Source organism: Crocodylus porosus, unplaced genomic scaffold (assembly GCF_001723895.1).
Source record: "Crocodylus porosus isolate Cpor-Errol unplaced genomic scaffold, CroPor_comp1, whole genome shotgun sequence".
Lineage (NCBI taxonomy): Eukaryota > Metazoa > Chordata > Crocodylia > Crocodylidae > Crocodylus > Crocodylus porosus.
The window spans coordinates 52,391,405-52,463,493 of NW_017728950.1; positions in this window are offsets into that span (position 1 = coordinate 52,391,405).

The following is a 72,089-nucleotide window of genomic DNA, read 5'->3' on the forward strand; positions in this document are numbered from 1 at the left end:
CCCAATCTGCCCCCCTACCTTATTCCCACCTCTACCCCTTCTATACCCCACTCCTGAACCTGTCCAAGACCCCCCCACATTCTGAAAACAGCCAGCACTGACTGTTGCTTTTGAAACCTTGCTGGAGGTTCCCAGTCAGCAGCTAGATTCCCCTCTCCCCTGGAACCAACAGTGAACTTCTGTTTGGTCTGGAGTAGTGTTGTAACTCAGAACGCTTTGCAGAAATCATTCCGAGTTACAGCTGGGAGCTGCACCTGTGTCTGCAGCCAAAATTAGTTCCAGGTGTTAATGTGTGGATAATCCAGGAGTAAAGAGTTTGATGAGCTGCATAAAATTAATGTGTAACAAGGCCTTGTATTTAAATTTTCCACATTTTCAAAGAGGCTCTATCCATGAAGTTTTGTACTGCTGTAAATTCAAAATAGCTCTGTCCTTCTAACTAAACAAGTATCACGCTGATAGTGAGCATGTTATTCTGGAAAATTCATCCTAACAAATTATTGTACTATCCTTCTGGATTCCAGGAGTTTGAGGTTAGGTTGTATTGGTACATACCTTCATATGTGCACAAATGCTGTTCTGAAAATATGTGTGTGTATACATCAAATTTCAAACCAACCACAGTCAGACCTTTCTCTTTTTTAATGTCTGTGTTAGTGCAGGTGACATACTGCTGCTCTTACTTGACCTCTGCTTACTCTAGAATTAGAAGCAGTTAGTCACTGTGAGCTTAGCAGCTGCAGGATCCGGACGTATGTCCCATGGAATGAATCTTTGCAGAGGTGTCAGCTGGCTATTGCATTCTCTTTTCTGGTTTTCTCAACAGAGCTGATGTGATGGTGCTGTGCATCACACCAACATTATTCATTTTGACACCATTTTTCTGTAACTAAGTGGAATTGACTCACAGTGACATGTTTTTGATGTGGGGAAGTAATAATTTACACAGAAAAGATCTGCTCTTTTTACTTGCGCTGAATTAAAACCATTGAGAGTCAGTCTGAATTTCCACTGAGCAAACAAAGTGCTGCCCAAAACGGACTACAGGTTTTCTAAGTCAGCAAGAAAGGAAAGTCCTTTTTTCCTTTTTTATATGTGTGATGTGGAATGTTATTACCCATAGTTCAGTCAACTTCATTTGCCATTGACAAACTGACACGGACTAAGACAAATCTTCCAATTGGATCATAGATAGACACAGGAGGGACACCAGCTCACCAACTGTTACCACAGACTTAGTGAAAAGACACTTGGAGGGGCTGGATGTGTTCAAATCAGCAGGCCCAGATGAACTTCATCCAAGGGTACTGAAGGAATTGGCAGTGTCGTAGCAGAGCCAGTGACACAGCTGTTTGAGCACTCATGGTGCTCTGGTCAGGTCCCAGAGGACTGGAAAAGGGCTAACCTGGTCCCTATTTTCAAGAAGGGGAGGCGGGAGGAACTGAGTTATTACAGGCCAGTCAGTCTCACCTCTATCCTTGGTAAAATTCTGGACAAAATCGTTAAGGATCACATTTGTGGGAGCCCAGCAGGGGAAATAATGCTGAAAGGAAATCAGCATGGGCTCATTTCAGGTAGATCCTGCCTGACTAACCATGTTTCTTTTTATGACCAGATCACAAAAAGCTTAGACGCAAGAGTCAAGCTAGATTTCATCTAGATGGACATTAAGAAGGCCTTTGATACAGTACCTCATTCTGTTCTCATAAATAAACTGACAGGCTGTGATGTAGATGATTACACGGTCAGGTGGGTGGCAAATTGGCTTAGGGGTCACCCCCAGAGAGTGGTGGTGGATGGGTCAATATTGAGCTGGAAAGATGTGGGCAGTGGACTCCCGCAAGGCTCGGTCCTTGGACTGGTGCTATTCAATGTCTTCATCAGTGACTTGGATGAGGGTGTTGAGAGCACCCTGTCCAAGTTCGCAGATGATACCAAATTGTGGGGCAAAGTCAACGCAGCAGAGGGTCGGGAATGGATGCAGGTGGATCTGGACAGGTTGTAAAAATGGGCAGAATGAAATAGGATGCAGTTCAACAAAAACAAGTGCAAAGTGCTGCACCTAGACAAAAAGAACCTGGACTAAAGAACAAAAAGACCTGGACCTGAACAAAAAGAACAAAAAGACCTGGACCTGGACAAAAAGAACCACTAACACAAACTCGTCCAAGACTGTTTCAACAAGGCTAACAGCACTTTGTCATGCATTAGCAAATGCATGATGAACAAGTTCAGAGGGGTGATGCTTCCCCTCTGTGCAGCACTGGCCAGGCCGCACTTGGAGCACTGTGTCCAGTTTTGGGTGTTGCACTTCAAGAGGGATGTGGAGAATCTTGAGAGGGTTCAGAGGAGGGCCACTCATATGGTCAGAGGCCTGCAGGCAAAGCCCTACGAGGAGAGACTGAGGGACCTAGATCTCTTCAGTCTTCACAAGAGAAGGCTGAGAGGTGATCTTGTGGCTGCCTATAAATTCATCAGGGGAGGGCAGCAGGGAATAGGAGATGCTCTATTTACTAGGGTACCCCCCTGGAGTAACTAGGAACAATGGCCACAAATTGATGGAGAGCAGATTTAGGTTGGACATTAGAAAGAACTTCTTCACAGTAAGAGTTGTCAGCATCTGGAATGGGCTCCCAAGGCAGGTGGTACTCTCCCCTATCTTGGAGATCTTCAAGAGGAGACTGGACAAGCACCTAGCTGGGGTCATCTGGCCCCAGCGCTCTTCCCTGCCCAGGGCAGGGGGCCAGACTCAATGACCTACTGAGGTCCCTTCCGACTCTAACATCTATGAGTCTATGAAGTATGTGTCTAATATAGTTTCCAGTCATTCTGCTGTACATTTGAAGGAATATTCTCAAGTCTTCATTCTAGCCTCTGTTTAGTCCACACATCATCACTGATAGTTTTGTCCATGCACACAGCCAGAGATGTAACTGGGTGGTTCTCTACCCTGAGAAGTGGTGGTGCATGGGACACCAGCTGTAGCTGGGCTGCCAGGGGTGGCTCAGGAAGCAGTGTCAGTGACTGCCATTTTTTCAGACCTCTTTACTCTGCATCCATGGTTGGTACCCCAGCTTCTCCCCCTTAGTTACACTACTGTACGTAGCACCCATGGGTTACAATGGCTACACTAACAATGTTTATTTAAGCCGCTTAACCACTTGGGCCACGTCCAGATGAGCATGGACCTGTGGTATGTGACACTGCTGACACATCTGCAGCGCCACACACCCCACATGCAGTCTTGCCCCATGCTGCTACCTTGCAGCATGGGGGTGGAGGGTGACCCTGGAAGATCCCTGAAATATGCAAGGTGGCACGTGTGGCAGCAGCATGTACCATCCAACTGGCAGCTATCTAGACTTCTAGCTGCAGAAGTGCCATGGCTGCAGCTCACTGAGGCCCCCAGGTAAGGCTGCTTGTGCCAGCACAGTTGCTGGCTCCACCTCCCACCCTACCCAGGACAACGTGTCATATACCAGAATGCACGTGGGATGGGCGTTCCCCAGGAACAAGTAGCAGCGGCACAAATGTACCACTGCTACTTGTTCCCAGGGAAACAAACATCCACGCTCATCTGGATGTAGCCTCGGAGTGTAAACAGACATCATATTTTTTCTAGGAGAAAGCCCTTTGTCCTAGTATCCTACACTTCATTGGCCTGCATTATGTACCTGTGAAGTATGTGAGAGAAAATGTGCTAACACTTTTTTTTGTATGACTGTAAATTGAATCCTAGGACATTCAGGTTAATTGTGAGTTATTCTAGGGACATGCTTCTCAGGCTGTGTGCATTCCCTGGCCACCTAGTGGCAGAGGGGCAGCAATACACCTTGGAAGCGCTACATGTATAAATGGCTGTGCTGCTTGTGTTTTGATCCGTGTTAAAATCAGAGACATTTAGGACTGCCCCAAATGAGACATCTGTTTACAGCCTTGCAGAATGGGAATCCATGTACCAAGTTCCCAGTAGAAATGAACACAACCATTCATTGGGCTTCATTAAGAAGGTATAATATGTCTTTACGTATTTTCCTTTAAATGCAGGGGATGCTATAAAGGTTTGGACTCTTCTGTGATTTGTTCAAACTATATGTGTGCTTGAAGTGATGGGATAGCTGCTTCATATTTGAAACTAAAAGGTGAAGCTGCTATTTAGCCCAGCTGTATTATCTAACAAGGAAAATTTAAAGTAAAGAAGAACTCCACAGACGCTGATTTTTTTTCATCAAAGGGTGTACCAGCTCCCAGACCTAAACTATATAGTGGCTCATTTTGATTCTGAAACATGTAATTGTTCAGGTGACTGCAGTATGACTAAAAGGAAGTAATGGTTCATTCCTCTCTCCTCTCCATATAATACAAGAATGACTCATGATAGATTGACTCTGCTCAGCAGTCTCAAATGTTCAAGGATGCTGCTCAGAGGTCTGCTGACAATATCCTAACATTAAACCAAGGAAAATATTTCTTGACTTTCCCTTAAGTGCAATGACAGTACAACACAACTTACTCTCAGCTACCCTCAGGCACTATGTATCTGGACTTATGACCAAGTTCTTGGAGCGGGTTCAAACCTGGGGCTTCATACATCAGGAATTCTAGGTCCAAAAGATGCAAATATATAGAAAAACATTTCCTTGCAAACCTGTTTCTTGCAAAGATTGATGTTTGAAGCTTGAAAATAATTTCTGTGACCAGAAAAGGAGATATTTTGATTCTTTAAATCTATTAGAGTGAAAGTATTGACACCAAGTGTTATTCTAAACAGAAATAGAAGATTCAGAGCCTTAAAAAGTCCAATTTTCAGTAACATATGATAAATTATGTTATTACGGTCAGGTATATTGTATACATATACATGTTTCGGTGTACTTTTAACATTTATTTTATTTATTCCAAAAGCAGAATGGCTTGAAAAGTGTGAATGCATGTCACATGCTTAGGCATTGTGGTCAAGACCAGTGGTGCTCAACTTTTATTCCCTGGCATGCCGGATTGGCAGTGCCCAGTCCATCCACAGGCTGGATCCAGTCTATGTTCCCAATCCAGTGCCTGGGCAGGCACAGCGAGCACCATCTGGCTGCATGGAGAGGAGGTGTGGGGGCAGGCCAACCATGGCCCCAGTGCAGCCCCAAAGGAAAAAGGACCTTGTCCCAGCCCCATGGAGAGGAAAAGAGGCATGGCTTATCCCTGCGGGGGGAGCAGGTGTCCCTAGATCCCAACCTGGCCCCACAGAGAGGGAAGGGGAATGGCCCAGCCCCAACTGGAGGGAAGGGGATGTGGCTTAGCCCTGCAGTGGAAGGGGCCATGGTCAAGTCCCAGCCTAGCACTGCAGGAAGGAAAAGCAGCAAGGCCCAGCCCAGATCCTAAAGGCAGGGTGTGTGGACAACTGCATGCTCTGCGGCTGACTGGGGTGCAACATGCTTTGAGACGGGACATCAGTCATCCCTGAGCTAGTGCTCTCCTGTCTCCGTGTGCCTGAGATGTGGGAGCTCCCCCATCTACTCCCCTGTCTCCATGTGTTGCAGAGCCCCATGCTGAGGCACATGGAGAGAGGAAAGCAGCCATCTCAGGGTTACCTGCTCTCCTGTTTCAAGTCCAGGGTGCAGCATGCCTCAGCTCCACAGTGCATAGGGATAGGGGCGTAGGCAGCCCTGGGCCTGGGCTGCTTGCTCCCCTGTCTCCATGTGCTGTTCTCAACTAGCTAAGATGCAGGGTCCTCAGTACAGGGGCTGCCACACTGAGGCACCCTGTGCCTCAGCCATGTCTCCCCTTGCCCCCTCTCACCCCCCCCCCCCCCCAGAACATGGAGCCTGGCTGGGAGCCAGGGTGAGCTGGGCATGGCCTTCAATGAAGGGCATGTGCAGGGATGTGCGCTGTGGCACGAATTTTTGCCACTGCTCTTTGTGCTGCTGCAAATGCATGCCCCTGCTCATCTGCATGCAGCCAAACAGTTGAAAGTCCTTATACTAATCTCTGCTCCTTAGGCATCTTTCCAGGAACCTTCTGACAAGGTTTGGTATAGTGGGTATAGTCTGAGTTGGAAAGAGGCATGCTAGAGAGCTGGCCCTAACACATAGCATTGTGGAGATTCTAGCCATTGTTGTAGTCTATAGGTTATATGCCTGGCTATACAATACAAGCCCTCAGGAGTGTCCAGATTATGTTAGGAGTCACTGAAGTTACCCGAGCAGCCAGGATTGACTGGGTGCAAAAGTAGCTGAAGGCCATCATAATCCCTTTCCTCTGGGTCTGCCAGTTTATGCTGCACCTTTTAAGGTATATAGCACATGACTCCCACCCAGGTTCTATAGTATTTACTCACATAATGCACACATCTCTCCTGAAAGTGGGGGGGGGCAGTGTCGCTGATTTTTGCACCAGAACTGAAGCGTAGAGACCCTGAAATACCTTCCTAGGGACACTGTAATGGCTACTGGGATTGTCCTCCTTTCCCAGCCAGGGAGGGAGGGGCAGAGTGCATACTGCAATTAGTTTTAGTATTTTCATGGCGGCCAAAAGCTGCTGCCAATTCAGCAGTGGCTGTGAGAGGGTTAGAACTGGAGATTTTGCCTGAGCATGGATTCCTCCATGTGGTCAGAATTCCCAGATAAGGTGTGTGTCTTATTTGGGGGTTTATTGTACATGAGTAAATGTGGTATGTGTTCTTGAAAAACATCACACTACAGAGCATATCAGTACAAGGACAATAAACATGATAACCCTTTGCACTGGTCTAAAGAGTTAAACAAGTGGTAGTTGTAAGATTGCAGTTCTCTTTAATTTTAGGAAAATCTTTCATTAGTTCCACTAGGAATTAGTATTTAATTCATATTGAGCTTACTATCTGTCTCCTTATTTTTTTTTTCCTGAACTTTCTCAGTCAAATAATTTATTCCTAAAGCTCAATCTCCAGATTCAAACTTCATGAAAGTTCAGATCCAGATCTTGATGCAGACTTTGCAGACTGGCAGCTACTTCTGCCTTTTGCAGAAGGAACCTTTTGTAGTCAGCATAAACTCTGGTATGGCTGTTTAAAAGAATTTTTAGCGCATAGCATTCTTTAATTGTCCAATTATCCCTTGGGTTACAGCCCAGATAAAAGACCTAAGCATAAAATCAAGTGATTTATCAAAAAAATCTAATAATAAATGTAATCTGTAAGGTTTCTTAATTTGCTGGGCAGGACCGGTAGATAGAGGAGCACTTATTCATGAAATTAAGGTCATGATGGTTTTGGGCCTGTGAGCTTTTCAGTTGTTTAGAAAGTGAGGTGTGTGGAAGTACCTAACCAAACTTTTCCACTGGCATTCCTTACAAGTCAGTAAATTCACTATGTTACATGTGTTCCGGCAATGTTTTATGTTTGAAAGGTAGAGTTTATGGAGCGTAAGAAATAGCAAAAGAATAGAAAGGGGAGAGAACTTACGTTTCCCCCTCCTTTTCTCCCTCCGCTCTCCCCTACCAATTATGTTATTTGGTGTCTTTAGGCATTAAAAAAACAAAACCCTAAAACAAGGCAAGGGTGTGGGTTGTCAGGGTTTAGTTTATGATAAAATAACCTTTTTTTTTCCTGACGTCCATTGGTGGTGCTCTTTGGCCCTAGATTTCTTCTTCCAAGGTTTTATCTACTTCAGCACTTGACTGCTTTCAGGGCCTCCTTCTCTTCCTGTTTCTCTGTCCTGTCTCTCTCTTCAAGGTTCTGTTTTGCTGTCTCATTTTCTATGGCTCAGTACAAGTAGGAAAATGCATGGAGCCTCTGTTTCATTGACCCTTCCTCCTGCAGACATCTTCTAGTACACCCACTGTGGATCTCAGTAAATCTGGCGTTTTCTTCTGGGTTCAGCAGGTGTCTTCCATTCTCCAATCCTGGGTAGACTGTGGCACATTGAGAGGGGAGAGGGACCTTTAAGAAGTTTCAATAACTTCAGATAAGAACATTTGGAGGTTTGTCAAGACAGATTCAAGCCTTTGAACTGTCTTGTTTTTCACCATTTCTAATCCTGGCACCTCCACTGGTACTTAACAGACACTTGTGGCAATATCCTCTCCCTCCCCCCCCATTTTTTCCTTTGTTTCCCACTGTCCCTAATACAACTTGTTATAGTTTAGTGAAGGGGTTCTTCTCTCCTCCAGGTAGGACATAAAACTAAAATTACATTGATTTATTAAAGGGCACATCACTGTGTTGTGTTCCCTAATATCAAAGGTATTAATCTAAATGTCCTGAACCCGTGTTAACTTACTCAGTTATTTCCATCAAAGTTCTCAGTGCTTTTCTTTGACAATGGAAGTTTACTCCCATTCTTCTAAATATGTTGGTGGTTATTCCAGAGATGTAGCATGGCTGTTCCAAGCCTGGGGCAGTACAGACTGCTGGTGTACCAATTTCTGCAGTGCCCAGGGCTGCAGTGCTCTCCACACTCAGTTACACTACTGGGTTATTCCTGTTGAACCTTTTGAAGCAGGTTTGTTCCCAGCCAGTGGTGTCAGGTCATTTATAGCAATCACTATATATTTGTTCAATACTTTATGAGGACTGCACGTCTTTGGTTGTTGTGGGTTATGAGGGTTACTTAGTATTTTAGAATTCCTTCAGAAAAAAAGTGCTTCAAAAGTTCAGCAAATCATTATTTTTAGATATAAAAGGAACCTCATAGTCCATCCCCCCACCCCCCTTTCCCCCACACACATCCGTGGGCCAAAATCAGTTCCCCTGCTCTGGCAGACATTGAGAGCAGCATTACGGTTTGAGGCCTTCATCAGCTTATTCTCAAAATCCCATGAGTAGCAAGTCACATGTTTTCTGTGCAGAGTACTGTGAGATTAATTTTCTGTGTCTCTTTATTATTTTTTAGCCTGAAACTTTCTACATCTGGAACAAGGGAGAGACCCCTAATTTCATTTTTTCCTTCTGAAAAGGATCGTGCTTAGAGTGCATGTGGAGGAGAGGCATGTTAGTAATAAAAGAAGGAAATAGTCGGGGTCAGCTAGGGCTGTCAGAGACAGTCCAGATGATTTTCGAACAGGGAATTGTGGTGATGATTTTTGAGAGAACTGGGTGATGGGACTTTCAAAATGTACAGTCTGTAATCTGGGCTTGGCCGAAGCATACCAAAAAACTTAAGTCAGACGTTGCAAGGTTCATTGCTTCTAAATATGTATAATTGGGGTTCATTTCTAGCTCACTTTTTCCCCCTGTTCAATGAAGTGCTCTAACTGCATGTTGTGGAGACATACAAATCTTTCTGGGAGAGCACCAGCATTTTAGGGGTTTTTATAAAGATTAATTCAATAAAAATATTTTTAAAATGCATATGGTAGTAATCGTCTAGCAAAATGGTTTAGATCTAGAAACAACTGGCAGAGAAAGGAGGGAAAGCTGGGAACAGTCCAGTCTCTAACAGCATTCCCAAAGGACAATATTTGCAACAATAGGAGAGAATAATATAGTAGAATGACAGGCATAAACCAGAGTTGCACTGTAGCCTTTTTAAGCTCTGTTATCAGTTGTCCTAGGATCTAAATTCTTTTCGAGCCACATTTTATTTATAAGCATGAAAACGATTGACAGCTTTAAACGAAGGGTAGGTGTATGTCAGATTCTTGGCAAACGGTTGATACTGCAACTCTTGGGTGGTGTCAGAGAGAGAGAGAGAGAGAGAGACAGAGAGGGAGGGGGAGAGATCACAGTCTTGAAAAGACCTCAGCATTATGAAAATTACAATCATAGCCCATTACCCTAAATGTGTTTGTTATGTCTATATAGTTTTCTTTAAAATAATAATAATTAAAAAAAAAAACCCTTTGCCTGCATACAATGTGGCCTGTACTACCTAGGTTAAAGTATTTAGCTAAAAAGAGTTTGTATGTTCTATTGTCTGTCATATAGATTGTGGTAATTATCTCTCTCTTGTGTTACAAGCCTTTTCCTTTTCCTTTTCCTTTTTTCGAATGGTAGGGGTTTCTTTCAGATCATATTACAGTTAACTAACTCACTTTAGTAAATAAGAGTAGTCAGACAAAAATTACATAGTGTGCTTACCCAAATATTTGTGGGATATGCTTGACCTCACTATTTACACAAAAAAAAATTGTATTTTTTGTTTTATTATTGTAACAATGGACAAAAAGTGTAGTAAGTGTATGTGTGTCTTTATTCAGGCTTTCAAAATACAGATCTGCTTGGAACAATACACATAGACAGAAAGCCCCCCCAAACAAACAAAAAACCTCCTTAACCCCAGTGTAGATAAGTTTAAAATAATAACAATATGAATAATAAAAAGAGCAAATAACACTTTGCAGACATCTAACAGAGTACAGTTTACCCTGGCATGAACTGTAGTCTAATGATGAAATAATATTTGGCACTGGTGGGACAGCAGATACAACTCAACAACAATGGCTGCACTGTAGCTTGTGTGGTTTATACATTTGCCTAGTGCTTTCTTTGAGACAAAGAATTTTAAAATAGAGGCAAAGCAGAAAAAATAAATGAGTGGGTTCAAGTTTACTGTAATATAAATACACATACACATTGCTGCAGATGTTATTCATTGGCATACGCTGCCACATAATTATGCTGTGTGCTTCATAATATTTTAATGAGCTTTTACTCTAAATAGCAATGAAAATGGAACAATAAGACGCTCTTAAGGAGGAAAAAGTTTTGGGGCTTTTTTCCCCCTTTCTTTTTGGCCTTAGGAAAGGCTCATAACAGTCTAGGCAAAATGTCAGGACAAAAAAAAGTTCTGATTTCAATAAAACTGAATAAGTTCCAATACACAGTATCTGAAGTAAAGTTTTTAATTTTTTTCAGTTCATTTATGGTAAAACAAAACAAAACATGTTATAGTGTAATTCTGGTTAGTTTTATTCTGTATGTGGGGGGGGGGAGAGACCCTTAAGTAATGCTTCTAATATATTGTGCCAATTAAAGTCTTGAAATAAATAACAAACCACTTAATATGTGTTGTAAATGTCATGCTGATTTAAGCATTGTTATGCATAGATTACATCTCTTTGGGGGATGGATAACTAGGCAGTCAGTTCTGGGGGGTGGTTGCTTTTTTTTAAACAAACAAACAAAACCAACCAACTTTGCCCCAAAGAATTCCAGTGAAAATCAGCCAAAGTTTGATAACCACATTAATGCTCTCAGCATTTTACTACTAATGGTCTGTGTTAGCATTAAGAGAGATTTTTTTCTCCCATGACTTGGCATACCACCAACTACCTGAGCAAAAACCCTAAAGTATAATAATCCTCTTGGATTTCATTCTAGCATGCCACCAGTTATGGATCCTTTACACAAAACCTTCTGCACTTTCCATTTAAGCAGCTGCAGGTATACGGAATGTACTTTGGTTTGGGCCTGATCCTTCTCTCATAGAAATCAATGAGACTTTTGCTGTTGATTACCCTGGAAGCTGAACCGGGCCATTTCTTAGCCTAGATTAATGAAATCAGTAGGCAGCAAACAGCAAAATCTATGGGCATATTGTTTGGGTTGGTATATGCCAATCCTTCTGAATACAGCTCTGCTGCAGTTCCTATTGAAAGCAATTGCAGAACACCCGTTGATTTCAATGGGAGGAAAGTCAAGCCTCAAAAGAAATAAATATGCTCAGATCTATTTAAAGGAGAAGGTTTTGCAGAAAGGATCCATAACTGCAGCATGCTAGAATGAAATCCACATGGATTATTACAGTGTGGGATTGTATTCTGTGGTGGGATACCCTTGACCTGCACTTACAATTCTCATGGCCCACCCCTAAATACCCCAGATCATGTTTACTATATTAAGATCACTCTGCAAATTACTTCTTTTCCTTCATTATTTTTAAAGCCTACATAAAACTTCAGCAGATACCTGAACTGTCTGGAGAGCAGAAACGTACCAGACCAAGCTGTACAAATTCACTCTCACTCTCCCTGTAACCACATGAAGTTCTGAGTGATACTCAAGCTGTAGAACAGGCTTGAATTTGGCTCATTGTGTCTATGTACTTAAAATGAAGCACAAAATCTGGACGCCTTTCTGTAAGTAGGGCTAAGGAAGCAGGACGTAAGTTGGGCACATACCAGGGTGCAGAGCAGTTACACAAGAGCTGGGTTCCCCTCTGGTGGACAGAGAAAGTAAACACCAGTATACCAGTTATATCAGCTTTGAGGATGGGGAGCAAAATACTTTCTAGGCCTGCATCTACCAACAGTCCATGGGGCATGGCCTTGTGGGGAGATCTGTTTTCCCTTTTCACTCCTTCCTATTTTATGAGAGGGCTGTAGAAAAGACAGCAAGCTAAGTGCTGCTGTGGAAGAATGCAGAAGTGTGGGGAAAGCTCTGTGCTTTCTACCCCTTCGAGACCCTTCCACATGGTCTGCCTAGTATCTGCCCAAACTCATAGTTTACTCAGTCCCATGCCCATGAAGTTTTACAGCCAGCTGTATGAGAACAAAACGTAAGGGTCTGGGACAGACATTACATAAACCAGTTTGAGCTCAATCAGTTAAGTCTGATACTACATTCAACCAGGTTTATCTCAAACCAGTTTTGGCCATTTTGAGACTAGTTTATGTGCACTGAACATCTGTTCTGTTACAGGGTTAAACCAGTGTCTGATCACTTAAACTGGTTTATGTGTAATATCTGTCCTTTGCCTGCATGTTTCTTTTCTTTCAGGTAAAAAAGAAAATTTGGACAAACAAACCAAATCAACCAAACAAGGAGCAATGCACTAGAACCAAAAGAAGACTGTAAGTGAAAAAGAAATGCACGCTCTGTTTTCACCATCATGTTCTCCTTCCCTATAATGCCATGCCACATTACAAAGTAAGGCCACATGACCTGGTCAGCAGAGATTTTGTGTCATAATCTCCTAATGCAGCATTCAAACTTGATATCAAATCCAAAAAATGCAGAAAGATAGGAATCAGTAGAGATCCCTGATTTTCCTGGTTGTAAAGCCAGAAGGCAGGTGGATTAAAGCATTAACCTTGGAGATGTGCAAGCCCCTTGCTAGGGAAGAAGCCTACTTTCAGCACTTTAATCCTGTCCATAGGTGCGCACAATACTCCTGAAGAAGTCTGCATTTAACTTACAGTTTTGTTACCATCATTCTTTCCCCCTGCCAGACTCTGAGAGCAAACCAAAGTCCTTCAAAAGTGAAATCTGTATAGAGAAAGAGTCACTAAGAAGCTATGGTGACTCCCTTTACCAATCATTTATTGTTCTGACAGTTATAGAGAAAAATACTAAAAAAAGACTAGGAGGTGTTTCAACAAGCCTGGTAATATGAGAGAGGTTTTATAGACAAAGGGATTAGGAGCTACTAAAATTTAGCAGGGAAACATGATTTTTCTCTCCTCCCCTTTGCTCCATTTTTATCCCACTACAAGGGCTTCTTCATTGATCATTCTAGGGTCTCATCCATAACTCTTCAGATTCCACAAACTACTTGTTGATCATGTGAGGGAGCTGGCTTTTTTGAAACTGAAAACTTCCAAAAAGATCTTGATAGGGGTTTTTTTTCAAATTTTCCCATGTTTTTTTTCCCCAAAACAGAAAATTCCCAATGTGAGGGGCTTTGTTTTTTCTACTTTATTCTCTTTTTTTCTTTTTTTATATTGACTGAAACTAAATGAATACTTCTCTGAGTTTTTACTTTCTTCCATGTTTTTCTTTTTCCATTTAGAGCCATTTTTCATTCTGAGATGTTTCCAACCATCTTCAACTTCAGAAAAAGCTGTGAAGATGTAACTCTGCCACCCTGGGACATTCTTGAAGTTGGAAAAGTTTGAGAAAGTTAGAGTAGAAAAAGGAAAAATGAAAATGTGTGGCATGGACAAAAAGACAGTGTGTTAAATAGCATTGGTTGGATTGTGTTCTATAGTTAAAAGGGAAAAAATGAAAAAAAAATCTTTTCAAAAGTTTTTTGGTGAAACATTCCAAATATACAAATGCTTCCATTTTGAAGCCTCTTCAATAAAAACAACTTCAAATTTTGAAACATTTGTCTTTCTGAGTTGCTGTTTCAAACTAGCTCCAGTGTCAGGAGCTTGGAAATGGCCTCTGGAAAGGGCCCTGAGGCTTACATCAAAGCTGAAGTTTTTCTAATGGGTTGGTTTTGAGTTCAGACCATATCTAGGTTCAAGGAATATTCATATTTTTCTAATAAGTAGCATTTTTTTCTTTTTAGGTGGTGATACATACCTTTTGGTTACAAAGGATTAATAGACATACATTTTGGGCAAATGGATTAGGTCATACAGTAATTTATATGGGTTAATTCAAATTAGTGCCAATACCAGCCTTTCTTTTAATGTTTTGGATTTTACAGAAAATAACTCTTTATACTTAAATATACAAATGCTTTTATGTATACTTCCACGCCTATATCGGGATTACCCTCATTCCACGGGCCCAGCTCAACAGAACAGAAAGAGAAAAATATTACATTTTTTATATCTAAAACAGTTTATCTTTAAATTAGAATACTACTGATTTAGCACTGATAACTCAACAGAGGCCTACTCATGCAAGAAATGAAGATTATGCCAAAAGAGAAAAGAAACTTCTCTCAAATCACCTAAGCAATATTTTATATACATGTTAGTGTCATGTTTATCAGGCTGCACCTTCCAAAACTAGATTTTAGTGAGAATCTGGAAACCTGCACCCCTCCCCTCCCCTACTGTGAGACCTGACATCAATGCAGATATTGTAGATTTTTTTTTCAGCGATGCTTATATAGTCATGGGTATACTGTTATATGGTATCACACACATTATACTGTCAAACTGTGTGGTCCAACTGGCAGCTCATAGACTGCATATGGCCCACGAGGGGTAAGTTGTGGCCCTAGGGCTCCTGCCTGGCTTCCACTCTCCCCATTGCACCAGCTGCAGCAGCAGTTGCTGGAGTCTGTGGGCTCCCCCTCCCTGCTCTGGTTTTCATTGTCTGCCCCTGTCCCAGGAGGCTGGGCAATGCAGTACAGCGCAGCTGGGGGAGCTGAGGCTGAGCCAGAAGCCACAAGGTGCAGATGAGATCTGAGGGGGATGGACTTACAGGCCCGTGGTACAGTGGGGAGGGGGGGAAGGAGCACATGTGTGAGCATGGCAAAGCAGTGCAGGGAGGCATGTGCAGGTACGTGATGCAGTATGTGCGACTGCACATCGGGGGGCTGTTGGCGCACTGCGCCTCGAAGATTCCAGTAGGTAACAGTGAATTAAGAAGATGTAACACTTCTGTAGCCCATAGAGTTACTATATAATGCAAGTGATGAGGGAACTGTTGCTTTTCAAAATAAGAACCCCTTTCCTTCTCGGATCTTGCCAAAAAAGGCCTGGGCCTAGACACTGCAATCCACTGGGGAAAGTACAATGAGAAAAGCATTTTCAATCAGACCTCTCTAGAGCATACTGTTCCTGCTGTAATGTCTCCTACACTGTGATAATTCCATTGTGGCTCTGCAGTGGGGAAAAGAATATTAAAAGCAGCAAACAATGCTTTTCAGAGCAGGCCCATGTCTCCCTATGTCTGTATACAGTGTCCATTACAATTGGGGCCTAGGTTCTTTTAAGACCTGAATGTTAGTATGATATAAATATTAAACAGCAATACAAAACCAAAAAAACAAAGAAAGAGAAATATTGAGGGAGGCAGAAATAGAACGGGGAACAACAGAACTTTCTTCAAGAATTTGACTTTTCTTATCAATGTCTCAAGCACAGGGCGACTTTCATTCATGAGTCATTTCTTCAGTAGTGGTGAATGTGGTCTTTTGTACTTTATACACTCAACTATAACACATTAATTGGAATTTTCAGTGTCTGAATGTAGTTCATAATATGATGTGGAAAGCAAAAAAAGGGAATGGGCACAGGCAGCAGTCTAAAAAACCCAGAACATGGCAGAAAGTGCCTTTAATAGCAATGGGGGGATCTGAGAAACAACGTTGGCTGCTGAGAAATGTGTCCTTTGTTTTGGCCTCTTTGTGAGACTACAAGCAGTTTGTTATAAACAGGACTTTATTGAGCAAAAGACTAATGTTTCCTTTCCTATATAGAGGTTCAGAGGTTTAAAAAAAATCAATTAATCAGAAAAGGTTCCAAACAACGTAAACAACATTAAGCACAGTAATTATAAGATAAGCACTGAAGTAATTTTCACTTGAATGGGTGTGGGTGTGCAGAAGTACATATACATTTTGCCAGCTGCTGACAGAGTTGCTCACATGCCAATTATGGTTTATTGCTACTAATTATTAAACAGATTTTAAAATTGAAGTTACAAAATTGAAACTTACCTGTTTGGGTTTTTTTTTTGTAATTATGGTGTACTGAGTTGCTAGGGTTTTCTTTATCAAAAGGAAGTAGTTGACTGAGGGTAAGTAGCATAATCTTATTTATTGAAACTGGTTATTACTAATAAAACTGTTCAGACAGTTTACCCTGAAAGTGAAGTTGTTAGTATACAGCACTGTAGACAAAGAGTAAGATGATTTGGGAGGGGTAGTGTAGTGCAAAGTCATGAGAGCTTCCTCTAAAAAAATGCACACTACTACGTAAGCTAGGCATCCTACAACAAGGAGGCTGCTTAGTTTATGATAGGCTGAATGTTAGGCAGAGGGAAAGTTAATGAGAGATGACCTTAACCCGCAGTAATGCAACCACATTACTTCCCCACTTCCCCACTTCCACAAGTGCCATGAAAACAATAAAGAAATTTGAGCATGTATCTGCAATCCATAGCACCACGAGTCCGTCCCATCCCAGTGATGCTCATCTTAAGTATTAAAATGACAAGACCTTCCCAGCAATTCTTTGTCCTTAGGCGACAAATCCTATATATATCATGAAGGAAAAAGACTAGCTTAACATAGGAAGGAGATAGCTGCATGTACCTTAGCAACCCCCACTGGCTTCAACTATGAAAAAGGTCAAGATCTGAGCTGGGGCCAACTGAAGGAAGAGACAAGATTTGAGATGTAGCAGTATATAATGCTTGTTTTCTCTGTGCTTCTCTCGCTGGCTGGCGCTCTCTCTCTTACTCCCTCCTCCCCCCTGCGCCTTCATCAAAGAATTCCCAGGGCTCTGTCACTTCTCTTCTGTTCCTTCTGATCATCCAAATGTGTCTACAAATGTGTTACAGCAGAACTAGATCAACCCCAGTCATTGATGCCCTGACTATTCTAATCAAAGTGGGAATTCATTCGTAAGCTATTCAGAGTTTAATTCTCTACCTCCACGGGAAACTGGCAAGGGTGGGACCACTGCCTCAGGATATAGAAGATCAATAACCTCGTGTGCTCATTGACCACAACGGTGCCTACAGTGAACAGCAACATAAACTCTTGAGAGGCAAAGAGAATCATACTTTAGCCAAGGATGCAATAGACAAGCCCTTTGCTTTCTGAGATTTGTTTGCTGAAGCATCAAAAACAGTTTCCCCCTTATGCAAAATGCATCAGAATGGGTACTCTAAATAATCATAAACATTAATCATAATCATCATTGCAATTATAATGTAATGCATGGGATATTTCCTTTAATACTTTAATTTCTTTCCCCCAATGGTTTCTAAGCATTTTGCAAGCATGAATATTAGAGATGGACTTGAGCTGTAAAAAACAATCCTGTATCTGAATCCAAATTCTAGCAAAGTTAAAACTGGGATTCCAGTTCAGATCATTATTGGTAGGGATAACAAGAAGTCATGGGTTTTTGTTTGTGACCCAAAGTTGTCCTAATTTTAGGGATGGGCAGAGGCAACGGTTCAAAGTCTTCTATAATTATTAACTCAAGTCTCGTGATAAAGCTGGGATGTGTTCTAGGTAAATTTTTTCCAGATGGGCAAACTGGGGTATAAGGACAGGAAGGGAATTTGACAAAGTCACTCAGCAGTTCACTGACAGAGATGGGAATGGAACCCAGGAATCCAGAATCTGATCCCTCGCTTTCCCCAGTAAGCATAACAGCCTCCAAACGGTAAGCAATTCCTGCTTTACCTTCAAGATTGGTACCAAAGGAGACAGTTATACAAAGAAATGGCTCCTTCAACAAATTACAGTGAGAGAGGTGCATAACTACAAGATAGCAAAGAGTCACTAATTAAAATTTGGCAGAGCACTGAATGAGCTGGAAAGTGTTGCCCACAAAGACTTATCACTTTGAATTCAGTGAAAAATGTACCACTTTCCCCGCCAGTGCTTGTTTTACAGAAGTAACTATGCAAACATATTTTAAAATAGTAATAGTAATTAATAAAACTTGGCTAAGCTGCTTCATAGGATATTCAAAAAAATAAGCTCTGCACATGCACCATCAATTTCATCCCTGTGGCATTGCTGAGCATGGTTAGTATTAAGATTTGGAGCTATTTTACATAAATAGGATGACAGCTCCACACAGTTGGTGGTGTTTTTATTGCCAATTTAACTGGTGTTAAATTAGTGGGTATTTAAGTGTCACTAAAACAATTTAGGGTCCAATTCACAAAAGTAGCGATTCTAGTAATATTTTAATATAAATGAAAAATTGCACTTTAGAGTACTGCTCAATTTATCCTTGTTTTCTAATCACCAGGAATGCCATTTGGTTAGTAAGTGTCCTGAAAAGAATGTCAGTTGACTACAATTAAAATACATCATCTCACTGAGAATTGTCTTCCCAGGCTAAGTAAGCAGTTTACTGTTCTCAGTAAACTTCATTTTCTATAGCAATTAATGGCAGCTGATGGTGCACAGTCCCTTCAGAAAACAGGCCACAAGATTTTAAAGTTTTTGGAAATGCAGATCAGATGAGTTCACTTGAGACCTTAAATGTACAATGTATTCTGTGCCTCCTAAAGTTTTTAATTAACATATTAATATACTGGAAAAGAAAACCGCTAACATGAAATCGGGCTGTTTATAAATACCACCACACATTTATCTACCAGCAAACGGATCATTCCTTTGTTTTGTCCAACACAAGGGATGAATTATTCACAAGGCCCAATTTCGTATGCCTATTGTGTCTGCTGGTAAAGACACTGTGTGTGCTAGAGCACCAGGAAAGCTCAGTGCTTTGCTTGCAGAATAGTACTGTGTGCCATCCAGGGGCTTATTGTGTGCTTTCGGGTTAGTGGAGCAAGCACGGGGAGTTAACAGTGGCATCAGCTGTGGAAGCAGCTGTTTTGCCCACCCTCTGTGCTAGAGGAAATGTGCTGCAGGGTTGGGGGGGGTTGTTTTTTGTTTTTTATCCCAATAGGGTGTGAATGAGAAGGAGCAAGGGAAAGATTTGGGGGATCAAAAAAGGCAGAATGTTTCACAGTTAGCGCTGCTGTTCATCCCCCCCCCTCCGTTTGAGCACATGCTGCCTCCAAACTGTTCATGAGTCATTTCATCCTGGTAATTTATGTATCAGAAGTTTTTGCTTGTGGAATTCAGAAATGATTTATTCCTTACTTATTGCTTTATTTACTTACCTAATGGATTGATTGATGTGCCAGCATCCCTCAGGCTGCAGAGGCCCCCTGTTTCTGCTTTTTTCAAACAAAGTCAATTGCTAACAGACAGGAGTTTCACAAACACACTAAGTCAGACCTTCCTTATTGTTCTGTGTGTATAATGAGTTCCTGTTGGCCCTTGTACAGTACCTGTCACTGACTACCCATTGAAACAGAATCCTGCACAGGCATATAGAGAGCCGTGGAGAGACTAAATGGTAAAAAAAAAATTGCAAAAAGCCTGGAACATAAGCAATAGTTTTAGGCCAACCTAGACACCTATAGTAAGCAATTCTCTTGAACAGCACTTTCCCAAAAGTAATAGAGCCATTCTGCAACAATAGGAGTTATTACAATTCCATCTGGCATCGTTTATCTGCAGATGAGAGATGTGTAGGCAGAAAAGTCCACAATTTGATTTACTAAAATGGAGACCTCAGATTATCTGTTGCTTTGTGTGACTATCTAGCTCATTTTTATTTTGAACTGGATGCTCGTTGCTGGAACAGATAGAGAAGTAGTGATCATGGTGGTGGGGGGTGGGGAAAGGGTGGTAATGGGCTAGGATCCTCATGATCCCCTGTGATCTCTCTTTCTTTCCCTCCCTTCTTTCCATCATCTCTCTTCTTATTCTGTCATTTTGAGGAGGGGGCAGGGGGATTAGAAAATAGTTTGAAGGGGATCATTTTTTTGAAAGCCTGGATAAGGGATGCATAGACAAAGGAAACTCAGATATGTTTTAGGTGGGCTTTTCCTGTCTTCCCCCACAAATAATTATTATAAGAGCAGGTTTTTCAGCTTTGTAGTGATTTTACAAAATTTAACTACTCAATTCTCAAAATCCTTTAAAAAGTGGGTGTTTTTTTAATCTGTCTTTCATATTTGGAAAGGTTAAGTGACTTGCATAAGGCAATAGGAAAATCATTATTAGAGCTAGGACTAGCTCCCAAGAGTTTTGGCTCCCAGCTCTGTCTTTTCTTGATGAGTCCTAATCTGAGATAATTCAACAATGTACAGTGGTGCAGCTGGTGGCACATACCAGAAATGTATCTTATTTGATTCAGTCCTGATGCTAAACCAGTTGGTTCCCAGCAAATCAGAGACGGCATCAGAGTGCTCACAAATCAGCAACCACTGCCTCTCATCAAGTCTCTTAGTAGTTAGCTTGGCATCTTGCTATAAGGATAGGTATCTCATAGTATTGATTTGTGATTGAAGTGATAATGTAATGCTACTGTGGAAGCATCCATGCTAATGGATGTATTCATGCCATGGCTTATACCGTGTCATTATGCAACTGCTTGAATGTTAGATTTTTTTCCTAAAGTTGTCTGGAATTTCAGCTTTCATTAAAAATATTAAGATTCATGCTTTATGGTTTTCAGGATAACTTTCAAAATATGAAGTGAGTGTAAACCACTGCAGTGCAGTCTATCTGAGTTTGCAGATAGTTTAAAATAATAGTGCTGAGAGGAGTCTGAACTGACTATATTATTCACCTTAGAGTTTTAATTCAGAATGCTGCTACTAACAAGTTAAATATCTATAATTGTAACCGTTTCACCGGTCCTTTACCAGAACGACGTAGGCTGCATTTTTGGCAGTAGCAGTAGTAGAACATACGGGACAAAGGTTTGTTTTCATGAGCTGCTGTGTGGGTAATAGGTGATTTTAGCCATTCTTTCACAGACAGAAGATCACCTCCATCCTGTGTTAAAAAAAAAAATAGTCCAGTATGTTAAGATCACTTGGACTGAATTCCACAATTGCTACCTGAAAACCAAATCTGACTCCCATTCCCTCCCGAGTGCCCATGATATAACAAATATTGCACTGGTTGCTTTTTTTCTAGTAGGCGAACTATAAGGAATAAAGTGCTTATATAGAGAATGTACTGTATAACTTTGGGGTTCCAGCCAAATAATTTAGGTTTAATGTTCTGCACAGGGTGTATGTCCTTAGATCAGCTTCTGCACTTGCCCAGTGAGGACTAGATGCATTCCGGATCCTAAATAGAACACAGGCTGAGACAAATACTAGCGTGGTAAATAAGACTTAAGTTTTCTTTCCAACCAGTGTGCCTCCTAAATGCTTCCTAAGCATTGCAGGGTCTCAGAAAGTGTTATCAAAACAACAATGTGAATATTTTCCAATGCAAATTGGTGAAGTACCAGCTAATCTGTCAGAAACAAATATATTTGAAGTTTTGGATGCAGGATTTGCCTTTCAGCAACTTAGATGAGTCAAGTTAGATGGTTTTAAAATACCATTTTGAGGTTTTTAAGCTTAAGAAAATGCCATTGGGCATTAGTTCTGTTCCTGAGGTATTTTAAAGAGTAATTTCACAGATTTTTGAGGGATTACAAGGTGCTGAAGTTGTAATGGATGATGGTTTAATTTGGGTTGGAGTTCATAAAGAACAAGCAAAGATTATGGGAAGTTTTTTAAAGGGCAAACTTGGGTCATTTAATTTTAAGAACTCCAATATTGCAGTAGCCACTGCTATCTGTATTGGATATAAATTGAGCAAAGATGGGCTTAGCTTGTGATTCTGATAACATAAAAGCAACTGTTGAAATTCCACATCTGAAATGTAAAATGTATCTACAAGTTTTATGGGTATAGATTAAATTCTTTCACACATGTTGATAGTCAACAAAGCCTCAAGGGAACTGCTGGAAAACAGCTTCTCCTGGCATTGGCAAGGTGTTCACAAGCAGGTGTTTCAACAGTTACACTCTGATCATCAGTCCACCAGTTTTAAAATACTAACATTTAACTAAATCAGTTGTATCATCTAGCATTGGGTAGGTTCTTTGAATGTTGCTCTAACTCTGACCTGTTTCAATGGCTCTTGTGGATCGTAGAATCATATGCCTACTTACCACTCCTCCTTTTCCCTCCCCTCTGGTCTGACCCCATGTTCTCCACATAAGGCCATGGGTGTTTCCCCCTGGTGCTTGCACTTGCCTTATTACCTCTTTTTGCCTGTCCAGCAGCAAAACCTTCAGTTGGGCTCCAGGTGTATTCCATAAGCAGGGAGAGCAGCCAGTTGTGTTATATCTGGATCCCTAAACAAGGCAGAAAATTCTGTTTCCAGGATGAAACTAGATTTGCAGGCTTTATTTGTACACCTGGATGGATAGATGGATGAATGTTATTACATAAATGGGATTCAAATAGTTGACAAATTTGTTTTTCTTTAGGAAAAACACACAGCACAACACTAACTTAGAATCCTACACAATACAGAAAAAAGGCTGTAGGGAAGATTTCAGCATCCCTGGTGGGCATGTCTACACATGCGCTTTACTGCAAAGGAGAGTAATGTACTGTGTTGTAAAGCATCACTGTCTACACATGCATGGCAATTGGGCCAGTGTAGACTACACTGTATTCACAGCACCATCAGGTTGTCCCGTCAAACACAGCTATGAAACAGTTACTAGCTGACAGTGGAGTAAATTACTATGCTTAAACACATGTGTAGATGGTGATGTCAGGATTAGTTTACTCTGGATCAAACTGCACCAGAGTATATTGAGTCACATTAATTGCACGTGTAGATGCACCCAGTGACTAGAGGTCCTGACAGGGGGTCTTTAAGCCAAGCACAAATCCAGCTTTCATAATCTGTGCTCCATTCCCTGATTTTACAGAAGTCACCATGTGATGAGTGTTAAACTCCGGTATGACCAGAATGACAGTCCAGCTCTGACTATGCTTTAACATAATCTCTCTGGAGTAAGTCATAGCACTATCATTTCCTTACAGAGCCAGCCAGCTACAAAGAGAGAAGGAAAAAAATAGCACTGATTAATTAAGTGACCCAGTAAAGTAGTAAATGATATACTGACTAGTTACATATTATGATATCTCAAATGTTGTCATAAAGCAACTAAAAGAGACAGTGTGCATAGGGGTTTTTTTGGCAGGGGGTGGGGGGAAAAGAGCTATATGGCTGCGTATCAACTTGCTAGAATGGAAATGGATATACTAATAAAACAATGTAAGGGAAGCACAAGGGTGGCCATGTGTTGAGCCTCTGAGCATGTCCAATGTGAAATAGATGTTTCCAGAAGCCTGAGCTGACCCAGCTGCACTAATTATTCATGCTATTAATAAGTGCTGTTTTTTCCTTCCAACCAACCTGCCTCCTGAGCACTTACTAAACATTGCAATCAATGCGAAACCTGTTCATAGGGAATAGCCTTATCAAAGTGATGGAATTATCAGAGGCAAGATTCAAAAGTAGCAAAAGAGCACCATGGTGAATGACAACAAGAGGGTGTTCCAATAGCTTATGAATTTGGCAAAGCCATAGTGGGTCCATCTCTTATGAAGGTCAATTAAAAATGCTAGCTGCACTGTAAACATCATTTTCCATAGAACAGTGCCACTCAATGCCCAAAGTAGTCCCTTAATACAAAATATCAATTTGATTTTCCTCAGGAGATTGGCTCTCCTTTTGCAATGCAAATATTTTCAAGTGTACTAAACACATTCTAGCACCTCAACATAGGCACTAAACTATTTGCATGCAAAATTACCCAGAGTAGGCAGACTGGCACAAGCTTATGCTAGCACCATATGTGCTGAAGAATTTGAGCCAGGAAACAAGTAGTATCTGGACACTATTTACAATTTAAATTTAATTTTATATTATTATTCAAAAGAGATGTTAAATCCAAAGCTTCTATTAAAATTAATGCTCTGTATGAAACTAAGTCCACTCTAAAGTTATATATTCATAGCTCTTCCTTTAAAAAGCTAATCCAGTTCAGGAATTCAGTGAATTAACTCATCACAAGTATAGCTGTTTTTTTCTATTCTCCATGCTCCCATTTTTTAGTTGTTCAGTTCTAATCTCAGATACTGGCCCCAAACAACGTATGGCTTTTTCAAATGTTAGAATTTGTGTCACTTCATGCTATCTCCAACATACTGTGTGAAACAGGGTGATATGGAAGTTCAGCTATTATATAGAACATAAGGAATGATCTAACCCAAACTAAAACCAGTCTGTAAGCAGCAATCCTGAGCTAAACATTGTTCTTGTTTGCACCACAGTCAATGTGGGGGCTTCTGAGTTTAGTTGAGTTGCTGCAGGTTTATGTTGTTGAGAAGAGAGTCAGACCCACTATGTATGTCAGTGAAATACAAGTCTTATGAAATAGCATAGTGCTACTCTGTATTTCATAGGTATCTGGAAATAGCCTTCAGGAATAATAAGAAATAGTGCCTGCTGTTTAAGAATGTCCATAGTGCAATCGGAAGTCTGATTGCAGCTCATGTAGACATATTCATGTTAATTTAAAACTGGTGATTTTGGGTGACAACAGTTGCAAAGCTGTGGTGGTCTGGGCTTCATCTGCCAGGTAGCTACCTAAGGGCCTAGGCTAGCTTGTCCAGTTGTACTGTGTTGCTACCAGTATCTGAGCCAACTAGATTTGAGCTAGGTCAAGTATGCAGCTATAACACCTCCCAAAAGCAATGTAAACACAACTCTGTACGTGACAAATTTTGCAGCTAGCTTGAATGGATGGTATTCCTTTCATCCAGGGCTATGTAACCATATATCTGAGACGGGCACCTGGTAGTGTCTATATAGAGTCAGTATTTATAGGTAGTATTTGTACCTTTCAGATCAGCTGTAATGCCAAAGAGAAGAAATCATTTGTCCTTTCAGCTCTGCTACAGTTTAAGAAAATCCAAGGGGCTAAATGAATTCAGTTAAAACAGAACAAAAACAATTGTTCCTTCAAATTCAGTTTCCAACTCTGGGAGCAAAATAATTTCCAGATGAATCTGTCAGATTTGGGGGGTGGGGGTTTAAATTTATTTCCATGTTCAACCTTAGTTGAGTCTAACAGACTGGTAAGAAGATCCACTGACTGACTGAGAAAGGGGAGCTATCAACACAGAGTTGTTCTGCCCTCTCAGGAACAGCATTATGTAGCATGAATTTGAAAGCTCAGATGCCATACGTGAGTCTCTCTGAGCTCACTTATCGTGTCAGTCAGTGATGCTATTTTGTGTGTGTTTATGATAATTCAGAATTGAGTCCTGTGTGTCCATTTCAGTTTGAGGTCTACAAATATAATCTAACATTCATCTGAATAGTTTTAAATAAAAGAACTGGCATTTATTTTATCAATAACAGCATCATTAAAACCAAGAGAACAATCTTGGAAGACTTTCCTAAGATTTGCAGCTGGTATACCTAGGCATAACTTCTTTTACCTGAGTCCTACAGATTTATACCAGCTGAGAAGCTGACCAAAATTGGTTTTATTTTTCGAGGTAAATGCTGATTGAATAAGTTTGATTTAGCCCCATATGATTTAGCCTCATATTTTACATAATATATCGTTTCATCACCTTTTTCTCCCCCCTAAAAAAAGAAAGAAAAGCCTCCTCTAAATCTCTTTTAAATGAGTTGCACTCTGGTACATTCTTGACCTGACTAGAAGATATTTTAAGTTAGATCCTTTTTTCTTAAAAAAAAATCTTCTTTGAGTTTTGTTCCATCTTAGAAATGTCAAATTAGTACCTCAGTGCATGAACCCATTTCTGAAGGTTTTAAGAGCCAAAATTTCTATTGCAATGACTTTCCAAAAAGACCCACAAGTACTAGAAATCTGCAGTTCTGTAGAAAGTTTAGTGGAAATTCTCTACGTTTACATGTCTGCTCTTGCATATTAATAGCAGAACATTTTAAACAGTGGTTTGATTTAAAACATTGAATTAATTAAGTGGCAGAGAACAACTAAGTGAATTGATATGGTAAAACAAATTCCAATATCTCCCTCTACTGGCTGCAGAAGAGAAAAACAAGTTTGATTTTTACAGGGAATATCTCTTTTTTAATTAACCATGAGGTACCTTAAAGCAGTGGTCTCCAAATTTTCTTGATTGCGCACCCCTATCAGTAAAACATTTTTGAGCACGCACCCCCAATATATGTCTATTTATATAAATGTAAATATAAATAGAAGTTCTAATATTTTCTTCCCGCTCCCCACTGGATCGTCTTGGGTGCGTGCAACCCCACTTTGGAGACCACTGCCTTAAATAATTGGCCAAAGTATAGATTAAATTGTACTATGAATTGTTTGACTCTACAAGAACTGTGCAGTTATTCATAGGGAGGATATACTAAGGGGATACAGATGCTCCCCTATCAAACCGTGATCACTACGTGCATTGTCAAATTTCCCAGATCTATTATTTCAATGATACGTTCTTTAGAGCAGGGATCGTCTTTCATTCTATATGTGCACAGTGCTTAGTGCCATGGGCCTGATCCCTGATGAGAGCTATTCACTTCTGTAATACTAATAATAAATAATGGTTATATAATATGTGCTATATCAGTGATTCTCAACTAGGGTGCTGTAAGATCCTTTTAAGGGAGCTGCAGAGTATCACTCAATATTAGCACTATTAATTATGCAAGCACCTACACATGATTCAAAAGATAAACCCAGAGATTTCAACTGTGAGTCCATAGGGTCAAATACATTCTGATCTGTTGTGGTCTTTTTGAGTTCTTTGAAATAGAAGAATTGTTCTATTAGTTTTCTGCAGTCATAAAATGAGTCATAATAAGAGCTGGCATTTCCCAAGGGGGTTTTTGAATCTAATTACAAAATTTCCAAACATGTACTTGAAGAAGCCTCCCAATAGACAGGAATCTTACACTCATCCTTCTGTGACCACTTACCTCCCAAACTACACACAAAATGAATCCTTTCGTGTGAATCTTTTGGAGACATTTTAGAAGTCTAATATACAACTTTAAATCAAGAAAGCAAAAGTCAAAGCATGTTTCACGTGCCAAATGGAAGGTAGGAATGCTCAGAGTCCTATAAACAGGATAGGACCGTGCTTGGCTCTTTCACAAATCCTCAAGTGTATAGGAGGGAGACTAAGAGACTTTCTGTGCTTTTGTATCCCATGCAATGCCTAGGCATGGTTGTAATCCCTACATTCTTCTGAGTGTACACACTGCTTACTGCTAACCCCTTCTTGGACAGTAGACACTGTAAAGAGCTTAGGAAGAATGTGGAACCATGTTTTCTTCCCTCCTTTGAAAAGTGTCTCATAAAGCTGGCTTGTTGCAGAGGAGGGCATGTGCTGTCACCCTCCAAGGGGTACACTGAGGTAACAATGGCCAGGTACAAACATTACATATAAAATGGTCTAAGTGATCAGAAATCTGTCTAAACCCATAACCGTACAGGTCACATTGACCAGTCTAAAAATGACAGAACCTAGTCTAAAATAGAACTGGCTTGATGTGCACTCAAATCTAATTGATTTAGGTTAGACCAGTGAATTGAACTTCTGTACCAGATCCCCTACTGAGTCAAGTTAGATGACTGTCCGTTGACATCCCAGCCTCCTTTTCAGCCTCCTCCCCACTGGCAGAATACCATCTCGATCTCTCCCCAAACTCTGCTATCTGACCATTTGATTACCATGGTGACTGCAGAAGGGGACCTCTGGCCCCACTGGCGTCACGTAACCCTGAGTTATAACCTGAACTGGATACATTCCTGAGGGAGGGGGAAAACTTGCTCCTTCTGCCTATGTGACTGGCATCACACACCTGGGGAGGCATAAGCTCCCTATTGTTCTAGGCAAGGGGAGAGGGCTAGAGACCCTGCCAGTCTACCCAGCCACAAGTGATGTATTTCCAATTGGTTGGCTAGCAGCCAACAGTTGCTGGCCTTCATTGGATCGGGTAAATGAGGTCATAAGGTCTATATAAGTTAAGGACTGCCCAGGAGGTGGAGCAGCAAGCATGATGAGAACTCTCAGAGAAACTGGACCGTCTGAAACTTGCTCTCTCTCTTGAAACTCATGGTCAATGAACTGCTTGCTTCCCAAAAAAATCTCCACCTGCCTCTGGATGATAGTTGTGAGTAAGGCACTTGAGCTCTAACGAGATATATAGTTTGCAGTAACACAGATGTATAATCAAAGGCTACCATGCCACTGTTTGCTGTAAGGTATTTCTCCAATATTGCTGTACCCTGTACCCTATTCCAAACCTACTCCTGATAACCGATAAAGTTCTCCTTTGCACCTAGCATGGGAGACTTATTGGGAGAGGGTCTGCATTATGCCTTGGGGTCCCCTTGGTTCAGCTGACTAAGGGAGGCCACTATTTGTGCTTGGGAGGGAAGCACCTGCAAGTTCTTGCAGTGGGTCAGGTACCTTCAAGGACTACTAGGCCTGTGTTTCCCAGAGGGCGCAGGTCCAAGATCAGTCCCGACTCTGGGTGGTGGCAACGTCACCCCCAGGATTGCGGGTGTGCTCCAGAAGGGGGTGCGGCTGGATGTGAGGCACGCCCAGGGAGGCAGTCAGAGCCTGGAAGGTGGTCAGGTGCAGTGAGGTGGGTGGCTCAACACTGGAGCACCCCCTACTGCCCCGCCACACCCCTACTCCCCCCATCTCACAGGGAGGCATGCTAGCACTTGGCCTGTGCTTGGCTGCTCCAGCCAAGTACCCAGTGGGCCTCTCCTCCAAGGTCTCCCAGAGCCAAACCAACACAGACCCTTTCTCCAGTCCTGCTTCCTGCCTCTGACCTTCTGTCAGCCACAGACAGGGAGTGGTTCAGGGAGGGAAGGGAGTAATTTGTGTCCCCTGCATGAGCCTTGGGGCCTGAACACCAGAGTCCTTGGGCCGTGTCCCTGTACCCCATCACAGAGCACTTTATGATGTACACACAGACCTGATACTGGAGAACCTTCACTTGCAGGCACAGTCCCATGGACCCTGACCTGGATTACTGTTAGGATTTTTTGGTCCATAACTATGGGACCCTACAGTAGGAATTTTTAACCTTTTTTAAAGAATGTACCCCTTCTGAGTACACTTCTGGCAGAACAAGAGAAATGGGGGGACAGCCAGATGTGGAGCAGGGGGGTGGCAGCAGCTGGACCTGGAGTGGAGGGTGGGGGGCAGGGCTTGCAGCTGGCAGCAACACAGTGTAGCCCGCAGAGGGGAGCTGCTGCCCTTGCTCCCTTCCCCCGGCTCTAGGGCAGTGGTGCGGGGTGGTGGGTGGCGGTAGTCCATCCCTGTCTGCCTGTGCATACCTCGTAGGCATTTTCCAAGTACCCCTGGGTCTAGGTATACCTCCGGTTGGCAACCCCTGTGCTAGAGTACTAGGCTTAGGGAGGGTGTGTGTGTGTGTGTGTGTGTGTGTGTGTGTAGGGAGGGGTACTGAGCATCCAAGATTGGGCAAGCAGGCAGATGCCCCTGGAAATTTCAAGAGCCGGTGGGTCATGGGAGCTGCTTCTGTGTTGCAGGTGGAGGACACTAGAAATTTCTGCGATGGGGCATGGTGCATTGCCAGAATCAAGGGGTGACTGCTGGAAGCCCCTGGGTAGTTTGAAGTTGTGAGGGTGGCCTGACCAGTGGAGTCCCTGTCATTCTGGAGCAGGGGCCACACCCAGCTGCAATGAGAGGGAAAGCAATGGACCGGGACCCGTACCTGCATGCATCCTTTGCTCCTTTCATCCATCCATCTTCTAGCCTTCCTGCCATCCCTCCGTTCATCCTCTCTCAACCAGATCCTCATTGGCCCCTGGACATGAAGATACCATAGGCACTGCTGCAGACCATGGATGACCCCATCCTGTCCTCCACTAACAAACCCTTGTCTCACAACTGAGACTACAGGGAGATGAGGGTTTTGTTGCAACCTGGGCAAAGAGGAGACCTAGCAACAGCTCCAGAAAGGGCATCGGAACTGGGATGTCTTAAGGCATGTTGCCCAGCAGATGCAGGTATGGGGCCACAAAAAAAAACTGGGAAAAGTGCCATGACAAGACCAAGTGGATGAAGATGCAATATAATTGCATGTATGATGCCTGTAGCAGGGCACTGAGATGCCTGCTACTGGTGAATCAGTAAGTAGGGAGCCCAGCTGCTGGTTGCCAGGGTAACCAGGGGAAGTCAGCTGACCGGAAGGGGCAGGGCCTGGCTCTTATATAACTCCCAGGCTGAGGCCAGGCAGGCAGTTCCCTGCTGGCAGCCCAGGAGAATAATGAGTGAATAATGAGGAGAGGCCAAACTGCAGGTGCGGCCCAAGACTGGGGACGGATGGAACATCTCTGTTGTGGTGAGAGGAAGGTTGGAACCAGATGGCGTACAGTTATGTTATAGCTAAGGGGCTTGTGTTTTGTTTACTGTTGGAGCGGGTGAGGTTAGAAGGGCACGGAGGAGGCCTCATAGGGGAACCACGACAGTGTGGGAGCCCCAGCCCCAAGCGTGGGCAGCGTGAGAAGCCCCAGAGCAAGGGGGCGGTGAGAGACAAGGGCTGCAGAGAGCCCGAGCGCCGGAGGGTGCCGCGAGTGATGAGGGCCGTGGCTAAGACCGAACAACGTCTGGTAGATCTGCGAGGCTTGGGGCATGGTACAGGGGTGGTTTGAGCCACGCATAGCCCATAAGGCTGGGGTGTTCAGAACCCTGTTATATAAATAAGGATCGTGGTAGCAGGAACCGTGACCAGGAGAACAAGAGGCAATCTCCCTTTAACTTTTATAAGATCAAGACATGGCGGGCGAGAACAAGGGTGCTTTAACCCAAACTTGGCATGGTAGGGGGCACTAGGGGAGAGCATGGCAACCCTAGGACGTTTCCCCCCACCTAGTACAATGCTAACAAGAAGTCTGGGACCCAGAGGCAGACCGTGCCCTTCTACAAGGAAATGTCCTGCTTCTTCACCAAGGACATGGTTGTCAAGATCCCATATACCTGTGTCATCGCTGAGGGGTGGGAGGAGTCATCAGCAGGGACCCTGTTGGAGGAGGAGGTGCAGGGAGGCCCCAGGAAAACAGGACAACTGGGTGCCCAGGAACAGGTCCCCAGGAGCCACAGGGCAGGAGGTTAGCACCTGGAGCCGGTCCACAATGAGTTTATCATATTAGTCCGTGTCCTTGCATCATCACAAGAGCCAAAATGCACCTGCAGCTGGATCTGAGAACTCTTGACATCTTGGACATGGCCAAAAGCAGGGAGCATGGCATGCAAGAGCAGGGCAAAAGCTCTGATGCCACTGAAATTAGGACCCAGGACCTGGAGTCCAAGCCTGTGCCTTCTACCTCATAGAAGCCCTCACCACCCTGGTCCTTGGCCCCACAGACTGCAGCTGAGCATGTGGGCTCCAAAACACTGTTCCCCACACTTCTGCCACAGGTGTTCCAGACCCACTCCTTGGAGTGCCCCTCTTCCAGACATGCAGAGCTTCCCTGCCCCATCATAATCAGCACGGAGGCTATTGCTGCTGCATGATCTCCAGCACCCGCAGCCAGCTCTCCCCCCACTTCTGCTGACAAGTCATGTCCTGAGTGAGGATGCCGTACAAGCTGAGAAGGTATGTTTCACCCCTGTGCCATGCAGCTGTGGTGGGGACCCAGACCCTAGGGGAAAGGGTGGGGTGGGCACAGGCCACTACAGGCCATCCTCATGGTCACAGCCCTCTCTCAGGCCATTGTGGCTAAGAAGCCCAGAATCACCCCACCCTGACTGCTCACAGTGCAGCCCCAGACCACTAGGTGCTCAAAAGGCTTCTGTCTTTCAGCAATGGGTAAACCAGTGTGTCCTCCACAATTTCATCTTGGACTGCAACCAGGCCCCTCATGCCCTGGCACTGGGTGGTTAGCAGCCCATCTACCAATCTATGAGAACATAAATCTGCCTCATTCATACCTCCCTGTGCTATCCTTTAGGGCCATGCTCAGCCCCTGGGAGAAGTGGAGCCTCCTCACAGCTGGCCAGAGCAGTGGTGCTGAAACAGCCCTCCTTTCCCTCTTGCACTCACAGAAAGATGCTAAAACAGTTTATTGAGCTCTGCAGACACAGTGTAAAAAATGAGTACAAATGCCAGTTCCCTGGTTGGCAGCCCCATGGGTCTGGGTGGCAGAGAAGAAACTGAGGTCAGGGATAGAAGATAACACAGAGCTATCTATGAGTACCACTAGGGTTGCAGTACAGCAGGATTGAGAAGAATCCCCCCTGCTAAATGACTCCACTCCCCCACTCCCAGTCCAAGAAAGGTGCTGATGTGATGGCAGGGGTCTGATGTGGGACCATTATCTCACCTTCTTCAGTCCCACCGCCAGGGTGACTCTCAAGTTGTGCACCTGAAGAGGCTTGCAAATGGCACTGCAGCACTTTTCCTCCTCCCTTCTAATCTAGTCCCTGGGGAAAGTCCATGTGTGCCAGGTAACTCCAAATCTCATAACAGGCAGTCGCTGTAGCAACTCCTCAAAGCATCCCCTGCCCCTGCTCCTGCAATCATGGCCACATCCTAGTCCCAGGCCACCCCTTCACTACCCCAATCTCTAAAAGTAAAACTACCTACACCCTTACCCCTCTCAGAGTATTCAAATAAAAAAAAACACCAATATTTCTGGAAAGCCAAGGGTCGCATAAGACAGGACTCTTCTTAGGCAGCTGGGGTTTGGGGATCCTTGCCCAGGGTCCTTGAGCACTGCCCAGGGGATCATCTATAGCAGGAGCACAGCATATTGGCTGTTGCTCCCCCAGGAGATATGGTAAAGCTTTTCTCTCTGGGCCTAGCTGACTCTCCAGCGAAATGTTGGGAGCAAAGTACTACTCCTGGATGGACACAGTGCCAAAATACCTTTCCTGTAAGAGAAGGATGGGGGTGGGGGTGGTGTAAAAGCTTTGTCATCCCGGCTGAGTCTCACCAGGGCAATGTCAGGACTTAAGTATTGACCCTGCAGGGACACAATGCTGAAATATCTCTCCTGTAAGGGAAGGATGGGAGGAGGGGGCAGAGTGAGAGCTCCACTGGCACCTGCCCACTCTGGTGATAGCCTGAGTTCCTCTGGGACCCAGAGTCCCCGGAACCTCTTGAGGGAGCAGATGCCCACTGCAGAGGGACGTATTCCCTCCCTGCCCAGTAACCTGCCCCAGCACAGCTTCAGGGCCTGCTGCCCACCCACAGCACTGCTAGGACCCTGGTCTCTTCTGTGCTGGGTGAAGAGCAGTAGAAGGGCTCATGGCCCTCGATAGGGGAAGGTCCCAGATAGGGGACTCACTATAGCTGCCTCACCACCGATGCTTAAGTGCCCAGAGAAGTGCTGAGAAGATCCAAGATGTCTCCTATTAGACTTAATCAGCAAAAGTTATTAATTTGCACAAAGGTTTTGTCTCTCCCGTCTAACTGCAGAGACACCATCTGTGAGGAGGACAGTGCACAGGAGAAGCAATCGCAGTACAAAGGCAGAGGCCTGCGTAGTGCAGAGCACATGAGGGCTGCCTGGAGGAGGCATTAAAGAAGCAAAGACAAGATGCTGCTGCAGGCCTTGGTCACTGCCTCTGAGATTCGGGTGCTCACAGTTGGCTCCTGGTGCCAGGAACTGCAGGATCAGCATGATGAGAGAATTGAAATGTGAAGGGGGAACATGGTCAGGCTAGGGGATGCCTACATCTGGGCTGCTGAGGTGCAGGAATGAGAGGTTGTGATGGCCAGCTGCTTTTTCAAGGAGGCCACCTACACCTCTGCAGAGCTGGCAGTCACAGAACACAGAGAATGAATTTATGGATAGGGCCCTGGAGCACTTTGCATCCACATATGACACCTGTGACTCATACCACTGCTGCCTTCCTGGCTGGCAGTGGTAGGAGAGGCTGCCACCAAGCCCCCCATGGCATGCTGTGCCCCACTCAAGGGACACCTCTTTGGGGCAACAGGAATGGGGGTCCCGTACAGGGGACCCGTGGATGCCAATGGAGGAGGAATGTTCCCCACCACACCCTGACTGGGAGCTACTGGAGTGGGAGAGGGATCCAGGACAGGAGGAGTGGTACAAGGGAGTTAGTGATCCATGGTCTGGGAAAGCAGAAAGGCCACTTGTGAGGCACGCTTCAGTGGGTAGTGGTGGTCAAGGGGAGTTAGGCTTGGCATTGGGGTCTGGGAACCCTAGTCCATCAGGGACACTGCCTCCCTGCCAGAGCTGATCTGCTTCTCCAGCCCAGGCCATTGCCTTGTGTATGCAGTCCCCCGAGAGGTTCCAGGACAGTCTTAAAAGGGCACAGAAACACTCAGAACTGGGGGGAGAGTGCAGCCCATCAGCCTGCTGGGCCAGGTTGTTGCTGGGACTGAGTCTGGCAACAGAGGCCATCAGCCCCAGCTTGCCAGCCAGGGGGTTCAGAAGGAGTTGTTTTCTCTCCTGGCTTAGGTCCTGCTGCAGGGGAGTGGCACAACTTTGGCAGGGATAGGCAGCCCCAGGGCTTGGTCCTGCTGAGAGACATGAGCCCAAGGCATGGCTGAGGGTCACAGGGCTGGGGTCCCTGAGGGGTAATACTGGGCTCCAGGGATGGGGGCAGAGGGGCTGGAAGTCTCTGAGAGAGAGCCAGGCATCCATGGTGCCCACCATAGCGATGCCTCCCACTCTACAGCCTCCTGCCCTCCTCCCCCACCCATGCCCTACCCTGCAGCTCGGGTGGACAGTGGGTATGGAATCACCCACCTGTCCAGCTCCCACATGGAGAAGTCCTTGTTCTTCACTCATGAGTCTAGGAATTAGTATGCTGGGTCTAAAGCCCCTGTACGGTTTTGTGTTTGCTGAGCTTGGCCCCTCCAGCATTCCCCCTAACTCCAACCCCCTCTCCACCCCTTGTTCCCCATCCTAACCACACCTTTCAGTTTATTTCGCCCCTTTCAGGAACCTCCCCCTCCCTCTTCCAAAAGTTTGCTTTTCTGCATCAATAGGAAGTGAGACCAAGCTGAGACAGTCAATATACAACAGGTTTTCTTGATTAAAAACAAGATAAGTTCAGCAGCTGCAGTATTTTAAACTGAGGCACTTCTTTTCCTCACGCTGCATTCCCCGCATCCCACTGTGTGCCTCTGGAGAAGGCATGCTGATGGAAGGGGAATGGTGGCGAAGCAGCCTGGGTTGTGGGTAGAACTGCTCAGGAAGCAACTCCAGAGTAACCCAGGGTAGGAGAGCCAGGGCATGGTCTCTGACCTCTGACCCTCCTCATCCAGGGGGGGTTCCTGGTCCTCAAAGGTGAGACAGTAGTTGGCCAGGACTTCATGCATCTGGACTGCTTGCTGCTGTGTGAGGCTGGTGCCCCCAACATAAGCCAGGGGGTGCCCTCTCCCCCATCCCTGTACTACATATGCCTGACCTGGCATGCCCAGTCTGTGTGCTGTGCTTCCTCTACCCAGGCCTCGCAGAAGACCTCCCCCCTAGTCTTGCAGATGTTGTGGAGGACACATTTCTCCACAACATAATGAGTCCTCTAAGGTTCTCCTCATGCACTTCGAGGCATGTGCTGAAAGCCCACCAGTGCACCTTGAGGTGGCTGAAAGCGCATTCCACCATCATGCAACACCTTCTTAGGCAGTATTTTAGGTGCTCCTGGTGATCCAGCTGCCCCACGTAGGGCTTCATCAGACAGGGCAGGAGGTGGGTAAACCAGATCCCCAATGATGACTGGGGAGATGATGACATCATCAATGATGAAATCAGGGACCCCAGGAGTGTATCACCTGCTCTCCACCAGTCTGGGGAGTAGGGAGCTGCAGAAGATGGCATCATGAGCACTGCCCTCCCAGGTGGCAAAGATATGGGTGAAGTGGCCCCAGTGGCCCTGCAGGATGATGGAGAAGTAGCCCTTGCAGTTGAGGAACGCCTTAGTGGCCTGGGCTGGGCAAAGGATGGGGATGTGGGTGCCATCCATGGTCCCCACCCAGTTGGGGAAGCTGACACAACAGAAGCCAGCAACCTTTTCCTGTGGGTTGATGAGGTGGATGAATAGGATCCCCTGGATGACCAGGCACACCTCCTGAATGGCCTTTCCAGCCGTAGTCTTGCCCATACTGAACTGGTTTGTGACATAGTGGTAACTGTTGGGGGTACCACTTCATGGCAGCAATGGCTACACCCTACTCCAGAGTGAAGCATGGCCACATGCCGATGTCCTGGCATGTGATGTAGGGGGCCAGCTGGGCAACAGTGTCCAGGAAGGTGGCCCAGCAACAAACAAACCTGTTTGTTGTCCCAGGTATCCAGGATGATTTGCTCCCAGCAGTCAGTGCTAGTGTTGTGAGCCCAGAACCACACTGTGGAGGTAGTACCAGAGCACCCTGGCATCTATGGTGTCTTGGGTAGCACAGTTCTTGTTGGCCACATGAAAGTCAGTGGCCCAGTTCAGGATACTTGGTGGGTGCAGGGTGTGGTGGGTGGCTCTACATGCGTCACCCAGCTGCTGGCTCTGGAGCACAAAGCTGCATGCCATGGCAACCAGCTGCCAGGTCATGTCCGGGTGGGCACACGTGATGTCCTGCAGCCTCCAGCGCAAGTCACACAGACCAACAAGCAGGACATGCTGCAATTCCTGGGTCTCCCTGCTTGGGCAGTGGGATGCCATGGCAACATGTCTGCAGGCCAGGACATGGAAGCATGAACAACTCACAGTGGAGGGCGCTTGCTTTGGGGCTTTTCTGGAAGCCTAGGGCATGGGGGAAGGTCTGTGGTTACGAATAGGGGGGTTCAGGGGGATGTTCACTAATGCCCTGCAGCCAATCAGGAGTGGCCCAGGTACTTGGCTGTGTTCAGCAGTCTCTGGCAGCCTGGGGAGCAGGGCATGCTGGGAGGTATGCAGGAGTTCTCCCAACCTGCTGGCTTCAGCCAGTGCAGGCAGCCTGCGTGCCCTTCCCCCCCCCCCACCCACACACATACACACAAAGGGCATATGTGTGTACTGTCCACTACCAATCTAACCTAGGCTACTTATAGAAAACTATGTTAAGCTAAATTGATTATTTCTTGACCTTTTTGAATGTGCCTCCCAGAGTTCTCCAGGAGTGTAACAGGCACAAACAGATGGGTCAGTGCCTCCATGAGTGTGGGGTTTGGCTTGAAAGGTCCAGGCTTTGGTTCGTTCACAACAGATATGAATCAAAAAGTGTGCGCTTCTCTGTAATTAAGTTTTCCTTCTTTATCTAAACCTTTCTAGCTTGGAGAGTAGGCTGGGAATGCTGTGAGCAAACCCATTCAAAACTGTCAGACTGCATCATCCATCTCTGCTTAGAACTGCTATCCTCTGAACACCTGAAATAACATATGACAGACCTATCCAGCCTCACTCATTTGAAGTGAGCTGTCTCCTCTTACATTTGGCTCCATTTTCATGCAACCATAAAGATTCACAGCATATATCAATGGAAAATGTAATATAACACTCAGAAGTTTTCAAATCTCACTCATTCAAATGAGTGCGACTTGACAAGCCTGATGTGATAAAATAATGTGGAGGGTTTTAAAGATTTCAGTTAAATGCACAATGAAATGAAACCTTTTTTTTTTTTTTTACTTTGGGAATGAAGATCTAAAAAGCTGCATTGAGCTGATAGAAAATAGGGAGATTCTTACTTAATGTGCAGCCTGTCGTTTTTAACCTCAAGGTGTTTTACCATTACTTTTGCTTATGTTGGTGGGGTTTTGGTTTTTTTTTACTGAGGTTGAATGGTGAATTGCAAAAGTGATAGACTGAGAAGTATGTGTATGGGAACAGGAGCTCTCTCAGACTTTCCTGTAAAATCTGTATCTCCGCAGAAGATTTCTTTAAATTGATTCTTTAAAGTAAGATGGGCACAAACTACTTGTCCCTGCACTGCTGTGAGAATTTTTAATAAATACATTTATTTGCCACATTGCCTGTGAAGGACTGCCTTATCCCAGCTTCCCTCAGGCTAATCTTGGTTAAGAAACTTTGAATGACATATCCTTAGTAAGGAAGTGATTTACCACACTAGAAATATCCCCAGAGAAAGAAGAAGCCTCAAATAATGCTACTGTCATGCTCATTCAGATAAGGATAAATACAGTGATGAAATTAGATACAGCACAACTGAGCATATTTGGCCACTACTCTACAAAAACAGGGAGGGAAAAAAAGATTAAATAAAAGCTGGAAAAAACCCACCTAACTGCTTTAGGGGAAAAATGCAAGCAGGCCATTTGTGGATTTAGGGTTAATTCTTTGTATGATCAAATATTCTGGTGATGAGTACCACTTAAAAAATTGAAATTAGCTAGTTACATAAATTAGGTGAGCAAAATAGCCAGGGACACCATGTGATGAGGGACTAGTTGGTGCTAGCCAAGCTTAGTCTGCCTTAGTCTAAAATGAATCACTTGGAATGATTTAAATAAGTCTATAACAGAACAAACCATCAAAGAGGTTACCACAGTTTGTTGAGGCTGCAGATCTTGTATGGAGAGGTAATTTAATTGGAGCAGACACTTGTAAATAGAATTATTGATGGCAATGGCAATAAGTAGCTGCTGTTACTCCCAAACTTTAGAAGGAATTGCATGTGAGACATTTAAGAAACAGTGTTTATGACATGTCTGCTGTTGGTCAGGGGGTAGTTTTCTATTAATATATGTAAGGAAAGTAACATGTCAGTGAGATGACATTTTGGAAGATGGTGAACTAACTCTTGCTTTTTACTCTTTCCTCTGAGGCATCTGCTACTTGCTAGCTATTGTCAGAAACAGGAAATTGGCTCTGGTAGTCCTAGGGAGACTATTGATCTGTTCCACTCTGGGAGCACCAGCGTTCCTGGAATTTGGGGTGTAATTACTACATTCAGATTGAACATTTGCTGACACAACTGTTATTTCAAAACTACAAATGCACTAAATGTATAGTTGTTATTGTATTATTCATATGCAGAACTCAAATGCCTTCTATGTCTAGGTACTATATACAAGTAATAAAGTGCCTAAATATGAACATAACATAAACTGATAACTGTAAAATAATTATACACTCGTTAGCACAGTTACACAGCTATCTGCCATTTCACAGTTACCTGCACTTCATATCTATAGTGCTAATTGGTTTGTATTTACTACTTGTTCCCCCTTTGGGACCCATGAGTTGACCGAGTAAGCAGAGTAGAAAAGCATTGTGGGAGCAGCCACAGGAGAAAAAAAGGGGTCATAGGCTAGAAACTGGTCCCACAAGTTTGCAGAGCTGCCCAACAGGAGAAGGGAAAAGTTTCCAGGAAGTCATTTGAGCTTCTCGTCAGCAAGCCAGCGGGACAGAGGTAATTGATCTCTTCTGGTTTTCAGCTCTGAGCAGGGGGTTGGACCAGATGAACCTCTGAGGTCCCTTCCAACCCTAATTTTCTATGATTCTCTATTTAACTTCTGTTTCTGAAATGTGTGTATATATGTGTTTTCATGTATTAGAAATATATTGGGCTATTACAAACAGAAAAGCACTCTCCTCCCTCTCTCAGAAGCACTTTCCTAGATGGCTTAGAGGCAAGGAGACTGCCTAGGTGATTCCTCAACTGCATTATGGGAAAGCATGCACAGACAGACAGATCTTGCACTGAGCTTGAAAGACAGTATGCAGTTGTACCAAAGCAAAAAGCTGCTCTAATTTAATAGTAATGATTCTACAGCAGTGATCCTAAATCCTGGGGTGCTAAGAGATCCCTTCAAGGGTGCCTCTGCACAATATTAGTTGCACCTACACATGACTCAAAATATAAACCCAGATTCCTTCAAATAGGAAGGAAAAAACTTTTTGACCTGTTGGATGCTTTCTGAATTCTTTGGAACAAAAGAATTGTTCTATTCATTTTCTACAATAAAAAATTAAGTGAAAGTTCCAAGCTGGCATCTTGTGAGAGATAGCTTCAGTCTAATGAGTTTGAGGACCAGCTTTTCTAAAGACTGCCTCTAATTATCAACAAATGTAGTTACAATCGATAGAAACTTAATGGGAATGCTGTATGGCAAAGTGGCACTTGTCACTGATTCAAGACAATACAGTCCATTTGTAATACAAACCTGTTGCTTGGAGGGCTGAAGTGGAGGGGGGTTGTCCCAGTAACAACAGCTAAAATTAGGATAAGGCTTCTTTCATACATGACGGTCATAAACCTGGTGGACAGATATCATTTATGAAACCTTGGAAACTAGCTCTGAGCCCTACATCACATCAGAAAAAGGTGTTACTCTATTTTTAATGTCCCCATCCTTGTGGTGTGTGAGTACAAATGTAAGAGGAAAGAGATCTCTGCAAAGAGAGGAGGAAATACAAACCCACATGTGTAATTTACAAGGTGTTGCACTTTTTATCCTTTGGACAATGTTCAATGTTTGGTTTCATGGGAGATGAGATCCTTAACCAACTTCTGCATGTGAATAGTAGCCAATTTGCAACCAATTATACTGAAGCAACAGACTGTACTGCAAAGCCCTTCAAGGCAGCTTTAAGACTGAATTAATGTACTCCATGAGGGAAGAGAAGTGTGTGCATGTACATTGTTTAAAAGAACTTATTCCTTATGTGCTTCTTTGTTTCACTTAAGATTTCATTTGTGAGTACTCCCTGTCTCCTGTTCATGTGAAGGAAAATATTAGGGAACTATTATGAATTGTTTAGGACATATGGGGGCAATTCTGGTTCCCTTTGAATCTAAATGGCAGTTTTCTAGCTGTGTATCTGGCTGCTTTGGTCCTGCTTCTGCCTTATGGATATGGAAGCACATGTGCATAGTCTGAGCAGGCTCAGTCAGCTGTATAGTGGCCGGAAACATGATTGAACCTGAGTGTGAGTCTGGGGGAAAGGGTGGGAGACGAAGAGGAGGAGGGTCCTTCCATGGTTTAAGTCCAATAATTGAGGGGTTAGGGGGACTTACCCAGAAAGCAGGCAACCCAAATTCTAGTCCCCTCTGCCCTTACCCAAAAGGATTTGTACCTGTGTCTTTCTCTGGGTCTCCTCACTTTTCCTCTCCTATTAGCCATGGGTCTCTGGCTGGCTACATTTAGTTATTTAGATGCACTTTTTCATCCAGAATGGGTGTGTGCGCATAGCTTTATACCTGCCAGTGCATAGCCTATTGCTAATGTTCAGTCAATGATAGACTCACTACCTGTACCCAAGTGCCAACAATTATACTCATGCAGCTAAAAAGTTGCCACTTGAGTGTTCACAGAGAAATAGATTTCTGGCCATTATTACAGCTGTGCACGTTGCATGATTCCCACATTTACAGTCTGACTTGCTACAAGAACATACACAGATTTGGACTGAGGAATGGGCAGTGCATCTAAATACCACTGCCAGTACTGTTCCTATTTAGTAGTCTATAACGTAAGTATCCAAGGCATATACTTTCAATTTCCTCTCTATTGTTAGCATCATTAACCAACATTTCTCTACAATGAAAAAAATAAGCCACTTACCGGCTCCTGCTTCTTACCTATCTAAGTCATGTTGATTTTTATTGCCCTCCTCCTTTGTAATGACTGGCCCTACCACAGTTTCCCATTAAGCTGAAATTTCATCACATTACTGCATGTCCCTCCTCAAGGTTATTGCTATAAAAAGTTAACTAATTCAGCCTAATTCTGATTTTGTAGCCTTTCTTCAGACCTATCCCTTTTCTGTCCCAAGCTGCTTTCACTCATAAGTATGGCTTTGATATGAAAGCCAATTGTTCTCTTCTCAAGTACTGTACTTATTGACCTTGTAGATCAATCTTTTGTGAGTTACTTATCAGAAGCTTTTACCAATCCAGAGAAATCGTACCCATTTTTTCCATCAGCTCTTTCTTCTACTTCCTTAAAAACCTTCACATGTCAAGCATAATCTCTCATTTATCAATCCATATTTCTTCCTGCTTTAAAATTACTATATAGTGCACATGCTCTTTCCCTCTGCCTTATTCCAGTTCTTTAACAACAGTCTGTTTTAAAATCTCCCAGGGTGTTAAACTGCAGATAATTAAAACAATATGTAGCATTCCTATAATACCTTCTATCACAAAATATCAAAACACCATAGATGTGGCTGAGTCAAGCTTTGCAACATGTCTGTTAGATAGGTAAGTATTATTACCTCTATAAGGAAAGGACAAGAATAGGCACATAGAGATTTTGTGTATACATGTGACTAAGCAGGGAAAAAGCTCTGATATTCTGACTGTGTTTTATTTAGTTACTTAGTTGTTGTGTTTTTTGGGGTGGGGGTATTGTTCATTTGCCCTGCTCATATGCTGTAGGTGCATTTTCAATAGTTAAAATCACAGGGACCAGTTCTGCCTCCCCATCAATCTCTTATGTGATGCCTTATGCAAGAACAATAAATGGATACAGGAGAATTAAGCCAGTACAGGTGAAAAACAGGAATGATATTTGAAGGCATGTTACTTTCCCTGTAACAAAATAGGCTGTGTTGTATGGGAAGTATTTTGCTCATAGCTACAGGTATTTTGGGTAGCTGAGTGTTCCATAGGCAACCGCTATATAATAAGGAATCATTCTGGCACCTGAAGAAGCCCAGAAGTCAGAGGACACAATAGTGGCATAAACCTACCTTTGTTGTCTTTCCCTTTGAGCCTTTAATTCTTTGCTGTGCCTTGATGGAAGCAGGGCATAGGTATTAGCTAAGTGATTTTAAAGGCTCCACCACCCCCAGTTCTTTCGGTGTTGTTTCTCCTCTGTCCTTTCCATTCACTATTTTGTCTCAATTATTTGTAACAAGTATTTTGAATATTCTTCTCATTTAAGCTCTTCTGAAATTCAGTTGACTTTATTCTCTTTATTCCTGCTTAAGATTTTACCTTGAATGCTTAAGGCTTAGCCTTGGCCTAGCTAGTCTCTCAACTTACAGATTTGTTTTTAAAAAAGCCCAGGCAGGAATAGGTCAGTAGATTAACCCAAGTGCTACATGGGCTGTTTTTTAAAGTGTCCAGACCACAGCTCGAAGGGAGCATATATGGATTCTGGAAAGAAAAATAATGGTAAGTGCTTAATTTTCTAAAAGGGTCAGAGAGAGAATTTATTGTTAGAATAAATCAATAGCAGGAATTTAGCCACCAAGCATCTGAATGAATGGAGGAAAATTATTAATGTGTAAGATAATAGAAGTAGAAAAAACTATACAAGAATGCTCACTTGAGAATTTCACCAGCCATTTCAGACTTCGAAATCTGGGTTCAAATTCTAGATTACTAACACAGTCATAAGGACTGCTATGTACATAGCTATGCAGCTCTCCCTACAGGAAACACATGTCTCTTCTAGTCGCCCTGAAAACTAATGTTCCCAGCACCCGATGGAAAGGAGCCTGCCCTCACTAATTTTGGGGGGCTGAAGTAAGAAGTGATCAGAGAACTGATGCAAGTGGCCTGTTTCCAGATCCTGATCTCTCTCCCAGTGCTGGTGCTATGGGAAGTATTTCGCTCCAAAGTGGAGTGAATCTAAAATATAAAAAGTAAATATTGAAGCATGGCAAAGGTGCAAAAGATGGTTCCTGGGGAGGTTGTTTCTAGCCACCCAGTCACCTCCCATATGTGTAGGAAGGAACTATAATTGGGATGGTGGTGAGTTCTGCAGTGTGATGGACCCTGCACTGCATTCCTGGCTGGCAGCTGCAGTAGATTTGTATCCCTGCCTCAGGCAAGCCTGGATACCTGTGACAATTCTCTGTGGTCATACTTAGGCATCCATATTTTCCCTCTTCCATCCTCTGGTTCCCAATGCCTCCCCCCTTTTCCTATTCTTAGGCACTTTGGAAAATAATGAAGATCTTCAGTGTTTTTTAAAGAAAATGGACTCTTGGCAAATGGCCTAGGTCCACTTTAGGTTCATATTTGTCTATCAAATATGGAGTTGATCAAATCCTTAAAGTTTGCTAAAATGAAGATTTTCCCCTCCCCCACTCTCCAAATATATCTTCAGCCATATACTTTTCTCCTTTCTCCCTCTCTGTCCTTCTCCCTGATGTCACCAAACATGATGAACCACTCCCTATTCAGGCTCTGCCAGCCCCACAAAAATCATGCTCCAAGTGAGACTCTGATGCAGTAATCTAATTTGGGATGTGCGATTTGATTTCAGCAGCTCAATTGGATCATCCATTTGCAGAGCTACACATTTCCCTGCCAACTTTGCTGAGCAAATGTTAACCTCTTACTTCCAAGGCCTACTCTATTTGTGAACGCGGATCATTACTTAAACATGAGTTGATTTGGAAAAGAGACTAATGGCATGATGCTATAGAGAAAAATATCCTATAGAGTTTAACAGGGGTAAAATCAATAGGTACTATTGATAGATGTTTAGAGGTATTATTCTAAAATCCTATTGAATTTAACCAGGGGCAGGGAGTGCAGACTTCCTTTCCTCTGCTAAAAGCAAAAGGATGCTGGCTTTTATAAGCTTCACTCATCCACAGTAATTCCTGCTTCAGCTGGTGTGGCAAGACCACTTTTCTGGTTCAATAGGGTACTTAACAAAGAACCTTTCCATGGTGATTTGGTAACTACTTTCTAGAAGACTTCAATGGGGATGGAATTAATTCAGTAGAGATTTAATTGTCTTTTTAATTCTAAAAATCAATTAAAAAGCCAAAATAAAACAAAACAAAATAGTCTTATAGGAATGTTTATAATTTCCTTTCAGTTTGATAAATCTTAAAAATCCCAAACACTTGCATGCATAGAGTTGTGTATCACACATACATGCACTATGTTATACAAGTCTCAGGATTCATAGATCAAGCTCAAAGAAATAGAAGAATGCTTTTAAAATAAAGGTATGGCCCATAAAACATGACACTTGCTTACACAATGTCAGCTCTTTCAGTTCTGCTTACAAGTTCTTTCAGTAACTGCACTCCTCCTGGATACTGATTTTTAAATTGCAATAGGTGCTGCCTGTAAGCACTCAGCCTCCCTGGAAGGCAGTTTACTGTTAAGGGAAAAACAATGGACATTAATTATTTAGGTGATGAAGCTCTCACTCGTTCTTTGAAAACATGTACTTTTCTCTTGGCATCTTCAGTCAGATGCTAGCTTTGTGGTAGGAAAGGATTTGTCAGCCATTTTTAAAAGTAATTTTGGTGGGGTTATGGACCTTGTTTGAGTTTATGACTTACCGCCCCCCATTTCCACCCTCCCCCCCGAACTGATCCATGCTGTGCCTTTCTTTTCAGTTTGATTCAATATTTTAAAACATTTGTCTGATGAAAAACTAGGGAAAGTATTTTGGATTAAATATCACTTCCAAAACTATCCTAGTACAGATGTATGCATTGTATAGATTGGATCCTGATATTTTCATGTTACATTATTTTTTGTTAAGATGTCTTTTGCCCTGTTCTCTGCTCTTTATTTAAGAAGAGTCTTTTTTGTATTTGATTTTTCTCTGCTTACTCCATGTTTTATCCCTTTTTGAAGACTGTCATTTTTTTCTCTTTCGTTTCTAATGGAAAGTAAACTAAAAACCATTTGATCTCAGGACCAACATTTACACCTGTGATTTCAGAATGGGTTGAAAATTAAGAAAAAGCCCATATGTGTGTGAGACTTAGAAAGATGCTTTGCCATCTCACAGCAAGTGACATGGTGTTTTAGAGATGTGTGCTTGAATTCTTGCCAATGAAAACAACTTTATGAGCCTTTATTGCTCTCTGTTCCTAAAGGAGGAATGATATCTCTATAGATCTTACCTTTTAAAATGTTCCATTTACCTTACTTCCCTCTACTAGTGGCTGGGTGGTGCACGTTTTTGGTTGTGAAACTAAATGAAGCATAGATGGCTTTTGTCTATTAAATATGGAGTTGATTGAATCCTTAAATTTTGCTAAAATGAGGATCTGTTGGAGAAATAGGTGTGTGGTCGTATACTTAAGGCAATGGTGTAATGTTTCATCAGTATCTATTATTTTCTGATAGTATACTGAGGAGAAATGTCGGGTACAAAAGCTAGTATTTGCTTAGATATCCTCTGTAGAAAGTAGGTGCATAATCATACTAACATCATAATCATGCTTTACATTTTCAGATGGCTGAATCATCCTTATTAGAGAAGCCAATTGACTGAATGGATCTGGAGCAGGTTTGAGGAAAAGAGGGCAAGAAAAATTTTTCTGCTGGTATGTTGTTCATACCAAAGCAGTGACTAGGCAATTTCATTCTTCACTCTTACAAAATTGGCCTTTTTTTATATTCAGTGCAATTTAAATCTCTGCCTAATATCTCTAGCAACATCATTGCTTGGGGAACAAGAATTAATATGGAGTTAAAAATGTTTATCTAATATAGTCTACAATGAAGAATATGTGGTTTAATATTATTGAGCAAGGATTCAAATGAAAATTTAACCACATATTTGGAGAGCAAAGAGCTCAAATGCAAAAAAAAAAAAAAAAAAAGTCCTATTCTACATTTCTCAGCCAGGCAGCTTTCCCCCCCTTTATCTATTTACAATGACATAATCTTTCCAAAAACACACTGTAGCTTCTATCTTTTTATCTAAAGTAATGGCTACTCCTCTGTCTTAGGTGGATTTGATAAGAAGTTTGTGTTATTATGCCTTTACTCTGAAAAATTGCTTTTGCCTTTTTCGTTTTCTTCTAGAAACCTCCATTATCTGCAGTGCAGCCCATCCTGCTGGAACAGGCTGCTCCTTGTAAGTGGATGAAGTGAAGATTTATTATCATCAGAACATGTGGAAATTAGAAAATGGACTAATGGAAACCATTAATGTCCTCCTCTCAACAATCAGATGAAATGTAGATCAATACAGTGTATTAATAGATTGAAAATGATTTAATATGGTATAAACATCCAGTCTTGGATGGTAAATGAGAAGAAGGAAAAGAAAGACAAGGACAGCACTCTTTTACATATTTGAAAAATACAAACTACTCGCTCAAGACATATTTCCTGTCCAGTATTTGGTTATCTTTGAAGGAATTATATTAAAGAATTGATTTGTATCCTTCTATACAACTACTTAACTTGTTTGATATGAAACAGTTGATTTCCTTATGAAAGCAAGTTGTGTTGCAACCTTGTAACAATGAATAAATCCTTTGTCACCTATTCCACAGGTAGAATAATAATAATAATGGTAATACCACTTATAGTTTGCAGACAATAATTGTTACTTTCCTTAGTATCAATGCCTTCTTTGTTTGCTGTGTGCATATAACATTGTAGAAAGGAATGATTAAATATGATTGCTATAACAGTTCCAGTCCCCACACACATTCTACACAAACCTCAAAGGAAAACCTCAGAGAAGAAACAAAGAGAACTCCAAAGGAAAATTACTGCAAAAGTACTTTGTGCTAAACTGGCATCAGGCATAAAAATAAAATAATGTCTGTAAGTGAATGATTCGAAGCTTAAGGGACTAATTAAGATTTTAATGTGGTTTCATTCATTGGAAAATATAAGTCTTATGATTCTAGAAACTTTCCTTCACAAATAAGAACTTGTGGAGGTCATCCCATTTACATCTTCCAGGACTGGGTTTTAATCACAATTCTTCAATTAATTCCTGTTGGACCACATTGTGTCATTACCTGTGAGAACTGCTGAATATAGATGATTTGAACTACCACAGCTCCCATAACGAAAGGGTCAAAAGGTTAGAGCACCGCAGTCCAGAAAGGAAGAGAAAACAAACCATAATTCATCTTCCGCCAAAGGACAGCATGTTCTGCCAGACGTCTCAGGTTTTATTTTTTCATTGCTTAACAGCCCTTTGACACCCTCTGATGGAGTTTGGTTTTAATGTCTCATTCAGTGAGACCAAAAAGGAGAGTTTGGGACACACACATACAGTTTAAGATGGCAAAATGTGGTTGAGTAACTGTGGAAGTTCTAATTGCTTTTAATAGGTTGAGTATAATTTTTGGTGGCAGTCTATGGGGAAAAAAATGGTATCTTGATTGTTCAGGCAATTAGAAGCCAGGTTTTAAGGGTGAGGGTGGTACTGATGGAGGGTGCCTAGAATATAATTTTCTGTTAATTTTCATAGTTCATGCAGAAAACAAAAGCAAGAATGATTTTAAAAGCTGGCTCTTATTATTCTGGGATCTTGAGACTGAAAAAAAGAATGGGAGGAGGAGCCTAGCTGAGAGATTAAGTGCCACATCATTATGATTGCTGTGAATTTATTTCATAGTAATGTGGATGCTATAAGTGCTCCCATTGATGTTCAATTATACTTCAGTGTTAGTTAAGTGTACCATTAAAATCTTGTATTACTGACATAGGCAATATTTATTTAATTTAATTTTATGGCACATATTTCAAACAGGGTAAAATGAAATATGGTTTGACCTTCCCAGTGGTCAGAAGGTTTATTAGCATTGTCAAACAGGCTCAGGATCAAGAAACTGAATCCATTAACATCAGAACCAAGAGGCATGCTGGGACCTTCCAAATTTAAGGTCTAAGGGGTTTAATAGTTGCTCAGTGTATTTATATTCAGGACTACACTTTGATGCCAAGGACTGAAAGAGAAAGGTCCAATAAAGGTCCAATATGATAGGTCTTGGAGATTCAGAAACATTTTATTTCCAATCTGAAAATAAGCATAGTTCTGATTCAAGCAAAATGAATGAAACCAGAACTTGAAATAATTTGGACTAGATGCCTCATGGGGTTGAATATGGCCTTTCATCCCCTGAATATCAGTCCAAATCTAACACAATGCAGTAGTGACCCAAACCATTATCATTTCACATCTGTGCAGTGGCGTCTAAAAAAATAAGTCAGTGGCAGTAGTCCAGCACTTATCAGACATAGCACCACCACAATCAACATTAATTGACCCAGGCTTGCAGGCAACCTCATCAAGGAATTCAAGGATGGAATCAGCTGAGTAAATGAAAAACATTCCTTTTGCTAGAAGCAGTTCTTCCACATAGAAGGTTAAGGGAGGAGAGGAATCCTATGCTGCTGTTCTAAGGAGGAAGAGAAAACTTGTGTTTCCAGAACAATTTATTTGCTAGCTTTGGCAGTGGTTAAAAAAAGAAAAAGCAAAGCAGGTCATTAACTCTAATCACAGAGGTGTGAAACAGAAGTCGTATTGTCATCAGATAGGGATTGATGAGACCTTCCTGGCAATGTGGCTGTGTATGGTTTTGTTACTAAGAGGGAACACTGGTGAGACTGAAAATGTGCAGCAATGGACAAACTAAACTGTACGCTATGATGTACACTGAACGATACTTAGGCAACTATCAGTATATTGTTTCTGTCTGCGGGGCAGATTGTAGTCTTTCTGGTAATCAGATATGTAGGGGAATGTTTTATAAGATGACAATTTTTTTAATGAAATAAATAGTTAAATTCAAATGGGAAGAAATATTATCCAGCTCTGACCTGAATAGCTTAGATAAAAATAAGCCATGAAGGAATAATATTGAGAGAATGAGATCCAGAAGGGAAGTGTATGAATGAATGCCAATAACTCATATGGGGACCAATTTAAATTGCAGAGGTTAAAAAGGACCAGTCTACTGGCATTTCATTTGGAATTTATGTTATACTGCGAAAGGTTATAGGCTCAAACTGTCAAAAAGAGACTTGTATATGTGGGTATCAGAGATGAAATAACTTAGTTCTAATTAGTATCTTTAGTTACCTTGGTACAATTCTGTATATGGAGAAGGAATGGTTAAAATTATTTTTTAAAATTTTATTGAAATGGGTTACTCTTATTTGGACATGTGTCCACACTCAGACTACAGTTAAATAATGAAAAGTGCATATCAAGTAGTTTAGTTATTTCAGTTCCAGTTTTTGTGTAAGCAAAGCTGAGGTATGCAAAATGAGAATTTAGGCAGCTACAAGCTATCTGTAAAGGCATTTAAGTGCCTAAAGCAGCAGATAGGTAAAATCAAGGGAAGTTAGTGCCTAGTTGCTTTGGATTCTTTGTGAATTTAATTTCACTAGGACTCGGGTATCAATATTAGGGCACCAGACACCATAATCTGGCCCCAGGTGCCTATCTGCTTCTTTAGCTGCCCAAATCTCTTTGAATCTGGCCTCCAACCATTAATGTGAGCACCCACATGCAGATAGGGGGCTTGAAATCCCATTCCTTGCTTCCATGTGAATTATTAATTAATTTTCTGTGGCTTAGTTTGTTCCTGCTAGATCTGCATGTGAATTTTCTGCCCTTTGTGGAAAGCAGGCTCAGCTGCTTCCATGACACCATTGTTAAGTATAAATTTGACCGTGTCATGCAGTTCTTTCAATGCACATAAACATTCTTTGTTTATATTCTTACTAAAAATGATCAAATACATAAGCATGTTTGAGCATCCCTATTGTAATGATGGCATCTCTTTCTCTCTCCTTTGGCGTGCATTACACATCATCTTTTTCATCAGTGCCATCCCCAATCTTTCTCCTCAAGTGCTGATACCAAGGTAAGAAATATTTTCCCTAAGTACCAAGAGCTAAGACCCATTCAGTCAAATAAGCTTCACCACATTTTGGTATATGACTGGTCATCTTAACTTAGACTTCAAGTCTCCGTTCTATCCAGCCTTTTGCGTCCCACACATTGGAAAACACCGTGCTATGGTTTCTGTTGAACTAGGCAAATGTCTGCTCTCACTAACCCACAGGCACGCAGAGAAAAACAGCCACAGATTTTGCTGCTCCTCCCTGTTTCTGCCCTGGAATAAGTTAATTGCTTGTTCTGTTTTGCTTTCTTTTTTATCCTTACCATCTTCTCAAGTCCCCACCCTGATCTCCCTTCCTCTCCAATCTTGTCCTGTGCTATCCGTGCTGAGTTAAAATTATAAACTATTCTAAGCTTTTGTTCCTTTTGGGCCCTTAAAAGGACCAATATCTCATGGTGGGCAGGATTAATTTCTAGTGCCTCAACTGGGGGTGGGAGAGCAGAACCAGGGACTGTGGACAAATCCCCATGCCCCTGCCCCTTCCTTACTTTCTGACAGGCTCCTGTTCTCCATAGTGGGCATGTAGCACTGAAGAAATGGGGTACAACCACTGCTTAGTCTTCAAGAATAACAATACCTGTTCTGCTTTGTTTGTGCTCCACCTAAGGCAACCATAGTGAAGTAAATGCAAACTGTGTAGCTTAGTTCATTCTCTAATACCCTTTCTCTCAGTCAGCTGCATACAAACAGACACTGGAGTCAGTAGCTCTGAGCCATGTTTGGTGACTGGGGCCAGAAAATACTTTAATTCCTCTCGCAAATATTTCAGTAGGTCAACCCTTGACTACAAGGAGGGAGTTTCTTAAAATAAGGCAGCTGCCTACCAGATCAGAAGCACTGGACTAGCCGAGCTAATTTTTTAAAAACTATTATTCCAGATCAGCTGTCAGCAGCAAAGGATGTGTGAGAAAGAGAGAGACTGTGATTCATAGTGAAATCCTGTCACTTTTCCCATATGTAAGTGAGATGTTGAGAGAGATGATCATCTGGCTAATTTCTTAGCTGCCAGCAATTATAAATATATCTCTAAGTACAGTACAGTATATGTATGCCATATTTTATTGAGATTGAGCAGTGGAGTCATACTGTATGCTCACTGTGCATATCCGCAGACAGTCCTATCCCTCTAATTATGTATCTGTTCACATGGAAGCAGCTGTTGTCAATTGCCTTACCTGCGAGTCCCAAAATGTATATTGTTTTGGTGCATGCTGGGACAGTACAGCTGGTACACAACAGATGGCACAAGGGAGTCTCTAGTCAGAAGCTGCACATGTGCTCAATCCCAATGTCAAGGCTGTGTTGTTATGTGCCAAGGAGTCGCAAGCCAGAGTCCATGCATGTGCTAAAGTGCCAAGTGAAGCTGCTGTTCTCTGTTAAGTTTGTTATTGCTCTTGCTTAGTGAATGTTTATGGTCCACTGAGTAGTCTTCATCTACTAGGTTTCCTTTTATTTCTGGCATGTATTGGTGCTTGCTCATGTCTGAAGAATAATGGGGACAGCATGGAAAACTGAACTGAATTCTGAATGCTTAAGGGTTTCTAGAGGCATGTCCAGTAATTTCCAGTTATAACCTATGGGGGATGAATGGGAAAACTGATTCCAGAGATACATTCAAATGAGAAAAAAAATTATATTGTGTATTTAGTCTGTTCAGGAGGAGAAGGTGGAGAGAGAAAGAGAGAGAATAAAAAAACCTTACATAATCTTAAAAGCACAAATGAGTTAAAGTGCATCTAAATTCTACTCTCAAGTTAAGTATAGTAGAGTATCTAAACAAAGTCACTGCTTCTACTAGAAAAGCAGGTACTGGTTTTAGGCAGTGACACTTGAAACCTCACAGGTTTGATACCCTTGATAACTGAGCATGCATGGTTTTTAGAGTCAGCACAGGGGCCTGTCTTTTAATTGTCCAAATTAAGTTTCCCTATTTTACATTTTGACGAACATATCTCATATCGATAAATCCTAGAGGGAAAGAAACAGACTGAAGAAGTATTGTTAAGTGTCTATTATAAATTATAGAATATTATAAAGATGTTAATATTTCTGAAAAATGATGATTTGCAGATAAACCCAGAGGCGTATCCAGAGCAGATCCAAGGAGGTGTGCTGGTGCCCCCCCTTGGACTCTGTGGCATGTGCACAGTGGGCTGTCTGAGCTCTGGCATGTCAGAGCAGCTTCTGACAGAGCTCCTTACATGCCATGAGCTCTCTGAGCTCACTAGTTGATTGGCGCAAGCCCTGGCTGGCTTCACGTAGCTCCAAAGCCCAGGGGCTGCTTTGCCGGCAGTAGCAGTAATGGCTGGGCCAGCAGCACAGCCATTGCTATTTTTGTACCCACCTCTTTGTTATGCTACTAGATAAACAAGGAATAATTCAACCAATAGCAACTAAATCTGTAACAGACCTAAAAGGGACTGACTTACAATAAAATGGTGCTTGGATATGATAATATTGTATGCTTAGAAAAGTTTGGGTCATAGAGAACATTGTGACTGAGAGGAATATGTCTTCACAGATATTTGAAGAGTGTAAACTAAAGTAAGGAGGGAGGGGAATCGTTGTGTCTTCTACTAGAGGACATTAAAGATCATAGGATGAAATAAAGAAAAAGGGAAATTTATGATGAATATCAAATTCTTGGCATTGAGCAAGGACTATAGAGGTCTTTTCTGTGAACACCTAAAGCTGGGCCTGATTGATAGCATTTGGATCTAGAGGCAGGGCCAGTCATCGGGTTGCAGACCAGGGCTTTTCATCTGCTGAACTACAAAAGTAAGAATTTACATCTGGGTTGGCACTTCCCAAATGGTCTGGGTTGATTTTACTTTTTGTAAAAATGCCACATTAGCACAGGACACATGTAGAAATGTGCTGGAAGCTAATGTAGCATTTTTTTGAATGAGGAAGGTTTAATAACTGATGATTTAATCAGTTTTATTTGAGAACAAAGCAAAGGTAAATTGAGGTAGGATGGTTTTCTTTTTGCCATTATCTATATGACACTGTATAATGTCTAGGATTGTCAGAGGAACAAGGGAAATTTAAGATGGGGTGAAGGGGAATGCAGCTGACAACCGTAAGAGTTAGGGAGGAAGGAAATAGTTTATTTCAAATACTTGTCTAGGTTTCTTGAAGCAAATGCAATTGTTTCTTGTTTACCAGTTGTTTGATCATGAATGGCACATGCAGCTGCGGGGGCATAGTGGTGGCAGGAGTGTGGCAGCAGTGGTAGGAGCATGGTGGTGGTAAGTAGGGGAGCTCCCATAGATGCAGCCAACACTGTCAGCAGTGGGAGGGCGAGCGCTGACCAAGGGTCAGCAATCATCCACAGCACCTTTGTGCAGGGGGTGCACCGCCATGTGCAGGGGGTGCACGTGCACTCACGTGCACCCCCTACACATCGCCTGTTCTTTACCTCATGAGGAAGAAAAAAAACTATAGGAGAGTTTTACCATGGCTTTTACCATTGGGTTCAGAGAAAGCAGTATCACCCCTACGAGGTGGGGGTATGCGTAGCGGGCCCTATTCAATTCAGATTCGGCCCAAATCGGGGACAGTGATTTAATTCGTTGATCTGTATCACTGTTCCTGATTCGATTTGGCCGAATCTGAATCTGAAGATTCAATGCAGATTCAGAGACATAGCAATTTGGACACAGACACAGCTTTAAAAGTTTTTTCTACATACTTTGAGGTAGCAGACACGGCTTGTGATCACTGCGTGGCTGGGGTGCATGGAGCATCCCAGAGGAGCGGGAGGGGGCCCTCCACATACTTCTGGTCCACTTCCAGGTCTAATGGGGAGCACACGGGCCGTTCGCACCCCCCCCCAGCTGCGGGGTGACCCTGGGTGTCCCCCCAGGTCCAGGGGGCACCAGTTGCTGAGCCAGGAGACGGTGGGGGGGTGGGCAGCGCACACCCTGGTGGACCTGGAAGTGAATCGGAAGTGCTTCTGGTCCACTTTCGGGTCTGCTGCCAAGCACACTGGGGAGCCCCTCCATGCTTCTGTGGGATGCAGCATCACAGCATTCACAAGCCCCTGCTACCTAGAGGTATGTAGAAAAAACATTTAAAGCTATCTCTATGTCCAAATCTCTGAATCTTTCCAAATCTCTCTGAATCGATTTGGAGGGTTCCGATTCAATTTGGAGAGATTAAAAGATCCTCTGATTTGATTCAGATTCAGAGGTTCAGCCACTGAATCAGGCTGAATCTCTGTTGAATTGAATTGGGGACCAAAGCTTCGCACAGCCCTACTAAGAGGGTAACATTTATCCTGTGGGGTGTTGGTCAAATACTAAAATAGATTACATTTAAGATAGAATATGACAAGATTTGATGTACAAGGACAAAGAAATACAGAAATAGCTGGAAAGAACATTAGACAAGATAAAGGGCTTTATTTATATGAAAGTTTCAAGTACATGAAGAAAATCTCTCAGACAGAATACAAAAAAAGGACTGTGATAGCCATGGAGGCCTAAGTATGAGGTTTGAAAATACAGCAGGCTTTTGGAAAAGGAAGGAAGCCTAAGTCAGACCCAAATTTAGGGTATTCAGCAGTTATCATCCCAGTGATAAATGTGAGAACCAAGCGAGCACAAATACAATGGAAGGTATTTAAATTTGGATGGGTTTGAAAACAAATGCTTGATGAGGTTCATAAATGTCAAATGAACAGATGGAGCTGAGAATGAAACCAGCAGGGAGATAAGGCAGAGATTGCTGTGAGCAGTGGTGGAAAACAGGAAACTCCAGTTGGTGGGCTACAGGGTTAGGATGAAGGAACAGGGATTGCCAAGATAAGATTTGTAACAGAGGCGGATATGGATGATCCTGAGGCTGCAAGGAAGAGCAGAGGTCAGCTTGATCAATTAAAGTGAAGAGAGACCCCTATTTGCAAGTGCTGGAAAAAGACATGACTAGTTTCCCTGCAGGCATGTTCAGTAGCTTGTATGTTACATAGTATGACACTAACAGTCTTTAGGATCAATTTTAGTGTTTCATTTTCTCCTCAAATGTGATGCTGTTAATATGCATTAACCCTGGCTTGTTACCTCAGTTTAGGAGTTTAAATGAGACTCTTTCGGCTTACAGACAAGATGACAGCCTGTCAGTTAAAACAGAGAAGTTACAAAGCAAGCATGAGAGTGAAATAACCAGTGAATGATTACCTCATTCAGCCAAAGACTCCTTCAGGCCAATGGCTAGGCTGTCCTCAAGTGATTAGGGATCACAAGTTGCCTTTCCTGCAGCTGCATCTTTCCCCAGATGTTTAAATGAATCCCGGCCTATGCTTTCAATTAATTATGCTTTTACACATGAAAGCCCAACTTCAACCATTGCTATGTTTTGTCACAAAAAAACAACCCAGAACCAAAACAGCATTCTTATAAAACAAAGCAACTGGAAAGTCTAAGAAACATATATATTTGCAAGCTCAGTTGCATGCTACTGTTTAAAATAATGTTGTTCAGGCAAAAGCTCTAGCTCATGCAAAACTGTTGTTAGGTAGCAAGTATGATGTATGATATATGATGTACTTTAAGTGTCTTCAGAACACCGCATTCTGCGTTTGTACAGCCCATGGAACCCTGGCTCCTGACGGAGTCTCCAAGGGACTGGAAGTGAACATTTTAATATTATAGAAGTCTGTCTGTCCATAACACTTTATTCACACTCTGATTGGCTGTCTCAGACAGAGACAGATGGTGGAATGCTGCCATGACAGTGGGGACTGAGGGGCCAGAGGGGAGGGGGTGAGGCCTGTTCCTTGGAGACAGAGAGGAACAGCGGGGACTGGAATGCCGTCCTAATGGAGGGGACAGAGCAGGAGTGCTGGCCTCGCCCCCCAAGTCTGCTTCTTGGAGCCAGCAGCCGGCAACCTCCCCAACAACAGACAGCAGTGAGGGGAGGCAGCAGGGAACAGGGGAGGGAGGCGAGCGGGAAGGGGCGGGGGGATACCGGTGGCTGTGCCCCGCCTAAGCCATGACTACCACCACTGCTGCGATTGCGGGCCCTAACACCAGCCTGAAGGAGCGGGGGGAGGTGGGGAGTAACCCCAGCCACGGCCCAAAGTGGGGAGAACAGCCCAGGCCCCGCCTCAGCCCTGGCCACAGCCTGAAGTGGTGGCGATGGGGCGGGGGGGCATGGAGTGGCTCCAGCCCAAAGTGGCAGGGGGAGGTGGGGAGCAGCCCTGGCCCAAGGCAGGGCTTGGGCCAAATGCAGGCCTCTGTCCCCCACCCAATCATTCTTGACAGGCAATTTGCTAGTTCTAATATTATAAAAGTCTTAGTCTGTCTGTCTATAACGCTTTATTTGCACTATGATTGGTTGTCTTGGCAGCCAATCGGAGTGCTCCAAGAGCGTCTGGACAGGAGGTGGTGGCGGCACGGTGGAGTGCTGCCATGACAGTGGGGACGGAGGGGACAGAGCAGCAGGGGGCGAGCCCAACAGTGTTGGCTTCATCCTCCCGCTCTAGCACATGGGGCTAGACATGGGGTGGGGGAGGGTGCATGGGGCTGGAGGCTAAGCAGCAGTGGCACTAGGAGGGTTTGGGGGGTTATGGCCCAAAATTTGCATTAGCCCCTGTAGCCACTGCTCCCACCCCTGCTGATGCCACTCACCTCGAGCAGGCTGTGGCAACTCTGTCTGCCCTGGTCCCACCTGCAGCGTAGCCCCCTCTCAGCCTCTTCATTGGGAAGAGGCTTACGCTCCCTAGCCAGATGCTGGTTGGCATGGCCCCCTAGGGCAAAGCGGGCAGGATGGAGGTTTATTCCCCCCTCCCTCTCCTCTCCACCCCAGGGGATGCCAGATGGGGTGCAGCAGCAAATGTCAGGGGCACTCAGCCTGTGTGGGGGCTAGCAGTGGAGGCAGTGGTCAGGGTGGGAGAGGGAATGGAGGGGAGAAAAGCCCCGTCCCTGCCCCCTTCATCTCAGAGGGCCATGCTGGCCAGCATCTGGCCATGTCCCTGCCCCTGCCACTGAAGCAGACAGCACAGCCCAGCTCAGGGCTGCAAAGCATGCTGGGGTACTGGGGGGACTCTGATTCATCTTAAGCTAGGAAGGGGCCTGGGATAGAAGTTCCATAAACTAGTTTGATCTCAATCAGTTAAGTCTGATACTACATTCAACCCGGTTTATCTTAAACCAGTTTTAGCCATTTTGACACTGGTTTATGTGCACTGAATTTCTGTTCTATTACAGGTATAAGCCAGTTTCTGATTACTTACACATACAGTTTTGCCACTTATACAATTGCATTTTGGCCTCTTTAATAAACTAGCACAGTTGTGTTCTCCTAAATGACTAAACTCTTCATTTAAAGCTAAATATTCACTGTTCTAAGGCTCGGCAGTGCTACGTTGGTTAGCACTACAGAAGAAAAAGATTTGGGGGTCATCATTGACCACAAGATGAACATGAGCCTCCAATGCGATGCTGCGGCTAGTAAAGCGACCAAAATGCTGGCGTGCATCCATAGATGCTTCTCGAGCAAATCCCGGGACGTCATTCTCCCCTTGTACTTGGCCTTGGTGAGGCCGCAGCTGGAGTACTGCGTCCAGTTTTGGGCTCCACAATTCAAAAAGGATGTGGAGAAGCTTGAGAGAGTCCAGAGAAGAGCCACGCGCATGATCAGAGGTCAGGAAAACAGATCTTACGATGACAGGCTGAGAGCCACGGGACTCTTTAGCCTGGAAAAGCGCAGGCTCAGGGGTGATCTGATGGCCACCTATAAGTTTATCAGGGGTGACCACCAGGATCTGGGGGAACGTCTGTTCACCAGAGCGCCCCAAGGGATGACGAGGTCGAACGGTCACAAACTCCTGCAAGACCGTTTCAGGCTGGACATAAGGAAGAATTTCTTTACTGTCCGAGCCCCCAAGGTCTGGAACAGTCTGCCAGCGGAGGTGGTTCAAACACCTACATTGAACACCTTCAAGGGTAAATTGGATGCTTATCTTGCTGGGATCCTATGACCCCAGCTGACTTCCTGCCCTTTGGGCAGAGGGCTGGACTCCATGATCTCCCGAGGTCCCTTCCAGCCCTAATGTCTATGAAATCTATGAAATCTATGAAATTGTGTCTACGCAAAATATAATTTGCTAGACGTATTCTCTAGTATCAGTTGTAGTAGTGAACCTAGTTTTTAAAGGTGTTGAGCACCTGTCACTCACTGATTTTAACTGTAGATTTTAATTGTATGTTCAGCATCTCTGAAATAAGGTTTTATGAGCTTCACCAAGGTTGTACTAACTCCAACAATGTCAAAAATTATCACATTATTAAAGCATCTCCCCACTTGACCTTAAGGAGGCTATGATCCAGTTGGTTGTAGTAACCTAATTGACTATAATATTTGAGAAATTAATCCTAAAACCATTTCCAAAACCTTATTTTAAAATTCACCATCAGCCTGAAAATAATGCTGCATTAAGGTTTTTATTTGTAATTGTTACAAATATCCCCTAAGAATACCAGAAATGAAAGAGATTAGAAAAGAAAATACATCCTCTTTCTTTTCAGTTGGTTTCACTTGTGCATTTGAAAACATTTTCTGTATGGTCAGTTTATTTGATATCTCTGTGTAGACTACATCAGTTGAGTAGTTTCTCTTTAAGTAGTTTGTAAGCCCTGTAGTGGTACTCATTGAGTGTGTCTACATGTGCAATTAATGTGCAGAAGAAAGCTTACTGTGCAGTAAAATACTGTGCAGCAAATGTTTCCTGGGAAAGCATCTACACATATGCCTGAGGGGAGCAAATTTGCTCCCAACTAGAGCAGTCCAGGAAAGGGCTACTCCTGACCTGCTCTGCTCCCAAAAGGCAGCTGGGGGGGCTGTAGGCTCCCACAGGGTCAGGCCTCGGATCCAGAGAGGCAGGGAGGCTGGGAGGAGGTCTATTTCACCTCTGGGACAGCTATTTCCCGATCAGCTGGTGGGACAGCTGACAGTGAGCCCTTGACTGAGTAAGGGAGCAGAGAGCTCCCCAGTCCCAGCACTGCTCCATTTCCAGCTCCTGTGGGGAGCTGGGAGCCACGCAGTTGTGGGACAGGGGGGCAGAGAGCAATACCAGCCTGGTGGTTTGGCTCCTGACTCCTCCAGAGAGTTAGGAGCTGAGCAGTACCAGGACTAGCCCCGCTGCTGGTATGGCTGACTGGAAGCAAAGAGTAAAATGAGATAGTCATTTTTCCTTAACTTTTTCGATGTTTCACAACACCTAACAAAAAATGTGGGAGTAAGGGGACAGGATGGTTGAAACACCCTAAAGGATTTTCTCTCTTTTTTTAATAAATGACTAAATTTGTACTTTTAAAGGATGACATTTGGTTTAGAATGAAGAAATGTCATGATATTCTAGGAAAATCTGTAAATATTTCTGATGCATGACACTTATAATAAAACAACACTCAATTGCAACCAAAGAAAGGCAGTAATAGATGCATGAAATCTGCTCCAGAGTTTCTACTCCAATACTTGATCCTGCTTACTCCTGAATCAGTTCTAATAAAGAATCAAATAAAGATTACCCACCCACAGAATCTGGTACAACTACAGAAGTACCAGCCACCTTTTTCCAACATGGCTGTTAGTAGAGGGACCTATGTTAAAGAGGTCTATTAGAAAAACATAATTTTAAAATTATAGACTCATTGTAATTTATTTATTGTGAATCGTTTCACCTTTGTTGCCCAGTGTAGTCTATGCTAATATATGTCAGGTAGTAACTATCACAAATTCTTACAGATATCCAGGAGCAGTGTGGGGGTGTTGTGCGGAAGGGTGTGGGTGTGTGAGGGAGGGTGGGAGGTTGTGGGGACCCCCTTACACACTCTGCCCCATGGCACAGAGCCCCTGCCAATGGTGGCAGGAGCAGCAGGCAGGGGCCCTCTGGGCGCTTGGGGCCCATGTAGGTACCGCTGCCCAGCGGTGTGCAGCTCCAGTCAGTAGGCAGGGCTCCAGGCAGTGTGGAGCCCTGCCTACCTGAGGTCTGCATTCCCGCAACCTCCCTGGGCATGGGCTCCATGCTCCTGCCAGCCCCAGCCCAGCTGCAGCTCCCGGACCCTGGCCACAGGTGTGCCACCATCCCCACCCCCGCCACTTCCCTACCTGCTGAGTGCTGAAGGAGGGAGAAGAGGGCGAGCTGCTGAATGGTGAGGAAGCTGATCAGGTCCCCAGGAGGATGCAGCAGTGGCAACAGCAGCGTCACCCTGAAGCTGCATGCTGGCTGCGCAAGGCTATTCCATATACAAGGGTGGGAGTCAGGCGGGCAGGCTAGGCAAGATACTATTACTTGGTGGGGCTTATGGGTCATATTTTACCCAGCCCAGTCCTAGAGACTAAGGTCCAAATTCTATAGTCTGCATTGCTTTCATTACTTTGCTAAATTAAGGTCTAAAAATCTTCTCTGAATCTGCAAAAAAATTGCATAGGCTTCCCCACATTGTCAACCAACGTGTCTCTGCCCTCACTTCAAATGACCGTTTCTGGGAGACTGAATATAGTTCAGTTTGTGAACATTCAGTTCCTAACCTCTCTGCTGAGGTTGCTTGTAAAGGGACCAATAAACCCACAAACTGTGATCACATGGAAACAGTTAATGTTGGTCAAGTATTGTTGTTGTTGTTATAGTATGTTTACAAATATTTTTAAGACAATTGCCCTCCATTTAAAAAACTGATTAGTGATTTTGGGCACCAGCTTGAGCACACCTCAAAGGGGTGTGATATTTTCTGTGAGGGATTCATCACTCTCAGTACTTTTTGAGATTTGAGTTTCCATAGATTTACTTCCAGTTCAGTGAAGGAAAGGAAGTTCCTAGTATTTATCATCTTGGAGGTGAGCATCATGTTTTAAGAACAAGGAAGCAGTCTATTATTACAGTAAACAGTGTCAGTGGTTCCCATCAATGTCAGAAAGATAAATGAGCATGTTTCCACAGTGTTTTTACCGCTTTAGTATTTGTTTTCTTGTGAAAATTCCTGTGTGGATTTTTGGGGGAAGTAGCATATTTTGAAAAAATATTCCAGTTGTAGAAAGAGAAAACTGAATTTCTAAGTGTGAGCCTTCATAGTCTGATTCTATTGCATACTATGTTCCAGATGGAAGCAAACATATCATGAAAGTTAGAGGAATGAGATTTGAAGATGGCTTTTACACTGATATCAATGATGTTTGTGTGCCTGTCCAGAAGGACAAGAACATTTTATTCCAAGTGTTGATTCATGTCTGGTGACAAGTAGAACAGTATTAAACACAAAGAATTAATGTTATATTCCTGTAGATGACTGCAGAGTGTGAGTGCGGTAGTTTCATTTCTTGCCATAAAACAGACAAGCCTAAAGGCTGTCTTCACAGCCACCAATCCTAAGGGCCAATACAATAATTGGGTATTGTCAGGGTGCAGGTCATCACAGCCCAGCCAGGATTGGGGCCGATGAATCCTCTTTGTCCAATGAAAACTAAACACAAATAAAATGTCTAATTTTTAATATGAAATATTCACAATGGCCAGATCACAAATTCATTAAGGGTCAAGAGCTATAAACCAGCCCAAATAAAGACATTTGAGTAAGTTGTAGGCTGCTTGTGGAAACTTTGTGAATCGAATAAAAGGATAAATTTGCAAGCCCTATTATTTGTTGCAAAGTGTTTGCTTGTTCCTATTTATGCTCTTATAAAACTAGTGAATCAGTCCTTACTAATTGTATTTCAAATATGCATTGCATTGTAGGTACGCAAACAGACTGAAAATGACCAGCTAGTTAGAGTGACAGATGGAGTGCAGGGTATTTTTTTTTTTAAGAAAAAGGGTAACAAAATTAAGTGTTCAAATTACCATGACGAATTCATGGATGCTATTTGCATGACTTGCTAACGCTTTTGCACATTTCGGGAAATTCATTTGCCTTTGAAAATTGAAGCTGTAGTGTTCAAATGAAGTGCCTACCCTTCAACTCAGTAGGTGCTTGATGGAGCTGAACAGCTGCACCGGCTTGAAAAGAGTTGCTATTGTGCGTTGCTCATTATGGGCCTGAGAACAAGAATTGACTGCTGCCAACCAGCCTAGCTCTCTGCATTTACCACTAGCATCTTCCAGTTTGGAAACTGATGCCACCAAATATCTTCCTCTGGGATATTTTTTCATGCTTCTTCTTTCCTGCAGACAATTTTTTTCCTCTAAGGTTATCAACCAGGTGCCATGAAACATGTAAGGGTTTGCTATTGGCAATGTTGATGGAAGGCAAAGCTTTCACCTTTTACCTCATTACTGCAATTACCTCCTTTTCCCTTCTCTCCTGATTTTAATCTCCTGATGATCTTCTGATAATCTCTCTCCTGATTTAATCTCCCCTGGGCAGGTAACATTTAGATACTGGATATTTAGTACCGCTCTATGTACCAGAAGGACAAGAACTTCTTATTCCATGCACCGATTCATGTCTGGTGCCAATTGTATCAACACTAAGGACAAAGAATTAATGTTATATTCATGTGGATATCACATATTCTTCCATTTGCATTTTTTTAAATGCTATAACTATGCAGGAGACTTGTATTGATGATGACCATTGCAGGCTTCTCGCTCTGTTGGCTGGCAGGTGCTGGCAGCCCTGTGGAGGCAGCACAATTAGCCCCTGTAGAGGGAAAGAGCTCCTCACTTCACTCAGTGGCAGTCCTCCCCAGCCAGTGAAAGAGGAATGTGGATGAATTCCAAAGGGAATCATAACCACTTCTCCTTGGTCAGAGAATGATGGCTCTGGCTTGAATGAAAGAGGCTTAACAGAGGGAAAAAAGCAAAGATGTATTTGCAGACAGCTCTCTTCTGGGAGAGACACACATGAACCAGTGGAAATTTAAGATAACAAAGTTACATTGTGAATGATGGTGTAGGGTATGAACCCATGAAGCCAACTGAAGCTGGGAGCAAAACATTGCATAGCATTTTAAACATTTCACCTGAGGTGTGGCCTATGCGCAAGATGCCTCTGGGAATGTATTTGACATTTCTCCTTGCAGCAGTGATCACAATGCTTTCCCTCCAGCCTCACATGAGGAACATTCTGGAACAAATACAGTGCAGAGGTGGAGTTGCTGTAGTACAAGTAAGGCAGTACTCTGGTACCAAGTCACGGGGATGAGTAAAAGGGACTGCAGGACTCTGCTTCCGGTGGAGTCTATCCCAGGGGCTCTGAGTAAAACATTCAGTGGGTGTTTTGCTATGCAGCGGTTCCCAAGCTTTTTCTTATTGCATACCACTTTCCCATATGTTTCACAGTTGTTAGGGGCTGGAGGGGACCCCTCAGATCATAGGGTCCAGCCCCCCTGCACTTAGGCAGGAAAGACTGCTGGGATCACATGACCCCAGCAAGATGGGCATCAAGACATTTTTTGAAGATTGCCAGGGTGGATGACTGTATCATATCCCTACCAGCATATGTTTTATATTTTAACCCCTTAAATGACCATTCTTATTATATTGAAAATGAAATCTGCCATTACACAATTTCTCTTGCATAACTCTCCTCCAAGATGTCTTACGTATACCCAAGGGGTATACTTACCACATATATACCACATATTGCATGGGAACCCCTGCATGTAGCAATGGTCAATGGAGCAGGAGGTATGCTGACGTTTGCATCTTCTTGTTCTGCTGCCAAAGTCCCATCTGTTGTGGCTATTGGGATGCGTTGTTCTGAGGTAAGTCCTATAGAGAAATTCTGCAGTTGTTCCTTCAGGTTGGGATGATTATAGGTATTTGGTGAAACTCATTGTATACCATTCTAAACACAGTGCTCTCATTTATTTGTGTGCCTTTGCAAGGTCATTCCTTAAGTCTTTTTGCACCTATCTGATTTCAGACCTAGAATCAGAATCCTGATTCCCCACTCCCACCCTGTAAAGCTAGAAGGAAAATCTTAGGTGAGCATGACCAAGGGCCTCAACTTCTACACAACCAGGCTTGTATTTAAAAAATAGCCAATACTCAGTCCATTAAAGTTATTGAGATGGGACTCTCTTGTAGCTGATTCTGCAGCTGTCTACCTTCTGCAAACACCACTTTGCAAAGTATCCTCTATCATCATATGCAGCTGCTACACCAAATAGCTATTATGGCTAGTCTTGGGAAAAAATAGCATAGTTACAGCGTGAGTGTGCAGAAGTGGGCAAGCCTGAGCTTGTGGTTTGTAGTCTTTTGTGTACAACTGTTGTGATAATGGTAGGGCATGTGCCTGTGAATGGAGGAGGAGATGACTTAAATTGCCTTTGTGTTTCATTCCACCTTCTGTGGGTTTATATTATGTGCATAGTGGTCTTAAATGCTTCACAAAACAGTTTCTTTGTGAATTATATTTTGAATGAATTGGGAAGAAAGGGACTTGTGTTGGAACCTTGTTGGGGTTGCACAGAAGGAGACTCTTCTAATCATTTCTGGCATCTTCAATATTTGCATCAAAATTTTCCCTCTGTGTGTGTGGGTGGGTGGGTGAGTTTTGCCTTCTCCTTCAGTGAGCACAGGATAAGTACCATACTTTTGTGATTGCAAACAAATGGGCTACCACAATATCACTACCAGAAATTGGGGGGGGGAGAGGTGGTATTAAAAAAGAATAAGCAGTGCTAATAACTAGTATTTTTCTACTACTTCCGAGAACTAGCAGAATTTCTTTCAGATCAAATTGTACTTGGAAGCCAAGCATCAATGTTATGGAAATTAGAGCTTGTGTTTCTACATTTAGGAAACAGGACATCCTGATATGAGATCCTTAGAAATTATCCAGGCTGCTGGAGACGGTTGGGACTGTCCAAAGAAATACAGCAGTTTCAACACAGCATAGAGTGAATTCATTAAAAATTCTTAACAGCAAGGGCCTCTATGCTGACCGCCTCTCTTTCCCTCCAAAATGTTAAACTATTTGTTGCTTTTTGCCCATATGGCATGAATATTAATTATGGACTAATCCTGGCCATTCCAGGACATGGGCTCATTTCTATGTGCGGGTAATAAACACCATGCACACTTCCTGTTTCCTGATCTCACACCGGGTATTTATATATATTTAGATCTGATGCTTGATTTCAAGGTTTATCACTATTCCCCAGATCATTTCCTGCTTTCCTCCTTTCCAAAGCATACTTCTTCCTGAAGTATATCAAAGTAAAGTACATTTCTGGGTGGGGAACATTTGTTTCCGGACATGTAACATCCAACAGAAGCAGATAACTTTGGAGACTTGAGGTCTAAAATGTACATTTTTAATAGCACCCTTGAGTCCTAACACAAGTCCTGCATATCCTTTGAATATCAACATAGGATAACTCCTCATTATCTTGGGTTGCTGAAAGTGTTTCTCCTTCTTAGTTTTGCCTAGAGCTGAGTCACTCACTGCATTGCAGTAGGTGCCATGCCTAAATGTAAATAGAGGGCAATATAATATCAAAGCTAAAAACTCGCCTAAACTGTCCATATTTCTTAGTGCTTTGTCCACTTTTATATCATGGTTTAGTACATATCTGATGGCTCTATTACACATATTATAATGCCTTTGGCATTAACTGATGCAGTGTTTCACTTATTTTTAGTTTCATTCTTACAAGGTCTGCATTGTATTTTACCATTCTAAACACAGTGCTCTCATTTATTTGTATGCCTTTGCAAGGTCATTCCTTAAGTCTTTTTGCACCTATCTGATTTCAGTAAATTGATGCATGCCAATATTTTTGTTTTTAAAAACAAAATCTTTCTTATAAATGTATTCAGTTATTGTGAGTTATTACAGTGTAATGGCAGTGAAAACCCAAGTCCTCTGTTTTCCTAGTGAACAGCTCAGGAAGAAGCCAGAGCTGCAGAATTGTGCTCACCTTCACTGACATTTTTCTAGAGGGCCACTTCCCAGAATAAGAAGATATCCCATTTGACATATTCAGTCTCATCTTGGACTCCCAGCTGAGAAAACTGGTAAAGGTACCATTTGTAACAGCTGTTTTAGCTTTACACGAGTCATGGGCCCAACTTTTCATCTACTAGCTTATTCTGGATTCAAATAAGTTACCTAGAGGCAAAAGATTTCTTTATGCTATTGGCATACCTGGTCCCTTATAATTATATTAACAAACTTAAACAGAACCCCAAATCTGCATATTTATATAACACGTATTTTTCTGCCCACAAATTAGAGGCTCCTTCAGCAGGCTTTAAGGAATGAATTTCAAGGAACAGCGTAAAGCTGAACCATAAGGTCTTCACTAACTATAATGAGAATTGCATGGAAAAAATCCCCACACAAATATATTTAAAATGTAGGGATCAATCTGTTAAACAAGCAAGCAAACAAAAATCTGCTAGAAAAGAATGTGCTGTTTATTTTACCCTTAGAGGTTGCTAATAAAGGAAAATAATACTTCAAAATGATGGGTAGAGCTGGTGAAAAAATTGCAACAATAATTTAGTCTGGAAATTGTGCTTTTTCACCTCCTCGATGCTTGCATAGTGATTGTGAACAGGTACATTTTATGGTGCTCAGTAACTTGAAGGCTCAGACCATATAATTCCCATATACTTCCCACAGTGTCTCAGAAACTTGCTGAAGTTCTGTAGATGAGAACACAAGATATGATACAGCACTTAAAAAAGGAAAGAGAGAAAGTAATGCAAGTTGCTTTCCAAAACTTTCCCTGAATATGTTCAAAAATTTGATTGCATGGTTCTAGTAGATTACACCTGGGATGATGCCAGCCAGTTACAGACTCCAAGAAAGGTGAAAAGCTCCCCAAACTAGAGTGAAGTTAGTGCTGCCAAAGCTCAGTTGAATCCCCTCCAAATGTATTTCCAAATAAAACTCCTCCATTACTCTGTTGGGTGCCAATAAATGGGTCGACTTTTAAATGAAGGAACTTGAAATGTAATGAAAGCCAAGCTCATTTACTGTATTTCATGACGGGAGGGATTTTTTTTCTTATTTAAGATGTAAGAGGACACTTTACTATATTAAAAACAAGTTGCTTGATTTGCCTTATGTAAGTTATTTGCTGATTGCAGACCTTTAGGAGAGACAGTAATGATTGGTAGAACAGCCTTAGGTCAATTTTTTCTCTCACTTGGGTAAAAAGAAAGGCTGGTTATTCTGTTTGTATACCAGCATAACTTAAAACAGGATTAAGTTCATTATTTGGGAATTTACCAGGAGTTCTCAACAACAAATTTTCATGATTTTTTTTTTTTTGCCTTTTTCCCCTGTGTAAACCTGTCTGGTGATAGATGTAGAAGTAAATTCTGATATAAACCTCCCCTCATATAAGACGGACAGACAGACACACACACACACACGCGCGCTGAAAATGTCAGTAAACTTTTTAAAGCTTTTAATACAAAAAAGAGCATATCAAATAATTTAATAATCGAAAGTGTTTTGTAGTTGTACATCTGCCTAATATACCTCCTTTGCCTCATGTCATTTTTTTTTAATTCTTTGCTTATGACAAAAATCTGAACTAGATTTATCACTTGCACCACTCCAGTGACCTCTGTAGAGTGATACCAGGGATAGATTTGGCCCCCTATGTTGTATTTTATTGTGTCTCCTTTCAAAGACCTTTGAGACATGTCTTCTATGAGTCATGCTTAGAGTTGGAAGGTGGCCCATTATCATAGGGGCTCAATCTAACATTCATTTCAAGTCAGCATAAATGAGAGGGCACTACATGGCTGATTGATGAGAGCTGTCCTGTACAGGAGTAGCCTGCAGAGTCTTGTACAGCATCACGATAAAAGATTTTTTTTTAAAGCAGAAACTTGGATGAGATCTGGTTGTCTAAAGTCAAATGGAGGAGGATGGTTTATCTGGCATTGGACCTCAGCTTGCAGGTCTAGGGAAAGGGTACCACTTTTATTCAGTTTGACCTTCATTCTGTGGCTTCCTTATCAAAATATTGGGGTTTAGCCCTGGCATAAGTCCAGTATTGCAATACAGAAAAACTAAGTTTAAAAACAAAATGAGGGTATTTTTGTAAATGTTCAGGCACAAGGCTGGTAGATTTTTTTTCTCTTTTTTAACAAATACTCTCTGCTGGTACTACTGGCTGAAAAACTAGTTTAAGTACTGGTGTTAAGTAATGGTGCTAATTAAAATGTAAGTGTTTGTGAACCAATAGGTTGATTAGAAGGGTTTTTAAGAGAAGAAGTGAGGTGAGGAGAGAAGGGAGTGAAAGCTTGACAGAGAAACTAACCTGCTATGTCTCAAAGCACTTCAGAAAAAAAGCTGAGAGGAGAGATAAATAGCAACAGAAAGGCAGAAAAAGGAGGAAGATTATTTGCAACAGAAAAGTATACATGAATGATGAATATTTATAATAAAATTGACAGCATGTGTAAATGGAATGCATACTATAAAAATAAAATAAAGGAAAAAAATATTTAAAAAGACATAGGACAAGATTTCCACAGTATTGCTCTGCAGGACCATGAAAAAGGCACCTAATATTTCTTATACTCCAAATCTCTGCCATAATGATGATAATGGTTTGGCCCGTATGCTGAGATCTTTGGCTTATAACTTTGGCTTTGAGATCTTTGGCGTATAACCGAAATGTAATTGCTGAGTACTTTTTCATTTGTATTCTTTCTATTATCATATCCTTGGAAGAAAGGTGAATCTGAGTAAAGGAAAAGAAAGGGGGAAAGAGGGAAGAACATTTTAAAAATTGTACTATCAAAAGTTTAGTAGGAAAAGCACCACAAAGTATTCAGAGACACCTCAAGAGAGATTAAGATACAGGACTGTGTAAGAGGAAGGCAGGGCTTGAGAGTGTTTTTGAAGACTAGATGATTTGTGACAGGAAGTAGACCAATGGGACTGGTTTCCTATACATGCAGTTCTCTGCTTTAGGGAGGAGGTAATATATTAATTTAAAATAAAATGTTTGCATATGTGTTTCTTGTGTTACTGTTGCTGTGTTTATAGCTATGTAAATATGTAGAGAAAGGAAAGCATATACATTTATATTTTGATTGTATCTGATGGGAAATATACCAGTGTATAGGGAGGCCCTGTGGCTTCATTAATTTATTATTAGAGCAGAGCTTGTCATGCCATCTGAGATAACTAGAAAGTAGGCTTCTATATTTCAATAGAAAATGTTTGCTTTTTGATGTCTTATTCTACAATGAATTGTGCTCCGTATTTACCAGGGACTAATGCAGCCTTCACTGAAGGCTGTTTTTCACTTGTTTTTCTTACCTTCCTTCAAATAAAATTCATCCTGCTGCTTATGTTTAAATGTTTGCATATATGTCAGTTTTAATAGTGTACTATATAATGTATGCCTTTATAACACCAGAGAAGCAAAAGCAGGGAATGAAGGTGGTTTGTCAACTCTTTTTGTTTTTTCCTCATTCTTATGAACTATCCATTGCAGCTTCACCCTTAGGTGATATTTAGTCAGGGAAGTATTTAGTTTTGTTCTTCATAATGTCCAATAAAACTACCCCCAAATTTAAGTAATTATTCTGGAATAAAGGACTCAAATAAGGGATTTGTTCCAGTACAGTTATGACAGAACGGTTATTCTGCTTTAGTTAGGTGGGTCTCCATGTATTCAACCCATTAAAATGGAGAGCCAAGGATAGAAGGGAAGACTTATTTCTTGCTATCTCTTTGTGGAGACCTAGCATCTGTCCTAGAGCCAGCAGAGGCCTCTAGAGGCTGCTTATGGCTCGATATTCCTGCACATTGGCATCCATCATATAGGAGAGGCAACTAAATACTCTGCCATCTGTGGGACAGCCATTTGCTCCCATGGTGTGTACATGAAAGTCCCACAGCTTTCCCATTTCTAGACCATATGCTGCTCTCATTTATATCCCATGGTTTTGGAACTGAAGCATAATGCAAATGGGAAGCCTAGTTATCTGGCTCTGTTGTCTAATTTATGAAAAACTGGGGTGCTACCATTCTTAAAATCACATGGGGAACATTTTAGGGACCTATGTGTTTTACATGGAGGTAGGGACAGCCTAAAAAAAAAAAAAAAAGAGGGAAACATATGTCCAAAGTAAAAATTGATATGCATTTCTATTACTTCCTTACGTCAAAAGTTAGTAGACTTGGAGCACTGTTGTATTGCTGACTATCTAGGGAATATGTGCAAAGCAAGGTTTGTTTGGTAACAATGTTTATGGGACTAACTGCATAGTTGAAGAAATGCTAGACAAGTTTTCAGTCAATGCCCTTTCTCAGATCTGGAGAAGAAGCAAATATAGCCACAGTTAAATACTAGATCAAAGAGTGACTTCTATTTGACTCCATTATGCAAATGAAAATGGTCACTTAGAGAAAGGGAAAAGGGCAGGAAAGACATGGGGGAAGAGGTTATCAGAAGTTGCTGAAAAACAAAACACACTGACATTTGTAAATCTAGCAGTTGGTTCAGCCACTGTCAATACAAAGATGAATTTTGCCTCTGAGTTAGGCTTCTAAACAATGTCAAAATACATTTAGATTATTTGTGGCTTTGGTGTTGGCCCATTTCTAATTAAAAATATCCCATCTTTCAAAATCCAGAAAGATTTTTCTCTGTCCCTCTGTAAGACACACTTAAAGCCAATCAAGTTTGGCCCTGTTTAGCTGGGTAAGCTTGTGCTCTTTTTCATGTGGGTAGCAACATTCTTGGATCTGTTCAGTCAGCCCTACCAGGTACATGAACTTTATAATCTGAGCTTCAGTCAGAAGTCTCAAGCTCATTTTTTATTACATGCCTGGGAAGTATCAGAAGTCACACTAATAACATCAGAGTAGAGCTGAATTCCTAGTACTTACCCAATACACATGCTATTTGATATATGTAATTTAGAAACATTGCCAGCCCCTTACTGGGTGCTAAGATGTTGGGCTTGTGCCAGATGACTCCAGAAACAGTGCTGGTGCAATAGCTAGCCATTACTAAAGAAACTTGGGCTATGGCTACCTAATCCCACCTACCCTCAAAAGAACAACCACAGCTCAGCAGAATATCCAGTGCCACTTAGAAAAGGATATGCAGTGGGGTAGAATCACCACAGTTTATTTGCTGCTTGCTAATGTCTGGTATTCACATGGTCCATCTCTGACTTGGGATGGTGAAGGGGTTACCACAGCTCTGAACTACCCTGCATCTTCTGAGGCTTGCAACTGAGATGCAGGTGCCATGAAATGGCTCATTTCTAGTGCTACAAAGAACTAACTAGTACAGGCTGATGCATATCTCTCTTACCTTGTCAATATCTTTTATAATCTTGGGAGAACAGCTT